This window comes from Drosophila obscura, unplaced genomic scaffold (genome assembly GCF_018151105.1).
Source record: "Drosophila obscura isolate BZ-5 IFL unplaced genomic scaffold, ASM1815110v1 contig_151, whole genome shotgun sequence".
Lineage (NCBI taxonomy): Eukaryota > Metazoa > Arthropoda > Insecta > Diptera > Drosophilidae > Drosophila > Drosophila obscura.
In genome coordinates this window covers 24-71,797 of record NW_024542737.1, presented here as the reverse complement: position 1 = coordinate 71,797, position 71,774 = coordinate 24, and the positions used below count along the sequence as shown (strand labels likewise).

The 71,774-nt window shown below is 43.8% G+C and overlaps 3 protein-coding genes and 1 long non-coding RNA gene across 5 annotated transcripts; 2 read left to right on the top strand and 2 right to left on the bottom strand.

Moving 5' to 3' along the window:
- Nucleotides 1-1,144: 1,144 nt before the first annotated feature.
- LOC111080892 (secreted protein C) lies at nucleotides 1,145-3,347 on the bottom strand. Its single transcript, XM_041591859.1, has 4 exons — nucleotides 3,258-3,347; nucleotides 2,883-3,194; nucleotides 2,254-2,812; nucleotides 1,145-1,947 (listed from the first exon to the last, which is right to left on the bottom strand). Exons 1-4 carry the CDS (start codon nucleotides 3,309-3,311, stop codon nucleotides 1,145-1,147), a joined length of 1,728 nt encoding a protein of 575 aa, XP_041447793.1. The 5' UTR covers nucleotides 3,312-3,347.
- A 314-nt stretch (nucleotides 3,348-3,661) lies between these two features.
- Nucleotides 3,662-4,645, bottom strand: LOC111080893 (alpha-protein kinase 1). The gene is made up of 3 exons (XM_022376732.2): nucleotides 4,539-4,645; nucleotides 4,145-4,474; nucleotides 3,662-4,070 (listed from the first exon to the last, which is right to left on the bottom strand). Exons 1-3 carry the CDS (start codon nucleotides 4,584-4,586, stop codon nucleotides 3,702-3,704), a joined length of 747 nt encoding a protein of 248 aa, XP_022232424.2. The 5' UTR covers nucleotides 4,587-4,645; the 3' UTR covers nucleotides 3,662-3,701.
- A 10,937-nt stretch (nucleotides 4,646-15,582) lies between these two features.
- LOC111077542 lies at nucleotides 15,583-48,068 on the top strand. Of its 2 annotated transcripts, none has more exons than XM_022371863.2 (7): nucleotides 15,583-16,704; nucleotides 33,733-34,352; nucleotides 43,519-43,620; nucleotides 43,999-44,107; nucleotides 45,002-45,175; nucleotides 45,242-45,355; nucleotides 46,147-48,068. In XM_022371863.2, exons 1-7 carry the CDS (start codon nucleotides 16,593-16,595, stop codon nucleotides 46,284-46,286), a joined length of 1,371 nt encoding a protein of 456 aa, XP_022227555.2. In that variant the 5' UTR covers nucleotides 15,583-16,592; the 3' UTR covers nucleotides 46,287-48,068. The 2 variants fall into 2 exon arrangements, with proteins under 2 accessions (XP_022227555.2, XP_022227554.2); XM_022371862.2 differs by having other exon boundaries at nucleotides 44,999-45,175.
- An 8,813-nt stretch (nucleotides 48,069-56,881) lies between these two features.
- Nucleotides 56,882-58,533, top strand: LOC121403858. The gene is made up of 3 exons (XR_005967518.1): nucleotides 56,882-57,238; nucleotides 57,299-57,852; nucleotides 57,948-58,533. It is a non-coding gene; the product is annotated as an uncharacterized LOC121403858 (long non-coding RNA).
- The last annotated feature ends 13,241 nt before the right edge of the window (nucleotides 58,534-71,774 follow it).

Here is a 71,774-nt window from a genome sequence, read left to right as displayed (position 1 = left end):
CATGGTCCTACTGTCAGTGCCAGGACCCGAAGCCGCATCCATGAAAGTTGAATTAACATGAAAAAATATTGACCCAAACTCACATGGGTGGATGGAGGCGGCAGGCCCTGCTGCAATTTATAGCTGCACACACACAGGCTGCAAGTGGGTGCACGGGTGTGTGGGCGTGTGGTGTCTGTGCCACACCTACTTGGACATGGACGGGGATTTACTCTTCACGGGATGCAAGCACACATTCACTCACACACACACACACACAGTAAAGGTGTGTGTTCTGACAACGAATACTGAAAGGGTGATGATCCAGGTTGATTTATCTACTGGCACACGGGGGCTAAAAGTTTTCCGCATACCTACATTGCTTAGGTCGGATTCCCATTGTGTGCTCAACCACTGCAGCCACGGGCACATGGTCCCAGCCGATGGCTCCACTGCAGGAAGGACTGGGACTGTGCAGGAGGTTATGCAAATGTCAGACTGTCCGTTGGCCCTTTGCAGCTATTCAGCCTTTCCTTTCGGTTCCAGTTCGAGCCCTCTTGGAGTCTCCTGTGTGATTTTTGACTTGACGTTTCTTTAATCTATGATTATTTTACTGGCTTGAATCAATGTAGGAATAATTCGATATCCACCTCATTACTGAGCCCTAGCCATAGATCCCAGCTAATTATGGAGCTTATCCGTTTGCTCGTTATGTATGCGGGTTTTTCCACAGCATCAGAAAGCACTCCCCTATTGGCAGGCCTGCCTCTGCTGCTCAGCAATATTTTGCTGACGTCTCCACTTCACTGAAATCCATCATTATTCTCCCGAGCCGTCTGCGACACGTGGTCCGCAGCTGACTAATAAATCTTAATCAGGCCTGCCCCTGCTGCCTGGTGTGGGCGGGTGTGGTGAGACCGTTCTCCGACTAATTTTTGGCACCCCTCCCATGAATAGGTTTACTCTTTTCCAATTGGATCTGAAGCGGCTGAAAGCGATAGCTTATCAGCTGCTGCCTCTCTCGGATTGGGCCCCTATTTAAGTATACTCGCAAACATTTCTATATGCTGACAAGTATTTATATTTATATTTTAGCTTTGATTTATTTGCTAAAACTATTGGTCGTCACCACACAAGAGTTTGGGACGATGCCTCGTGGGGCTGCCTAGAACAGGGATCCAACCTCTTTCATTAGCTTATCCCACCAGTTTCCTTCTGTGGTGGCAAGCTCCGTGGTTGTGGTTGCATTCCACTGCGGTTCATCGGTGGTTGTTCTGTTCCACTGGGGTGTTCTGGTGGTTGAGTTCCACTGTGGCTCACTGACAGTGGTGTTCCAGTTTGGCCTAAGAGTAGTACTATTCCCCCAGGGTCCCTGGGTTGTGTTCCAATTGGGTCCAGGGGTAGATAATGTCCAGTTAGGGGTGGTATTGGTGTTGGGCCATTGCGTTGTGTTCCAGTTTGGACCGGAGGTCCAATTTGGGCCGGAGGTGGTATTACCCCACCAAGGACCTTGGGTAGAATTCCAGTTTGGGCCGGAGGTGGTGTTACCCCACCAAGGACCTTCGGTACTATTCCAGTTTGGGCGGGCGGTGGTGTTACCCCACCAAGGACCTTCGGTAGAGTTCCAGTTTGGGCCGGAGGTGGTGTTACCCCACCAAGGACCTTCGGTAGAGTTCCAGTTTGGGCCGGAGGTGGTGTTACCCCACCAAGGACCTTCGGTAGAGTTCCAGTTTGGGCCGGAGGTGGTGTTACCCCACCAAGGACCTTCGGTAGAATTCCAGTTTGGGCCGGAGGTGGTGTTACCCCACCAAGGACCTTCGGTAGAATTCCAGTTTGGGCCGGAGGTGGTGTTACCCCACCAAGGACCTTCGGTACTATTCCAGTTTGGGCTGGCGGTGGTGTTACCCCACCAAGGACCTTCGGTAGAGTTCCAGTTTGGGCCGGAGGTGGTGTTACCCCACCAAGGACCTTCGGTAGAGTTCCAGTTTGGGCGGGAGGTGGTGTTACCCCACCAAGGACCTTCGGTAGAGTTCCAGTTTGGGCGGGCGGTGGTGTTACCCCACCAAGGACCTTCGGTAGAATTCCAGTTTGGGCGGGAGGTGGTGTTACCCCACCAAGGACCTTCAGTACTATTCCAGTTTGGGCGGGCGGTGGTGTTACCCCACCAAGGACCTTCGGTAGAATTCCAGTTTGGGCGGGAGGTGGTGTTACCCCACCAAGGACCTTCAGTACTATTCCAGTTTGGGCGGGCGGTGGTGTTACCCCACCAAGGACCTTCAGTACTATTCCAGTTTGGGCGGGCGGTGGTGTTACCCCACCAAGGACCTTCGGTACTATTCCAGTTTGGGCGGGCGGTGGTGTTACCCCACCAAGGACCTTCAGTACTATTCCAGTTTGGGCGGGCGGTGGTGTTACCCCACCAAGGACCTTCAGTAGAATTCCAGTTTGGGCGGGAGGTGGTATTACCCCACCAAGGACCTTCAGTAGAATTCCAGTTTGGCCGGGAGGTGGTATTACCCCACCATGGACCTTCGGTTGAATTCCAATTTGGACCAGCGGTTGTATTGTTCCACCAGGGCCATTCAGTAGTATTCCAATTTGGACCGGAAGTGGTATTGTTCCAGTTCCAGCTGGGAGTGGTGAGAGTTGTATTCCAGATGGGCGGGGGCAGAGTGGAGTTCTGGGGGGCCTCCTGCTCTGCGAGGCAGTTGGCGAGGACAATGGACGCCCTGTCCAGCTGAACGAGAGCTTGTTCCACCTCCTTGACAATGCAGTGCCTGCTGCGCCTGTAGTCGTGGCGGTTGAGGCGGACGGAACTGAACAAGTTCAGGATCTGCATGAGATGAGAATCGCTACAGTCAGACAACGGCGAGAGGTTGGGAAGCAGGCACTCTTCCACTTACCGAATCCACGTAGCAATCGCGACGCGAGCAGGAGTGCAGCTCCCGCTCGAATGCCTTCTTCGTGTGGGCAGCATCGTCTCCCTTTAGGTAGCGACGGATGTCCTTCTCCTCGACATTGATGCAGCGGCGTATCTTGTAGGCCGCAGTTAGGAGGACCTCGATGTTTTCCACCGTGTAGATGGCCGTGCATTCCTCGAGGCTGCTGAGAGATCCTGCAGCCTGCAACTCGTTGGAGTTGCCGACGAGGGCATCGAAGAAGAGCGACTTCCAAGACAGCTCGCTGGAGCTGGCTGGCTCCACTGCCACGAACGCCTATGAGAATCGCTTGTTGTTATATACATTTCTACGGGTATTTTCGGTGCAATCTCCTCTCACCTGGGCGCTGACAAGCAGTGAGCACACTGCTAATATTTTGCAGAGAACCTCCATCAGGGCGGTTCGAATCGTTTCTGAGAGGCCCCCGGAATCCGCTGACCATTTTAAAGCGATTCCCACTTGAAATTTATTAATTTTGTTCACTCATTTCATTAATTGAATTTATCTATAATTGTTTGGGGCTGCCACAATCAGTGCAAACCCGCGACAGGCGATAAAATGAAAGCAGTCTAAGTTTTGATAACAATGCATGGCCGTACTGCCAGCTGATAAACTATTTGAATGCCCACCGCTGAGTGGAGTGGGGTGTCGTCGCACGTATGTGTGGGCTGAGTAATATACTGAAGGAAACCCCCAGAAACCCCACCCAACGTTCCGACCAGTCATCGAAAACATGGCGAAATGCATTTGACAAGTGGAAAACATTTATTTTTCATCAAAAGTCTAGTTATTCACGGGCAGATTCTGCTGCTGCTGAGGCTGTTTCTGCTGCTGCTGTTGCTGCTGCTGTTGCTGCTGTTGCTGCTGCTGTTGCTGCTGCTGTTGCTGCTGCTGCTGTTGCTGAACTGGCCTTTCCTGGATCTGATCTTCAGGCTTCTGCTTCTGGGTTATCTCTCGCTGCGATGGGATCTTGGCCACGCAAGAGTCAAAGTCGTTAGCCGCCTGGATGGACTGCACCTTGGCATCGCTGACGGCAGCGCTGATGCAGTTGGTGCGGGTAGCATCCACCACTGTGGCATTGGATGCGAACTGTGACTGGGTCTGGTAGGCCATAGAGTTGGAGGTGTCCAAAAGCTGCAGGTTCTTATCGAACTGGAAAAGAGGATCATTGGCGTTAAGTTGATGGAATGAAACTACATATACATGTATAGTAAAATAACACGCACAGTGGATACGGTGCAGTTGATGAAGCGGGCCGAGTCGGTCTCGTTGCGGCATAGCTGCAGGTTCTGCTCGAGGCTCAACAGCTGGTTGCGGATGATGATCACAGTGGCATTGCTGTTCTTGTTGTTAGCCACAGTGGTGCTGTTGGCGGCTTCCTCGCACGCGTTTGTGGCATTGGACAGCTTCTCGCTATTCTTAGTGGTGGCATTCACGTAGTTGTTGGAGCATGCCTGGCCGGCGGGGGACAGGGCCCGGGACTCCATCTGGACTTCGACCATGCGGAAGAGGACCTGATCGAGGGCCGCATCGCCTGCCAAACGGCCAGCATTGACCTATAAGGAAGCGGTTGTTAAGGTGTCTCAATTAGGACTGTTTTGGGGCTGGGCTGCAACTTACGCTGAAGAGGGTCACGGCCAGGAGGAGAACTCGTGTGTACAGATGCATCTTTACTGAATGATTGTTGTTCAATTTTTGGTAAAACTGCCAGCTGCACGCCCCTTTTATACGAATGAGAGCTTCCCGAAAACCACAGAAGGTTGCATTGCGATAAGATACAGTAGGACGAGTAACTAATAAGAAAACATGGCAAATATGCTGCTAATTGGCTTCAGCAGAGAGAGCTAAAGCCCATCTCCGTGTCTCGTAATTACTTGGGTTAGATTCGTGGCTGGGTTGCCAGGTAAGAGGGCTCCAATCAGTGGCCATGTCCCATGAGGCTTGTGCTGATAAGCACTCCCACGGCTGGTGTTTACCGTCTCCCCAAAGTCTTATCTGTCTCTGTGATATAAGAGCCTATTTTAAACCGACTGAATCACTTGGCAGCTCTGCAGACGATCTGGCCACACATCATGTTTTATTAAATCAATTCAGAACGCCACTTGAATACTGATTTTAATCTGTCGATTACACGTCAATAAATCAGCAGTTGCTCTTTGAATATTTAGCATTCTGTTTACTTTGGGTCGCTTCTGAGAACTGATAGGGAATCGCTGATAAATATTTGTTTTGTTTAAGGTCAGAATGAAAGCAAATTTCCCGATTTCCATGAATTGACTTATCAGCGCCAGGTATTCATTTCCCCTTTGGATAGATTGATCGATAGATGGATCGATTCGAGTGCGCTATCAGCTCGTGAGAATTGGGTAAGCAGAGGTTCGAAATGAGTGAAAAATTAAACTCACCTAATTAGCGCCCCCACAACTGCCTTCATTTTTTATGCCGAATCTTTTGGTTGCCAAGAAGCTTTTCGAAAAGTTCCCGTATCAGGCTGCCAAAGAGTCAGTGACATATTTATCAACAGGGAGAAAACTGTGAGGGAGATGATGATGATTTTCCCCGAAGGCAGACATCTAGCCCCATGTGTGGGTTCATACTCGTGTATCATGCGTTACATCAAACAAGATTTATAAGGTACAACATTGTTCCAAGGCAGCTTTCTGGTGGTAAAGTCGCGACAGGCAACTCGAACGATTTATCAAAAGTGCAGGCAGACAGGCCAACTTTTGGTGGGACCTCGAATGCCGGCTCCCGCCGTCTGCCAGCCGCATCTGTGGTCCTCAACTTGAATGCGGCTTTGCCCTCGGGAGCCCTGAAACTCTGGGGCAGAGTCAAGTGCAAATTTAACAGGCGACAAGTGCTAATTTGAATGTGGGCAGCCATTTTATTTGTTCTGACAGTCAGCCCGGTAAGCCACAAGTCACAATCACTGCCTCCCTATCCTCCTCCATCTCCATCTCGTTTTGCTTTTCAGGAAGGATCAGATGGGGCTGTCTCTGCTGCTGGTGTCACATCATTCTCGGTTGATGGTTTTCAATGTGGAAAAATTACTCTTACACGGAGCTCTACCAAGTTCTACCAAGTGGAGTGGTGGTTGAGTCATGTAATGCGCTTCGAGTGGCATTGTGAGCTGGCTTCTGTACTGTTCTGTTCTGTTCTGTTCAGTTCTTTTTTGTTCAGGTTACGGCTCTCAAGTAGCTGTTAAGCATTTTCATTACACGAGAGCCCCAAAAGCGCAATGATTTATAGCACTTATGCGTGGCGGACAGTTGCTTTAAATACTCGCATCCCCAGCTGCTGTTCGACTGTCATTAAAAACGGAATATCTGTCATCATGCAGCAGCAGCATAAGGAGTGGATGGTTTGGGGAGTCAACGTTGTATATTGTTGCTCATTGTTTACCCTGGCCGTGGCTGCTGTCATTTCCTTTGTTTGTTGCAGCGTCGAATGCAAATAGCGACGCGGTCTAGACGAGCACGCACAATGGGTCTTTTAATTTTAAAAGTGCATTCGGAAAAGAGCATAGCATGGGCAGAGCATACACAAGTGCCGCCTGCTGGGAGGAATAGCACCATTCGGGGGAAGAGAGTCTTTAAAAAGCCAACCTTAATAGAATTGAATTTAAGCGGAGTACTATTAAATGCATATTGAAAGTATAGAGAAAAATACCTGAGTATACATATACTTAAGCAACGTCAGATTAAGGGAAACCAGAACCCTTTAGGGTATGCCTATTTCCTAACCGCAGGTACCATATAGAGTACGTATTCCTCACAAAAACACACCTCAAGGGCAGTTTATATTATTTTAAATACAGCCTCTGGATACATTTCCTGTCCTTATCTGTGCCTTATCGTGGAATTGTTTAATTTCGGGTGCATGTTAATACCATCAAGTTCTCTGGATATCTATAGACATTTGCACAATTGATTTATTGTGTTGTGTACAAAATAATGATAAATCAATGAAATTGCTCTACTTACTTTTCCTTATCTTTGCAAAAAGTCATGGCTCAGACACAGAGCCGTTTTGCCGGACTGCCGCTCCGTCTTCAGCGGAATCGAAGTTTAAGGGAAAATATAAATTTCAATTGGTTGCTCAACTTTTATTTTATTTGATTAATTGTTGACTTTTAACTGAATATTCACTTAATTGACTGAAATCAATTAGTTCATTCGCTTTGGTTGGTCGCTAGCTTTTTCCCCTCCATGGAGTTTTTCAGGACTCGCTCTCATTGTTGAGAGCTCATCTTGGGGGTAAAACAAAACTCCATAAGTTTTTTATGCAAATTGCCACAAGAGAAACTTTCCACTGTCAACACTTTGGGTTATTTAAAATGTATATATTTTAAATTATTTGCATTTGTTTATGCTTTGTTTGTTTGTTTTTTGCCGCAAGTTTTTCTCATTTTTTCACAGAACATTAAAAATGTGTATCATGTAGCGCTGCTGTGCGATTACTCAGGGTATGATGAAAATGTATAAGTATAACGCGCCGGGTTGCGATGCTACATTGCCTCTTTACACAATGTTTGCTTATACATATGTATATGTATATGTACATACATAGACCTATGTATGTAATGGGAATATTTTAGTCGCAATTGCCGCTGCAGCGTTCGTGTTCATGTTTTTTGCAGTACACGACACCTTTTTTTGCGTTCTCTGAATGTTAATTCAATGCAACATTTTCGTGTTGCCTGGCATTTGCTGCCATGTTTTTAAATAAATAGTTCCAACAACAGTGACAAGAGGTTGGGGGAAGTGGGGAGACATTCACTGTGTGCCATATGTTTGGCACAGCATGGGTGCCTTGGTGGCGTTGCGGTAACTTTGTTGCCGGCCTTGATTTCTGTTACAATATTTGTGCGGTCTAATGGCAAAATGGCATTTGAATTTTAGCCCAATGCTCATTGAGATTTAATCTGATTGTAAACGTGATTTACATTTTTCAATGGACGCTCAAGATGAGGTTCACGGGGCAGCTGGTGGGAGCAGGGGCAGAGGCAGGGACAGGGACAGGGGAATGCTGCACAGGAATCAGAATTTGCATTTCAAAGCGCGGCAGAAGGCCACTAAAAAGAGAGAGAGAGAGAGAGAGAGAGAGAGTGAGAAAAGGATAGAGGGAATGAACCAGAAAGAGAGGAAAGTTTTTATGCGAGAACTCACAAAATTTATTAACGCTTTCATTGCACGCCGGGGAATTGTCGAGCGGGAGGGCAAATGGAGGGACATTTCCTTTGTGTGTCGTAGATTTACTGGCTTTTCCAGTTGATTTTACTGGGGGATATTACGTTTTAGGGTTCGACCCCCAAGCACCTTTGTTACACAGTTTAGAAGTGCTGCAACGTAATCCAAATGCACACTTTAATCAAGTTAAATGGCGCGCATGAGGCAGGTTCCACACCAGTCGATGTAGTGGCCACAATTGCCAATAGACAGGGTTGAAAGAGCTAACAGCAATTAAAGTGCATTAACCACATGATGCACTTACATCCTTTATCACGCACCTGCACACGCATACACATGCAGCTGCTGCAGCCGCATCCCGATCCACTTCCGCTTCCGGCGGCAGGACAGAGCACGAAACCACGCATCGGAAGCGACTGTTGCCCCGTGCGTGTGTGCGCCCAGATGAGCACCTGAACAGTGTGCATCCTCATAAAAACTAATTAGGGTTCTCGTTCTCTGTCCTCCCTATTAGGCCACCTGCCACTTGCGTGGGCTCAGTTCTTCCTTTTGCGACCCACACTGTTACTGATATCGTGTGACAGATAAAAGTTTTATTTTAGAGTATGTATGTACCATGTTTCGCCACATTTGCGACCTTAGATCTTTCGAGTCTGATTGCGACAGGCAATGGACTTTGTTTCCTGTCCTGCTCAGCCTCAGCCTCAGCCCCATTCCAATCCTGTTCAGGCTCTTCCCTTAGCTTGGCTGACACGAAGAATTTAATTTAATTTTGGCAAAGACAAACCCAAAGAGACAGACGTCAAATTATTAGCAATCTAAATACACATGTGCCGACAGTTTACTTTCCATTTCACTGACAAGCATATACCCTATATACAAACATATGTAAATTATATATAAATGCGAGGGCGGGTTCGTGTCTTCGCGGAAACCAGCAAATTGCTACAAGCTTTATTTAAAAATCATTAAGGGCAAGGCAAGCGAAATGTGTTTGTTTTTAATTATGAAATTTGTGATATTGTTGTTTGAAATTCACGAGATGTTTACCTGTCAAGTGAGAGAGAGAGGTAGATAGTAGTCATTGTAAAATCTGGCTAGTAATAATCGATATTTATAATCGGGTCCGGTGTTTGTCGCCTCCTCCTATTGGTCAGTCGGCGGCTGTTTTTGCGACACAATAAGCTGGTAAACAAAACTAAGCTCTGCTGTCTCCTTCGGTGTCTCCATGGATACACCGTTTGCTCGTAATGAAGTGGCTTAAGCGGCTGTAAATTGTTCCATAAGCTGCCGTTGGACTTTTAATTTAAAAGTTTCACCCTCTGTGCGAGCACTGTATACGGCAACTTATCTACCAAAAAGCCCCCCGGCACATAATGCAATCGTCAAACAAAAGGAACAGAGCCCCACGGCCTTCGATTTCTGTTGCGGCTTCTGCCTGGATCTCTGCCGGGACTTAAGCCTCCCGAGCCGTCGTCTGTTGCATTTCCAGCCGTTCTTTGCGCTCTTTGGGTTCCTACGGCCTTGGCAGATCCAGTAAGCTCGGATTAAGTGGTGGCTTGCACCTTGCAGAGCTTCTCACAGTCATTGGCAGCAGTGCTGCATTGAAATGACTCATAAATCATAAGTATTCGAAAAATTTCCGGGAAGCAATCGGTATAATCTGTGAAGTAATTAGCTCAATCGATAGTTGAAAAATGCTGTGAAGCGATTATTAATTGTGAAATATCAATCAGACGAATGACAAATAACCATTCACTTCTGGACCTTATTGAACAGTCCTTTTTGCCCATCCCTGTGGATGCCTTTCAGTGCCAATCGTACTGATAGTTGTCACCCCCCCAGGCAGTGGCTTATGAATATGCAGCAGTTGGAAAATAATAATAATAAATTGAGCAACAGAAAGGGTTTGCTTTGAAAAGAGCGCTGCTTATTGAAATCAAGAGGAAATCAATCTCGCCTTTGTGCCACATAGCGCAGCACATTTCTTAGAATGTGTCTTCGAATTTTATTTGTATTTATTATAAAATATTCCGTTGAAATATTCAGATGATTGGATTTTTGTGCCCTTGTAGTGAGAGTATTATTACAATAGTATATTGAGCAGAACTTCTTGCAAGGCGCTGACGTTGTGTGCCTGTAAATCTTTGCACATGAAAGTCGGTCTTGGTAAAGTTACCAACAAATTCATTCTCTCAGCTAGGCCTCAATTAGGATGTCGGTCAGTCATTTCAGAATTTCATTGCAAATTTACGGTAATCACTGTCGACAGAAGCCTCAACATGCTGGTTAATTGACCATAATTGGGAAAATATTTCAATATTCACATATTCATGAATGCAGATATAATTGCAAACGGCAAACATGCTATACAAATGTTTGTACATATGTATGTGTATGTTCTAGTATATTTACATACAAGCATTTACAAGCACTGTCTGTGGTGTAGCGAATCCACCCCTATCGATGAATTTTGAATAATTGCATTGTTTCCAGCTAGCAACTGGCTGGTGGCTTCTGCAATGTACTTTAAAACGTCTCTGGTCATAATGAAGTGGCCTAAGCGGACATAAACTCTGCTGTAAGCTGGCTTTTAAAGTTGTTCATTTGAAAGTGCCAAAGGAAATGAATGGAAAAGGAAGGTAATGCATTTTCCAAACAAAAGCTCTGTCTTTCGTAACGGAGTGCAACGGTGGAGGAGAGTGGTTAAGCGCAGATTAAGTCGTAAATTGAAGCATTTCGGGGGACGACGTACAAAAGGTGCCATTGTCATCATGCATATATATATATCTTATACTATATATGTATTGCTGGTCCACGGGCCACCCTTGTGGTTCAGCCTTGGCCATAATTAAGAGGATATGGCAAACGCGAAGGCGTCGTCGCTTCTTTGTGGATATATACGAGATGGATGATGGATGAAAGGACTCTTTCTTTCTGAGACAGGTTTTTAAATTAAATCTCAGCATTATGAAGGATAATTGGCCGCTTGGCAGCTCGTTTCAGGCCTTGTTCTCGGGATGGATATTGTGCAAAAAATAATTAACGACTCGCATTCCGGAGAAGCCATAGCCAAAGCCATTGCCATCACATCTCCATCAGCATTATGAAGCATCTGCATTCTGCAGAAACAATCAATGGGAAAGGCTCACAAGGCAGAGCCCATTTATGGCTCTGCATGGGGTATTGTTGTATGAAGCCCCTCAATGGATCTGTCATTGCGGGCCAATCGGCGGCTCTCCCACAGAAGGGAATGGGAATTTTAATTTGCGGCTCAAAGAGATTAAAAGCCCATTACTATCCGGGGCTGAACTGAAGCTGGAGCTGAAACTGAAACGGAATGGAAACAGAGACTGAGACAGACTGGCAAACTTTTCCCAGTAATTGCAAATGAAAGCCCAATTTTTGCCGGCGGTTTCTGGTTTACTTTGCTTCGAAAAAACTTTCTGGTAAGCAGTGACCCTCTCCTCTCCATTCTCCATCCACTGTTTTATTGGACTTTAATCTTTTGCGTACTGATTCGGCAACTTATTACTTAAGTTCCCGCTAAATATTTCAATAAACTTTGCCTCAAAAAGTTCGCCGAGAACTGGCGGGACCGGGTCGCCCCTGGTGCGAGCTTCTCCTGAAAATCGATGATGCCAACTGTTGGGCGATAATCTAATCTGCCACAATGTTCCCAAGTCGAACGAATCAAAAGAAGAAAAAACAACAAAAATTGCAATAAAAATCCATTTCCATATTCAATTTGCTTAAGTGGAGAGCGGCCCTGCTCAACCGCTATACTTTCCCCATCCACTACTCCGCACGGAAAACGGCTGAAAAATGAAAATGAGTCGGACGTATAAATAATGCCAAGAAGACCAAGGGGCCCAGAGAGGCCCACCCGAGGAGTGGGAGTAGGAAGTAAAACTATTGCCAGTTCGTCAACGTCAGCAATTTAGTCAATGCCATGACCGTAGTTGTAGTCATAGTCGTAGCTATAGCGGGACAGAGAGAATCCTGTAATTCACTCGACTTCCAGCATAGTCGTGTCTGTGTATCTCTGACGTGTATCTGTGTGGATCATTTATGCGCTTAACACACTTTCAGGGGAACTCAACCCGAACTGACCTCGATGCCGACCCCGACCCCCCGTCAGAAGCTTCAGTTCTAGTCCCTTTTGGCTTGACCAAAATGGCATTGTGTGACACATTTCCATTTTGGGGAATTTCTTCATTTCTGCTTTGTTGCGCTTCTTTTATTTACTGCAAAACAACGAACAACGGACAACGGAGAGGGGGAACAACGCAACGGCCGATGGAGGATGGAGAGGAAAATAGTAGTGAAAATTGTGAATAATGCTATTGGGAGAGCGGGCTGGGCAGAAGAATTGAAAAGTGAATGGACAAGGTGGAAGTGAGAAATACCAGCTCACGTTAAATTGAATTTAACGTGAAATGCAGCGAAACGAAATGAAATTTTCCCTGTCGCAGTGTCTAACAAGAATGAAAATAAAACGAAAACAAGACAATGCTGAACGAGAAATGAAATGAAAAAATAATGAAAGAAAGGAGAGCGAGCGAAAAGCGTGTTAAGCGAAGATGGCATAAGATGTAGGGAATGCTTGGACTTTAGATATTATCAATCATAATACAAAAAAACTATACTACTCGTACAATATATACTACATAAGCTCGTAGAAGGCAAACACTTCAATCGACGAAGCACGATGAAACGAAACGAATCGAGTCGAATCGAATCGAAACGTGGGGATTCGAGTGGAAATTTCAAGCACAGGGAACGCGTGGAGCCAAGCGAACGCGAATCGAGTATTTATTGCCTTTATTAGCGAGTCGATTGAAAAATTTACTGCGCTCAAATTCTATCTGGAACGCTTCGCTTCACTCAGAGCGATGGGGTCCTAGGAGATGAGACTGGGGCATCGGTATTGTGTGCTACTAACAGCAATTCATCTTTGCGCGCAAACTTTCCCATTTTCAGCGGTGTGCAGGCGCTTCACTTACACACCTGCTGAAGCGGCAGCTACAGCTCCAGCTCCTGCTCCATTCTGATGGGGCAAGCATTTTTGAAATCTTGTTAGCAGTTGGCTGCAGCTTCTTTTCCACTTCCATTTGGCTGAGATGTTTTTCCCTGTTAAGCCCTTTTATTGTTTCGTTTTCTGCCTTTCTCCTTGCAATTTGTCTTTAATTTTTGGTACAGCAGCGAAAAATTTTATTTTTTTTCATCATCGTTCAGTTGTAGGTGGTGGAACGGCACAAAAACAAAATGTTAAAAATGTTTTTTTTGTTTAAAGAAAACATTTCAGTTTTCAACTTTAGATGAATATTTTTAGTTGTTGACCACTTTATTGACAGTGTTATGGCAGGGAATCCAAATATTGAAACTGTTTGGTAAAAGCAATGAAAATAAATATCTAAGCTTAAAGGGCAGAGTTTAGAGTTTTGCTCTCAAGTTAAATTAATGTACAAATGTAACCTTAAAGTTCAATGGGATGCTCCTATTTCATCGCTCTTGCATCCTCTTCTCTTTAAAGCATTCGAGTTTAGCTTAAGCTTCGGGAACATTTTTCCACGCGTTCAGGAGAGCTTAGCCACTGCCAGCCAGCCGAATGCACCCTCTAAGGACCGACCCTAACATGCTCGCCTGTCTGTCGGCTGCTTCCCCCATTGCCAATAAAGGACACTCCTATTGCCATGCCGATCTGCATCTGTCAGCGTATTTCCTGCCTGTATGCCTGTGTGTGTGTGTGCGTGTGTGTTTGTCTTTGGCAGTTTACCTAATTACATTCCGGAAATAAAACGTTGACTGATTGTGCCAATAAATGAAAATAATGACGCACCATTGACTGCAAACTGGGACTGGCGAACGGGAGGTCGAACTCAGGGCAAACTTTTCCGCCAGAGTTTACTTCGAGAAGAGACCTTGTCGAAAAACCAGAAAGAAAAGTTGCCCCGTCTGTCTGTCTGGGCTTCTTCCTCTGCAGCGGCTGCTCTGCTGCTTCTTTATCTTCATCATGCCATTCACTTTCCCTTTTTTTTTTGGACGTTCTTCTGTTGGTTCTTGACGAGTTTATTTGCTCGAGCAGCGCTAACTGATTGTCTGTGATTTTCTTGTTTTTAGATAATGAAAGCCGGAGCAATCTGCGGCTGCTGCTGCTGCTACTGCTGCTGCTGCTGCGGGTACATAAAAGTAAAGGCCTCGCAAGTGTAACTTTTTATATGCTACCCAGCAACAGAAATTGCTGGCAATTTATTCAGATATCCAGAAGGAATGAGACAAATTGTGGAAAAATAAGGAAAAGCCTAGGGGAATGTTTGATGGCCAGGTTTTTATTGCCTGATATATGGATACGCTAGTTTTAGAGTCCCAAACGAAACTTAAACCCTCAAAAGCTTTTAAGGGAAGTCCTATCCCAACAATTGCTGGTAAGGTCAAGCAGAATTGGTTTGAAATATTCCTCGAAAGGGGGAGACCAGAGTTCTCGAATATTTGGCAAGCCCAAAAGTATGCTAAGTATTGTCCGAACGCCCCAACCTGCTGCAGCCTGGCTGTGCGGTAGAGCGAGTGCTGCATATGAAAGGGAAAGTTCCCAGCTGAGAGGGCACGAAGCGTAGCCCCCAACTAATTTCAGCACAATAACCCAAATTGAAGCGGTTTTCTGGCGTTTGTTTGCAGTCGCCAGGGACGTTGCTCGGCACTAAACGAAAACCCCAGCGTTCGGCTGCGTGCTGCAAACATTGAGAGAATCGGGAGAGCAGAGCAGAATGAGAGAGCCACGTTTCGCGCACAAGCAGAAGGTGCGTTGAAGGAGCACGAGAGAAAGACAGAGCCGGAAGAAGTTGACGCTTTGAAAAATGTTTGCTATAAATTCTGTAACAGCTGTTGACGGCGGACCAACTGCATGCAGCAGTTCAAATTTAAGTTTACATACCCTATCAGATGTTCAGATTCATAATGCAGTCTGGTATTTGCAATGTCACAGGCTAACTTTAAAGCCGATTTCGGTAATCAATCAATCAATTTGGGGGTATACGTATATGTACATTGTACATATGTATATTAACAGAAAATAGTTAAATTTTAGTTGTTGTCTAATTGCGTCTAAGAAAAGCTGCCAAAATTAAATACTAATAAATACTAAATGTAATATACAAACGTTAAACGGACAGGTGGGCCGACAGACTAGAAAATGTATACTTTTGGGGTCCTTCTGGCTTTTACATAGAACATAAACTTTATAAGTTTGAGGGTATTCAAACAAGGAAACCCTTTGCTCTCCATGGACCAATCTCCCGGAAGGGAGATGCCATAAAATGCTATAAAGAGCGCATAGAAAGACACTGAGAGAGCGAAATAGAGTGTTTCACGAAGCCCCTGAAGACTGCGCTGCTGCCTGCCACTGCCTGACGCTGGCTGCCGCCTGTTCAGCGGCATGTCCTCCATCGTTGCTTCAGTTGCGTGCGAAAGCTTAAAGTAAACAGACAAGCAGCAGAGCAGCAGAAGCACTCTCAAACACTGGGTGCAAAAAGTATATGAGCTGTGCAAGTGCCGACGCTGACAGCAGCAACAAAGACACGAAAGAGCGACAAGGAGAAGGCATCGCTAAGGAGCTGCTGCCCACGCTGACGTCGGCTTGCGTCTGGCTCTGACGGAGCTCTGCTCTGGTCCTATCCTCCTTTCGGCACCGAGTCCCTCAGTTAATTTCTGACCACAGCGGGAACGAGTTCGGTTCGCTTCACTTCGGTCAGATCTGATCTGAGTTACTCTTCCCCGATCTGTAACGGATTCCGATTCGGTGATGTGCCGTGACGCGACGTGCCAATGCACCATATACGGAATGTGAGATCTGTTTCCACTTCCGGAATGAACTATGAATTCCACGAATGCTTAGCAAGGGGATTCCAGTGTTTGGACGGAGGCCTGGTGCCACACAGGTGACTGTGGAAAGTGTGTGAGAAAGACACCCAATCAGCGACAAAAACTAATAAAATAAACAACATAAAAGAAATTAAAGAAAGATCATAAAATCGGTTGATTAAAAACCAAAAACACATGGATTAAACAAATATTTAGAAGTGAAAAGTTAATTGCGAATGAGCTTCGTTGAGCTATGAAGTTAATTGCATTCGAGATTCATTGAAAAAGTGCATAAATTAACACAGAAACTGCATTTAATTAAGCTGAAAACCAACAAAAGAAAACGCATGGGAAAGTGCAGTCGGTAAACAGTTAGACAACAACAAAAAACAGTAAAACATTTATTTTAATACAAAGAATGGGAAATGCAACAATTGAAATGAAAAGTGCAGTGGACAAAGGCAACGATACCAAAGCGTTGATAAATTGATTTACAAAACAATTGCCGCAGCAGCTATAACAGCAACAAAATCAAACAAAATTTATAGTGCAACAAACGGATTTCACATCAACAGTTGCTGCCACATAAGCAGCCACAACAGCAGCAGCAACAAGGGCGGCAAAAATGCCAGCATCAAGTGGATTATATCGCAACAAGAGTGGATGTGTCCTTGACAGGATGCAAAAACCTGCGGCACTTATTTTTATTGCATGCATTGCGGCATTTGGCATTTGCGGTAAATATGACACAAACACCACCTCACCACACTAACACAAAAACACACTCTGAAACACTGTGTGAAAAGTGTACGCATACGCCCACGTGGACATCCGCAAAAAACAAATTCATTTTATATTCATGCGACAATTAAGATAATATAAAATGTTCATTGCGGTTGCTCATTGGGCGGTCAACGGAGCCGAACCTCGAACCCGATTCCGAACGGATAATTAAGTTATGGCTCAATTTAATGCAATCAAATAATAATGTCAAAAGCGATCCGCATTTTCAAAATATTATATGGCAAAGAGCGGGGCTGAAGTTCTAGATGTATGATAGCTTGCATGATAGCTAGTTAATAAACGTTGACAATATAATTCAAGTTTGGAGTCTTCATGTCATCATTGAAGTACAGAGTCTACAGTTTTAATGGAATGTCCCAAAAAAATATAACTGTATTGCCCCAATCATAATATCCTGTTCAATCGGTACTATAGAAGATAAATCGTTAATTTGTTACATTTCATTGGCATTGTCGAGCACATTGACAGGTCAGGGATTTGGCGGGGGCAAATGGGGCGCGGCGCGGAAATCGTGCATCACCTGTCAATGCCTGACACAGCAACAACTACGAAAACAGCAACAATATCCGTGAGAGCAACGAGAACACTTGTCTACAACTCTCACTGAAAGCGGGTTCCCTTGCTTCCCCTGTCGGTTGTCCCCGTCGCCTGTCCATGTTTCTGCCCCTTTCCTCACCATCTGCGCCTTCTGGCAATTTGTCAAGCAATCAACAAAGCCAGAAATTGCCGCGCCAATGGAAAAATACAGTAAGAAAGAGAAAGCAAGTAGTGGAATGGAGAATGCAAGAGGGGAAAAGACCAAATGTTTTGTTGCCAAATCATTGAAACAAATACAAAAACTGCAGGAAATTCATTTGTGTAGGTCGAACACTAGATACCCTTTCAATTCGATTAGAATACAAATTTTCTGCTTTTACGTATATTGTGAAAATGTATGCTATGGACTACACCATAAATATCTTCTAGACTGAGAAAGAAGTTCCCATACCAGAAGAATAAGTCTGCTCTTCTGTACATATAATACATATATGCACAAACATATGTAGGTGTAGGTAAATATGAACATCATTACAATGAGGTCAAATATACCCTCTGCCAAGGGATAAGAAAAACCATCGCATAAGCGCCATATAGGGAGGAACGCGAGCGGCAGAGTGGCAGGCCACCAATATGTGGAAACTAGAACACTGGTTGTGCCACATTTTGTGCGTGCCCCCGACAGTGAATGGGTCGGGAGGGGATGGAAGGGGAGGTGTCTGTAAAATCGTCACACAAAAAAACATCTCCCTCTCTTTCCCTTGCTCTGAACACACACACACACACATATTTACTCATACACTCCAGGCCGCCTCAGGGGCAGCGCTGAGCACACTTCTGGCAGATCCAGCAGCAGCAACAGCAGCAGCAGCAGATCTGGCGCATCCATTGTTGCATGCCACGTTTTGCCGCCACTGGGCTGCCTTTTGGGGCACACTCCAGCTGTCGCTGTCACTGTCAATGCTGTAATGAAAAATGCACAAAAAGGAAAAACAGAAACCAAAACAGAAACAGAAACGGAACCCAGTGATGGAAAATGAAAATAGATATAAAAGTATAGAATGGTGAGAGCTTAGTGCACAAATGAAAAAAAAAGGAAACAATTTCTGCTGTTCATGCCGCTTTTTATTTAGAGCGCATTAATATTTAGCCAGCGCCTTCTATAGGTATTACTATCACGTCTGTGGTCGTGTTTATGCCTGTGGCTGTGGATATACGAATATTTACATACATACACATGTATGTAAATATATGTATCTTTATATAAATCAATAGTTTTTATGCCCCGCGTGCATGTCTGGGGCCTGGGTTCGGGGATTTGAAGGCCAGCAGTGCACCACTTGGGCCCCAAAAATATTTTCCCACTGGCATCCCAAAATAAATCTGCTGCTCAATGGATCCAAATATTTATGCAATTATTTGGAAACCTCTCTACCCAGCAGGTAGTACACAAAGCATGAAATTGATGGGTTGACAATATTTCCCCGAACCTCACCTCTCCGAACGATACGTTCGTATTCCAAAAAAATAAATAAAATCGCATTATGATAGATAAATGAAAGTACGGAAATGATTCTTTTATTTATAATATATTTCATTTTTTTATTTTTCATGATGCTTATTTTAAATTCTTTCGTGGATGTCTAGAGAGCTCTCTATACATAGGCACTCCTTTAGATTTGCACCAATTGTCACAGATTTGCTAGTTTTGAAACCCTTGAAGCAGCAATAATTTCTAATTCTGCGATATAAAAATGCGCCAAGCATATAGACCGTCAGACAGATCGAATCCAATGTTGCCAAATGCGGCTTCCCATTTAATCTGAACTGCCCCCAGTCACTCCTCATGCAGAGCTGCTGACACAGCATTGTGGAAGCCACATTCCGTCCTGTGCATTTCCGTAGAGCATCCCCCAGTTAGTGGAGTTAGTAGAGCATGACGATTCCAAGGCAGCAGGGCTCCCGTCTGCCATTCAGGAGTTGCATGTGACGCTGTGTGGGCGTGTGTGTGGATGTGGGGTGTTGCCCTGTTCGAAATTGTCAAATTGCTGTGAAAGTCGGGCACAAAGTTAAGTCCATTGAAGCTGCCAAAGGGGATAGGTGGCGGGCCACTTGTGGCAACTCGGTTTAATTGGGCTAACTATCGTGTGTATGTATAGACTGCCGCTGCGGAGGCTTTTCCGGGAGGCTGAGGTTTTCGTTAATTGCCACCGCACCGAAATAAGACCTTTTCCGTGTCCCATGGCGATGGAGTGCCACAGATGGGATGGTGGGCTTGTTAGATGCATTGGGTTGCATGATATACCAGAGGGATTCAATAAAACGTGTAGACACGTAGACAGTATATTGAGGGTGGGTATCTTAAATGAATGAGAAACTGATCTATTGACGATTAATTCGACGAAGAGCATCTTATCTATCTATACATGGATCTATAGTCCCTCAGCTTACCATCAATTAATGCTCTCATTTAATACTCCTTGTTATTCTTTACATTTTTGGCTCTTTTTTATTTTTTAATCTTCTATTTTTAATCAATTATGGCCCCTTACATTTCATCAGTTCGTAAATTAATCTATCAAATGCTTAATATTTCATATTTCCATTATTTCAATAAACCATCAATTGTCCCTTAAAGTTTTCTTCTTTATACATCTAGGAATACGAGTTTATGTACATATCTCTAAGAATTGGGTGGGCAATCGATTGACAGTGGCGGCAATGACAAAGTGAATGCAGTTTCACACGGGGATAAGGGATCCATGCGTTAATGACGCAAAATGATTGACGAGCACGGCAAAGGCGAGTTTGTGCAGTGAGTCATTTCGGTGCAAGCAATGTGCCGGGGCTAGCAAAAAGGATCATTTACCCATACGTCTTCATTCCCGGCATACAATTTTTGAATAAACTGAAGGCACAGGCATGGGCAACCGACCCGGGTCAAGGCCTACATATATGTTATGGCAGGGCCAGTTCTGGGGCAGGGGAAGTGGCAGACTGAAAGCGCGTTGGCAAGCATAATTTAATTCGGAACATGCAGGAGCATACACACACATATACACACGCTTGGGTGGTGGTAAATGCAACGGTAACATAGCCATAAAGCTCACCTGTTACAAATGCAGTATGCCTCGGGGCATGGATTTGGGGCCCGTTAGGGCTGGCGCTGCCTCTGGCATGGTCCTGGCTTTGCTCCTGACCTGGGCTCGTGTGCTGCGGCAGCCATAATAATCAGCACAAAAACTAATGGTCCCACACACACACACGCATGCAGGGACTCACAGCAATACACACACTCGCAGCCAAAGAGAGAGAGGCACACACACATGGCTGCACTTTAAGCGCTGAAAGCACGTAAATTTTACATAATTCAAAGGAGGCGCCGCCTTTTGGCAATGGCAGATGTGAAGACACAGACGTTTTGTGTATGAGTGTGTGTGTGTGTTCGTTCCATATGTGGAAGGAATGCGGATGGATGGGATGGGCAAGCTAGAACACTTAGATACATTTTGGTTGAACAACTACAAGCCTCATACGTGAAAGTTCCAGCCCCGTCAGCCAACTCCCTGTCTGCAAGCTTACAATTTGCAACATTTCACCTCTTTTTTTTGTTCTTTCTTTTGCTCTTTCTTTTCATGGGGCTGGAATAAATTTCTTGCCCAAATCCTGGCCAGTCACTGCGAGTCAACTTATAATACCTGGCCAGAGCCTCACTCGCAGACATTGAGGGTTCCAGCCTAAGTCGATGCAAATGGTTTTCTGGTTTAACTTTTGCTATTTTTCCCTACACTTTCGCTGCGCTGCGGAAAGTTTCCATCGAGTCGCGCACAGCAGAAAGCTGCCCATCATCGCGTATCGACAGAGGCTGATTATGATCTACCCACATTCCATTCCACGGCTGGGTCAGGCACTCCAAATTTCGACTAACAAGCGGTTTTTCTGGCTTTTTGGGGCAACATTGACAAGTGGCCAGGCAGCGACTGCGGCAGCGACCCTTCTGTTTTTTGTAATTACAACTTGGACTGGCGGCTGCACTCGAAACTTACGGAAACTTGGCCCAAAGAGCCAAGGGGCAGCGGTAGGGAAATGTTGTTTCAACAATTAATTTGCCACAAGTGCGGCCCGAATTTCTTTGTGTTTTATGTCGCATTAAGGCGGGACAAACGCACCCCGCCGACACAATTTCATTAGGGAACCTGGTTGCCAGGTTGGCTTTCCTTTCGTATATCTGTTACGTTCTGTCACTTTCTGTTGGGGTCTGGCGGTTGTGCCTCTGCCTTCACCTCCACCTCCAAATTGTGAATAAAAAGCGAATTTGCCTAACAACTTGCGCACACTGTCAGAAATTGAAACTTTTCAAAAGCAATTCCTTGAATTTCAAGTGAAAACTTTGTTCTTGTTGCTCGGCTTTTCCTTTTCGTTCTCTCGTCCTCTCGTTCCTCCTCTTTTTGGGCCAAGAAAAGTTGTAACTTTTGGCAGAAATATGCAAGCAAACGTACGAGTAGGATACTGATACATATACATATATTTCTGTAGGTCCGCCTGTGTGTTTGTGTGTGTGTGTGTATCTAAGTGATTGCGCGTCGAGGCAACTAGAGCAAACTGTCTGCGTTTTAAATGCCAACGAGCACATTGACGCCAAAAATCCAAAGCAAAATGGCGTCGGAGTTTTCTTCTTCCCTCCACCAAACATCTACATGCGTGAGACCAAACAGCAGCAGTCATCAAGATAAAGCCCTCCGTGCAGCTTCTGCTCCTGCTCCTTAAATTCCGCAATTGGAATTATGTGAAAGGCTTTTCTTTCCGCGGCAGAAAGACATATGGGAAATGCTTTGTACTCCAGTCAGTGCATCGAGCGAAGGAAGTCTCTCAGTTGATTGCCGCACAGAGAACTACTTTGTGTTCGTGTGGATAATAAGACTTCAAAGTTCTCCGTTTCCCTCTTTTGACTTTGTTCCTCCTCGCTCTCTGTGCCCCCTAATTCCAAGTTTCGTTCGAAAGTCTGGCTGTAAAGTTGGTTTTGGGAGGGAAAAGTTTCCGCATGTTTATTACGAGCATTGCACAATTTATATAATTAAACCATATGGATATTTATCTGCAGCAGAACTTAAATTCACCAAAATAATATTTGAACCAGGCCTAAGAGAGAGCACTCTCTTAATACATATATTCTTACGAGTTTACTCGTACTTGTACGCTTTTCTCCCGCCCATTACTCTGCCCGTGTAAGCCTTCAAGCTGGGGCTTAGCAGACGGCGGAGGCGCGAGTTTTAGGCATAAAGCTGGATTATGGCTTTAAGTGTAATTACAATTTACATGGTTTCCATCCTGCCTTCCAGCTGCCTGGTGTATTAACATGCTCGCCGCATGCTCGTTCCTTGGAACTTGGAACTCGGGACAGGGCACAGCACATGGATACGGATGCGGAGCTCGGTGGTAAATGTTATTAAAAACTTAAACATCAACGGGAATAGAAAAAAGCGGAGGGTAAAATACGATAGCGCCACCGTCAGCCTGGTTTCATGGCCGTAATTAGAAACTTTTTAGTTGGCATCGCCATCGCCCCCGCACACACGAAAGTTGGACATGACTTTTGAGGCATTATCCTGGCGCAGCCATTTTCGCGACCCGATGCGGTAATTAATTTTCCAGCGCCCAACATTCGGACTGTACAGGGAGGGGTAAATTGCCGGACATTCGGGTCGCTTGTTGTCAAGGCCACTGCGATTGGTGGTCAGGAGCAGGACAGGATCTCCATGGATATCAATAGAGAAAAAGCACTAGGAAACAATCACTAGGAAACCATATATGGGTGGAACTACAGAGAAAACGGAGAAAAGATGGATGGAATTATGTATTCAAAGGAAATTCATTATAATTTCCATTTAAATTCACTTTCTTTTGCCAATTATATCAAAATTTTTTGCTTTAACACTTTCCCTTTCCACTTTCCCCCTCCAGTTGGCTTCATTCATTATCTATTTATAGTTTCTTTAACTTTGGTCCAACTTAAGCTCGTAACTTGTGTCGGAAGCCTATTAAGTGCTTATTCCCACCCACCCTGGCTCTGCGGAAATTAAGCGAGATAATTATTTTTCACAAAATTCGAATTCAAATTAAACTTTCGCTTGGAGATTCAGAAGTTGTTACAAGGGCTGGGGCTGGGCCTGTGCTTGTGGCTCCAACTGAGGTTGGTCTTTGTGGTTTTTGCATTAAATTATACATTTATGGGCCACGCAAAGCGTCCGAAAGCCAAATACCCATACAGTGAGAAAGTCCTTCTATCCATGTACGAGCCTCCCACTTAATTACCGTGATAATTTACACTTTCGCTGGCACTGCGGCTTTGGCCCGTGTTGGCCCACCCCCCACATAAATTAAAGTTTAAAGCTCTGTAAATTCAGTGGCAAAAGGAGATGAGATGTAAGGGAGGAATAGGCAGGAGAGCAAGCACTATGCTTGCGGATGTATCTACATGTGTACACTGGGGAAAAACGTGTAGTTCGTAGACATATAAATTAACGTAATTCTATAAAGTGAGGTGCTCCTGGAGGCAAGCAAGCTCCTCCTTTATTGTATTTAGGAATTACATTTTTGCCAGTGTATAAATACGTTTTTTGTTGCGTAACAATTTGGATTACTGTTCAAGTAGTTGACAGTTTTTGGAAGGCAGTTCAAGGGCAGAAAGCGCGAGACAACACAAGTGGGGAGAAAGTCAGGGTGACAGAGAGGGAGACGAGGCAGGCTAATTTATGAAAATTGCTGTCGAAATTATTGTCAATGGGAAGGAGGCATGGTGGAGTGCCACTGTGGCACTGTGACGCAATATTGAAGCCATTCTGCGGCTGGCTTTTGCCGGCGATCTGTGATTATGAACTGGAACGTATTGAAACATGTTAGCCGAGTACTTTCCATGCCGAGAAGTATGCAAATATTTGAGACCCGGAGCGGAGTGGCTACAAGTATAATTTATGACTCGGCTGCTTAAATTTCACTCGAATGGCAGCGGGGGCACCAACAACAGACTCGCAGGCGCACACAGACACAACGAACGGCACAATGATAAACATGTAGCGCCACAAAGATAACATTTTGCCGGCTGCCAGCCAAGCAAAAATTAAGAAACAAAAAAGGGGGACTCACAGCCGGCGAGGGGAATATTGACTGGGATGTGGTTCCCATGTTGTTGGCTTTAATCTTTGGGGCACAGTTAACGCGTTTCCAGTTCTAGCCCCACACAAAACAGCAGAAAATAGCAGAAAACAGTTGAACCAGCTCAAGGACAAATGATAACGCTTAGCACGACTCCGGAGCCGTGGGTGTAGCCAGAGACAGAGCCGCCAGCGACTGCCTAATGATACTGTCAAGGGTGGCAGCGGTGACGGTAGGTTGGTCCTGACTAAGGATATGGAAAAGGCACAAGCCAGAGCGCTGCTAGCTGTTCCGACTATAAGATACCCGCCACTGCCGAGATTAATTTGACGAGTAAATATGCAAAGTTGCAGTAAATTCCACGTTTCTACGTTTTTGCGGCGCCTGTTCATAAGCATGATCTCCACGGACTTCAAAAAGTACTAGACTGAGTACCTTTTGCGCTACAATATGAGCATACCCAGGCAGTAGTCTGTGACTAATAATGGGTGCAACAAGAACAAGATGCCGGAGCAGGGAAAGTATGATGACAGCAAGGACTGTGACAACAAATTCTGTCATTAGATACTGTAACCGAGTAACCATATCGCACCCACAACTCCCATAGCAACTGTCGTATCCGTATCCACCCCGTTTCTCCACTCCCAGCCCTCGGAGGCAAGTCTCTGAAATCTTGCTCATTTGCCCAGCTTTACATTTATTCAGTTGACTTTGCTTTAACAATGTGTCCCGGAGTCGGAGGATACAGAACAGAGAACAGAGTCTCAAGTCCTGAAACCAGAAACCAGAATCCAGAATCAGAGCCAGAAACAGAGTCTGCTCTTACATGCCGCATAGATTGAATATTTTCTGTTGGTGCCGCAGATTTGCCAGCATGCCAAAAAGCAGCATCAGCAGCAGCAGCAGCATGTGGAAATGTTTTGCCGTTCATAAATTTATGCCACGCGGCCGAGGCAGCGGGAGCGAAAATGTTTTCCCTTGTTGAAATGATGTCGTACATGGCCGTGGGGCAAGGGAGCAGTGGGCTGTGGGGTATGGGGCTGTGGGAGCCGCCACGCAAATAGAATTTCAAAGAAGTAAATCTTGAAATGAAATTAATTTTCTCAATTTTCCAAGCTGCAGCTCTTCCCTCTCTGTCATTTGCATATACGCAGTTCACGGAGGCGGGAGCAAAAACACGAAAGTGGAAAACTTTCTTTGGGTTTATTCAGTTAACCCTTGGCCAGATGTTGTCTTCGTCCAGCCCCCAAAGCAGTCGGATGGGAATATGCGAGAGATTTCCCCAGTCAATTTCCTGTGCTGTCTCTTCCACTCTCTCTGTCTCTCTCTCTCTCTCCTCTCTCTATCTAAATTGGCCTTATTTTGCGGTCCAAAATCGATTGATCGATTGGCCTAGACACTTATTAATGCCATCCCTGGAGGAAAGATAATAATTTCCATTAAAACTCATTCATTACAAGTCATAACTCATTGGAAACAGAACTGGGGAAGATTTGTGCTCGGATAAAGTTTGGAGACGAGAAACCCAACCCCTAATTAAGTTGTTGCAAGTGGAGTCCTTGAGTCGATTGTTGGCTGAAGCAACTGCAATCAACCCCCCAGCAATGGTGCACACAAAAATGCCACAACAAAACAAATTAAATAAGGCGCCACTCAGTTTGTGGGTGGGTCTTCGGTGTTTTCTTGTCCAACAATGGTCTCTGACCGAGCAAAACTTTCTCCATGCTCGAAAATGAAATGTTTTCTTCATGTGGAATCGAGTTGTTCCGTGCTGTGGCATGCTGAACAATTGACAATAGATTGCACCCGCAGTGGAGCAGTGTGGGCAGTGGGGGCAGTGGGGTGGGGTAGATTGCTGTTGAATGGGCGTCCATGAACACACTTATTCCCTCATCATCAACTTTTCATGTGTAGCTACTGAAAGTTTCGTCTCCTGCCGAATTGATTACTGCACCTGCAATTAGTTTATTCGTCACGAAGCCCTCCTCTTACTCGAAGTCCTGCTGCCATACACCTGCCGAGCTATAATGGTCGGAAATCATGCAAAGTGCAGCTGACTGTTTCTGATTCTGTTTGCCTGCTGCTGCATTACAGGCAATTTGTTTAAATAATATGTGAGGAGTACATAGAAGAGCCAAAATAAAATCAGAGCTGAGTGACTTACATTACGTATACGCAGCGTGTGCTCAACAAAACCAACAATTGGCAGACTTTAAGCTGCCAAAAGGAGACGGAGTAAATCATTTCTGAATTTTATGTGTTTGGTCAGATTTGGATTATTTGAAGAACAGATTTGATTCAATTAGCAGCAGCAATTTCATACAAAGTCCTCTGTGGTTAAACTTTCTGCAATGTAGTCTTCATTGGATGCCAGCGCCTGTGAGAAAGAGAGGCAAATATTTTAAAAATTCTGGCTTGGTGTTAGCTGAAAGACATACTTGCACAGCCGCACTGTCCACAATTATGCCTGAATGAGCGTAGTCATCGCAAGCTAAGGTTAACACCTAAAGCGAGTGCACTGCGATTGCACAGAGCAAATACAAAAACATATACCAAAGACAATTTCCTGGCCTGACAAAATTTCCATCTTCGCAAATCCATTTGCAGAGGACTATCCGTTTAATTGCACAAGGTGCCACCTGGAAATCAGTCTGCACCTGAAAAAAAGTCTTTCTGATGGCATTATGGTCACAAGCAATTTGAGTAAATATTTTACATTTGAAATATCTTTTGCGACCAGGCGGCATCCTACCCGTCGGATAGGGGACAGGACCTTAAGCCCTTTTTCTATTCGGGCTTAGTGAGAAATGTCAACGGCATAAAATGGATAAGGGACAAATGTGACAGTTCACAGAAAAACATTTGAAACATAAAAGGCAGCCCCGAGATTTGCCCAATCTCGGCTAAGTCAACGGGAGTGTCAACGCCAGGGAACTGGATGCGGGATATGGGATGTGTGATGCGGTATGGGTGGGTATGTACGCTTGTGCAGCTTTACAACAGGAATCGATCAACGGCTTCCGCTTAGCCGCCTGGCCGCAAATAAATTGAACTTAAATAGACGACGTCAAGGGCATTAGATGTGACGCCACTGTCAAGTCGAGTCGACGGCCCGAAGGTGGGAGCTGGGGGTGTGGTTGGGTCGGGCCCCAAGCGACGAAACGAGTAACCCTGATGTCCTTGACAAGCTGGGAATGCCCAACGACTTACAGGATACCACAGGGAGTGATTCTCGTTCTCAAAGCAAACACGATGCAACAAAAAAAACCAAAAAACGAATAAACAAACTTACGATCTGAATATTGAATCTTTCTGTTTCGTATAATCTGCATAATCATTCAATTCGTTAAATCAGTTTTGCTTTCAGTAAATTCACTCCGGCAGGTGTGCCAAACAGACCTCTGGGTAGCTCCATAACTACAGGGTAGAGCAGAACCCTGGCTAAGTTGAATTCCGACTTTGATTACACTCTGCTCTGTCCGCTCCTCGCCAGTCTTCTACAGTCCCATCCAGTTCTCGCCCCTTCTTTCTTGTTGTGTGCTGCTCAGTGCCACCAAATTTGCCACATCCGGCGCAGGAGAAGCAGTTTATATTGGACTCCGACTCGTCGCCGCTGCTTTGTATAAAAAACGTCAAGTGTGTCTGGTCGCCCGAAATAAGTGGACTGCCAAAAAGTTGCCTTCATTCTGCTTGTCCCCAAATTCTCCTGCTCTTGTCTCCTTTTTATTTCTTTCCATTTTCCTTCGTCGTTGTTGTGTATCCGTCCGTCCGTCCGTCTTCTGCTGTATTTCTCGTTTAATAATATTTTCACTTTGATGCCAGTTTTTGGTCAGTCGGTGGCCATCGCCCTGGAGCGGCGGACGGGCACAGGGAGGCTGAGAATCAGAGAGTGGTTCCTGTTTATGCCTCCACATTACGGAAGTTGACAATTTAATTTTATGTAGTTGCCATATTCCCTTTTTCCAGATACTAAACATTTATTGAATGCCGTTTGCCAGGCCAAAGGCCGAAAGGTTCGACTGTTCCATGGGCCATGGCCCATGGATTCCGGCCAGATATCTATTCTAATTCACACGTGCTTGCAATTTGGCAAATCCCACTGACATATAAATCTTCATTATGCTTAAAAACAGTCCTTAGGACTCCCCCACACTCACTCACTCACTCACGAACTTAACTTATGGCATTTTTTATGAATTCTTTCCCGTTTACCGCCGCCTTTCCGTTTGATTTTACTTTGCACTCGACGGGGCTCTTGGCTTCAGATCAAGGATTTCGTGGATACCATAACGAAATCCGCTGAAGCATATTTGTACCGTACTCGTATTTATTTTGCAGACATAATTTATGAATCCTCTGTGCTTTTGTGGGCCGACAATGAGGCCCCCCCATTTTCGGGCATAATTTATTGGCCCGAAATCAGAGTCTGATTATGATACTTTCATCTCATCTAAAAATGGAAATTTTGAGTGATTCATGACACACTCTCTCCCCCCCTCCCCACCAACCCACGCAATTAGCTAAAATTTGGCTTATCCCTGGCTACTCCGGGTTTTTCGACTATTTAAATGTTGAGAATTCTTCGGGATTTTAAGGCTATAAGAGGGGGAGCGAAAACGAGGCATGCCATTCGGGCATTGTCCCGAACAAAGACACAAAGTTGAACACTTAGACACGAATCGAAATAAAATAAACAAAATTAGAATGCTTCGCGCACTCTCCACACTCCACACTCCAGCCACCACTCTCCACACTCGAGTCCCCATTCTGACAGCCATTTGCCATTCCCTTTGGCAGATAGAAAGCCAATTTTATGACTCAACTTAAATAGGCACTTTACTTTTGGTCTTAATGCCTTTTTACGAGAGAGCCGCGCCGAGCCGAGCCTCGCACTCTGCTCTGCTGTGCTCTGTTAGTGCCTTTGTGCGGCGCAGTTGACGTCGCGAGGTCCTGGATTCACGACATTAATGATTGCCTCGCCCTGGACCAGGGCTTTATTGGAAAATAAATGGGGAATAGTCGTACTATGTGGCAGCGCACTTATCTGATTTTACACTTCCGCCTCACTTTCATACGTACATATGCCAGCCGGAACCATCAAAATTATGACAGTCGCGTCGCAAAGTGAACCGTTTGCCCCAAACAACCAACTTTGCGTGAGTGCCCATTAACAACAAGTTCCCAAGTAGCAAGCAGACCCACAAGAATGCAGACCCACAAAGCTGCAAAGGCAGAGGCCATGCGTGGAGCCATTTTGCGGAATTTCAATTAAATGGCAACAGAGTGGAAAAGTTTCCCTGGACCTCCAGAGGTCCGACGAAGAGGAGGCAACGACTGGAGCCTCCAGTTGACGCATTTACACACAAATTACCGCCAAGTGTCAAATGCAAACATTTTGAAAACAGACAACAAACAATATTTGCCATAAAAACAGAAAGCGTCCAACGGAAAAGTTTCGTAATGAACCAAGGGCCAAAGTTTCCCGGAGAGAGTCGTCGGCGTCGTCTTTATCCTCTCTTTTGGGCAAGGCAATCGCTTTAACTTAACTTTAAAATAACTTTCAGCTAAATTTAAAGATGGAATTGCAGCCTCTTTAAATATCTAATTTCGCTTTTTGTCTTGTACAATGTACATGGTATATTTAATTACAACTTTTCCACCAAAATGATGCACAGGGCATTGTGCTTCCCCCAACCCATTCGATGGTTCTCAAAAGGTTGACCATACGAATTTGTGTCCATTCGTGCCGACAATCGACCCGAACCTCTGCGACCGCAAATTTAGTTGCAGCATCGGTATAAATTATGCAGCGGGGGCGTGGTGGCCGCCGCCAGCGGAAGCGAGCTCGACATATATTTGTATTTTAATTAGAGAAATGCGCATCGTTACATAAAATATGAAATCAAATGAAATTAATGAGTCCAACAGGATGTCGTTCGCTAGTATAATTTGATAATGTCATTTCCAAATGCGCTTTCCCCCGCACACTTACATCAATATATTTAATTGATGACTGACCAAACATGGAAACAAATGCATTAGTTAGATGGATATTTTGTCGCTGTTTCTCCGTATAGATACGAGTAGTACTGCTAATTAGCCTCGGACATAGATATAGACTATGGATTTAAATATAGTTACAATAAGAATTAATCTTGTGGAGAATATTGTTTTTAAGCCCATTTCTCCCCGCCAAAGATAAGACAAATACTAGACCGATATATCATCTTTGTTAAAACTTCGTCATAAATAGATGAGAACCACTGCCATTCCAGTGGGTTCAGAGGGTTCATCTGAAATGATAGAGCTCATCATGCAGCTTTTCTGAAATGGGGACTTGCTCATTTGGCCAGCTGCTGGCTCAGCTGGTTCATCCCTTGACTCCCTGCCACAACATGCATATCCTTTTGACGGAATTCCACATCCTTGGATGTGTGTATGTGTAAGTAAACTTAATTAACGTCAAGCCACGAGATGTCAGATGCAGCATAAATACGAATCCTCGTATTCCACAGAGCAATGATGACACAACACAAGCACATAAGGAATCATTGATATAAGCTGTGTGGGCGGGGCTGGAGCGGGTTCCTGTACGGAATCACGCAGCATGCAGCCAACTTTTGATTAAAATGTCGTCGCACACAGAGCGAAGGGGTGGAATAATGTTGTTGGTATGTGGAATGTGGCATGTGGGGATTTAGCGAGAAAGAGAATCATGAAAGTTTAGCCAACGCACAATTCGCGAATGTTCTGCCAAACGAAAAGTTGAAAATCACCCGAAACAAAAAATGCACGAGTACAAGTATTGGTGGTGCTGCTGCTGCAACATGTTTGTGGCTTGCGTTTGGTTTTCGTTCGCGGTCTCGGTCTCGGTTTGGAATCTCTTTGGTGTTGACAATGCATATAACAGCAGTTGCACAATGCAGAGTAGAGCGATTCCAAATCCAATCCCAGCCACCATCACCGCTGCCGGAAACAAGAAAAATGCGTAACAGGAAGTGGAACAGGAACAGAGCAATGCCATTGCAGATGCAGTTGCAGATGGGGCGTAGAGGTAAAGATGCGGACATAGATCCGGTGAGAGATTCCACAATGTTCCGCGAAAAAATTCAATTACAAAGTCGCACAAACCATCGGAAGAATGCAAATTTGCAGTTGCTCGAACAGGAGAGAGAGAGTGAGGTAAAGCAGTGCTGGAGGAGCAACAGCAACTACGAGCAGTTCCAAAAGCTGTTTTGTGGTCTACCAGCGACCATTACGACTACGTTTACGTATGAACGTAAGAAGCAAGAAGCACAGAGCAAGACCAGAAGGGAGGCTGCATGTCGCCTGGCAGTCAGTCACGTGCGAACGTGACGAAAATGCCACGATTCAGTTTTGGCCAAGTTCTGCGTGCCAATGAGGAGCTGCAGCAGTACATTGTACATTGGGCGTACAATCCTGAACCTAGATACAAGTTTCTGAATACAATTTGAAGAATTCCAAGTTAGATTGAATTTCCATGTTCAATGTGGACACATTCTATTTGAAACTTGTAGACTGTAGGATCTATCACCCTCCATCTTTAAATGAGAGTCTTAATCTAATAATATGAAAACATTCCGAGCTACCATTAACACAGGATTCCCAGCAATCTGTTCAAACTATAACATGGATTTCATATGATTTTTTCCGCACTGCGAATTTTTGACATGTTTTTTTATCCTAAGCTGATGTTGGTTATTTGTTTGTTTTGTGTGTGCAGACAATTTTTGGAAACTCTTTGCTATTTATAGAGCTCGGGTGATGCAAAATATGAAACTTTGCCACAGCAATCGTAGTCATTGTGTCAGGGCTGCTGACCCCCGCAGCTCTAGATCTCTACGGCTGCAGTGGCAAATTGCTGTGGCAAGACAGTTGATAGCCACCTGTCAATTGGTCGGGCTGAACGATTGTGAGAGTCAACAGCAACAGAAGCAACAACAACAAGGGCAAGGGCCATGTGTCAAGCGAAAGATGTTGCATTGATTGACCCGATTGTTCTGCAATGCCACATTCCGGCTAACAGGCCAAATTGTTTTCCGATCCCCTTGGGACATGCACTTGCCAATGGAGATTGAGAGCCTTACAAATCGGTCGAGAACTTCGTTAAAGGAATGTGGAGAATCCTGGCAAAGCACTTACACAAAAGTCCTGGTGCTGAAATGCCATACTAATTAATTTTACATTATTATAAGGCAGTCCGGGCAAAACAATTTCCCATGCCACTAGATGAAAACTAAACATTTTGCTCTCCCTCTGTGGCCAGGGAATCCACATCAGTGCGAAATTCCAATGAGAACCAAAATGCATTGCCGTTATTCAATTTGCAGGTTGGAAAATTCAAGTTAATTGACATTTCCCAGCCCCCAGTTCGTGTTTGGCCAAATCAATTATCGTTAATTGTGAAATATTATTTTGTTGGTTCAACAAAAACACACATCAAAAACGCCAAACCAAAGCCAGAAACGTTGATTTGCACCATAGTTCTGTTGCTCTGTGGCTTCCCTGTGTTGGTGTGTGTGTGTGTGTGGTTTCTAAGAACCATAACCATAACGGAATGGCGTCGGTATGATTGTCGTTGCAGTGAGGTACATTACCCCATTTGCAATGGCAGGCAAACATTTAACATTCAGAAATTATTGAAATTTTGTAGGTGTTAATTAACTCCAAGAACATCGTTTATTATCTTTCCTCTCGTTAAAAATGTTCTCCTCATTTATCTACACCGTTTTCGATCAACATTTCGCATTTGTTGCTCTCATATTTTATATTTGCACTCAGCTACTGCACATTTGGGTGCACTTAAAGATTTAGCAGTGGTTAAACAGTATTTTTCTATTGGAAAATATGTATTTGGATGATACAAGAAGGAAAGCGTACGTGTATTTGCGATGACCGAATCCGTATCTCTGCGCATCCATCCCTTCCATACTTCCTGTTCAAACATCTGAGGCAAATCGGCTGGGACAAGCCCTCTAAACAGGATTTAGTTTGCTCACAATTTTCCTTTGGTTTTCGCTTAAAATATTTGCCAGAAATTAAGTTAAACGGCGAGCTTTAATTAGCCCTGCCTTTTCAAAGAAAATGGTTTGTATAAATATTGCGTAAACGCAGCTCTGTTTGTTAATCCAAATTAATTGACTTCATGCTGTTTCTGTTATTATTTTTCCTCTCCGCCGCGGGCGTCCACCAGCGACGAATATATTAACACATTTTAAAATGTCACTCTCTCTCTTCCGACTCCTTCACAGACCGCACAGCAGCAGCTACCGCAATGGATGGGACAGGAACCGAGGCAGAAGCCGCTTCCACAATGGCGCCGCAGAGCACAGCGGCGGCAGCCAGAAGTGGACATAGCATAAAGCCATCACAAAGGCATATAAATCAAAATTTAATTATGTCACCGGCCTCGGCCGCAGCCCTTACGGCCCCCCAGCCACCGTACTCGGGGTCAGACTATGAGGGGGAGGCAGATCCCGAGCCTGTGCCCGTGCCGGAGGCCTACGCCCAGGGACCGGGAGCCAGTGGGAGCAGTATAACAAGTTTCGATTCGACCAACTTGATCGATGACAAGCGCCAGAGCCAGGACCCACACGCGAATCCCGAGCAGCAGCAGCACCTACAGCCGCACCCACAGCAGCACTCACGCATACAGGCCAAAGACACGGCCGGTCCATATCCAATACCAATGGCCGGGCACAGATCGGAGCCGGTGGAGAACCATCTGGAGGCAGCGCACGGAATCGATGGTGTGGAAAGTGTGTTCGGTACGCCAATGTACTTCGGCACCGAGAACTCGACGGTGGTGACGACGCAGATTGGCGCCACCGCCCACGTGCCCTGCACCGTGCACCACATTGGGGAGGGCGTGGTGAGTAAACGCTACCTTTCCGCCTTCTGATGTTCTTGACGCTCGTATTGTTTTAATATTTTATCAAAAACGAATCCATCACTGCTGTGGCCTTGTTTGACTTTGTCTTTGCTGCTATGACAATGACGATGGCGCTGATGATGATGATACTTTTATTCCAGTTTATTTAGCGGCTCCTTTCGGCGCGGAAGCATTTGACTTTTCTTTGTTAATTGAAATGGAAACGCAATAAATGTGAATTGATGGGAGATGAATGAGTCACCAGATGAGCTGATGGGGACTCGCTGCATGTACTTGGCCGATTACTTTAGCTGAGATGTCGTGTTCCTCTCAGCTTCCGGCGAAACTAATTTGGCACTAAACACAGAGATTTCATTGGACAGTCGGGTCGGCTCGGGGCAACATGACTTGGTGGTTCATTAGGCAGGCGAAACACACACGCAGCAGCAGCATACAACAAATTACACCTTTTGGGAGGTCTCATCCTCCTCCTCCTGGGAATGTGTGTGTGTGTGTGGGAGTATGTCCAGGAGGAGTAGGATGAGGAGGCATTCATATGGCAAGGCCTCAAGTGGTATTAATTTTCCGCTTGTCTAGAGTTATTACTCATACGCCATGGTGTGCGTCACGTCTCGTGTATTTGTATAAGCCTACCCCTGACCCCTGACCCCTAATTCCGTCGCCGTCGCCGTCTCCATCTCCGTCTTAGGTGTTTGTGCCACTCCCATCAAGAGCTGGACACGATTATACTGTCCCCTCTTCCACATTCCTCACCCTTGTGCGTGCTCGGGTGTTTGAGTGTCTGAGTGTTTGGGGAATCTGCTGGATGTCTGGTTTAAATTGACGATTTCATAATTGGGCCTTCAAGTGTGCGGTGCGGAAGTTAATCAGCCCTTAAGCCCTTGTAGGCTGGCTCTACTGTACTGTGTGTGAGTGAGTATGTTGTTGGTTAGCCAGTTGGCACTTTGCACTTTGCTCGACTGCGTGCTCAAGTGTGGATGTTACAGCTTATGGCCGATACAATATGTGTATTTGTTTGCTCTATACGTAAGTTGGCAATTTGTATTCAGAAAATTATATTCCAGCTGGGCCTAGGGGTTAGCAAAATACGAAAATTATCATTGAACAGGGGCCTGCCCCATCAGTGCACTCTGTACGAGGGCTACACTGACTGCACTGGGGCAAATATGGCAAATGAAATCATTTTGTGCAGAGGTTATACATCTGTACTTACGAGTACATATGTATGTTTACTTTTACTTTGAGAGTGACATTCGCAGTGCTCTCTCAATCAGGCTCAGACTCCATTGATTCCAAAAGTATACAGCTATGTTTGTTACTCGGGATGCTCTGTGCATGCAATGCATTTTCATTTCATTACTCTCTCCATGCGAGACATTTAAATCTCATCCTTCTGCTCCAACTGGCTTAAACCGCCATGGTACACCCCATGTGCAGCCCATTTCAATGGTATTATGGGAATGCAGTGCAAGTGCAGGGCGGGTTCAGTGGACAGGAAATACACCTCCAGCATTGGCATGGGGTATAATTTCCATATTTCCATTTTTGCAACTCTACGAACCCCCTCTCTGCCACTGCAGTGCGGTAGAACTTGGAATCGAAATGCCCTCCCTGCCTTTGTCGATTCGAGTATCTGTCTGCAAAAGGGTTTGCTTTATGAATTGTTAGCGAAAATGAAAGCATGGGAGAATCTCAGGCCCCTTTTTTTTTTGCTCAAAGCATACACACTAAACATTTCCGTGAGCCTCTGATTTGGCGTCGCCCTCCTCCTGGCGTCGTAAATTTCTGTGTGGCGACAATAAAATGCAGGAAACATTAAATAAATGAATTGCTTCCTCGAGCGCGCCATTGTTTCGGCATTTTGCTGCAATGTTCATTACAGTTGCGCCATCATTTTACAGTGGTTGCCTTTTATTAGGGTAAAAGGTAGTAATATCTGGCACAGGGGTAAACTTCCTTTCGAGGGATAGTATCCTTGATGGTAATTTATGAATTATTATTTGTTCAATTGGAAGACAAATCTCCTTGAGAAAATATGGAAATTTACAGGCAAATTTAAAAGCCATAAATCAAAACTCAAAAACGCTACCTAAACACTGGCAACACACAAAACCACTAACACACTCACACTCAACGCACACACAAGAAATGGAACGAGAAACTGACAGATAGAGAGAGAAAGAGAGTCAGAAAGCGTTTCAAATTAAGAATTACGACACTCGTATGTGGCAGCGGGGCGGACATTAAAATATGTCATTAGGGTATTATCCCAGAGTATCAGCTTAAACGGCGTTTAAAATAAACTAAGCAAATACGTGTGTCCTTCGTTCTGTCCCTGACAGCCATCACCCTGAGGGAAGGACTGCCTCCACTTACTCCTGTTGCACTGGGCTCTTCTCATATAAATTGAACTAAATCAGCAGCACACTGCTGCCACACAGTGAGAGCAGAAATATACTATGGTACAGTGAGAGCTCTCTATGCAGGAGATGGCCATACCATTTGTCGTTGGTGTATTTTTTTTGATTAACTATTAGTTTGTTGCCATAGAAGCAGGTAATCTCTTCTTTGAATTATTTTATATAATAATTACATTTAAATATTATTTCTTGGAATTGCGGAATGATTTGTGTTATGCAGATGCTCTCCCTCAATCATCCCCTTGTCTGATAGCGCACTGTACCTCACATTTTCATCATATATGTATGTGCCTCATATGAGTATACACATTGCTCGGCTATACGTACGAATTGCAGTCATACAGTGCTTCTGGGCCACCCACTCTGCTCTTGTGACTGCTTCTCCCAGTTGCTATCCGCTTCCTGGGCTGACTCTGATTCCCATGAAGGCCCTGTTGCTCTGCTCCCTGTGCTCTTCGTGTGGCTCCGTGCATCCGTGTGTCTGTACGACTTGAGCACTTAATTACTTTTTAGATAAATTGTCGTTTTTAATGTCTGGACTCGCCTCTCGCTCGTTCTGGGACATTTTCATTGAGAAAAGTAGCAGTAATTAAATGTGCTCACAGCACGCCGACAAAGGAAAATGCCAAAAGCTTAAATGCTGAGAAACTTGCACAAATTTCCACCTCTCGCTCACTCTTACTCGCAGTCTACTAGCGAGTGTCTACACAGATAGAAGGTAATTTATTTATAATTTTCTAGAAAATGTTCTCCAATGCAGATTAGAAAATAGAATAGAAATTATATAAGGAAAAAGCGAGAGAGAGAGAGAGAGAGAGAGAGAGAGAGAGAGGGAGGCCAAGCTAAGCATTGCCAGACGTTTCCTATTTGGAAGTTTTTCTCCATTTTCCAGACAAAAAGAAACCGAAACTGGTGCTTTATGAAAATTAACGCTTTGGGGTAGCTCTTCTGGCTTCCCTGAGCAGCCAATGGCTCGGATCAGTCGTTTAGATAAAAAAGGTTAAGCAAATATTTAAACAGCAACAGCAGCTGGAGGTCGATACGATATGGCGACAGACACATGTATGTACATATATACTCGTACATATGTAGATATGCACATATAATTTGCAAAGTTAAAGATCAGATAAAGGGGGAAATGGGCCTGGCCTCCATTGGCTGTGTGAGCGGATTTAAGTTCCTGCTTGCACTCGAGTTCCAGTTGCCGTTCCCAGTCGCAAAGCAAGGACCTCAACAAACTCAGTCGTTGTCGTCCCCAAAACACTCATGCATCCGAAAAACAGTATTGTCGGTGTAGAGCTCTTTGTAGTCACAGTGCCTGCTTGAAGTGCGACTACAAGCAACATAAAAATTATAAAATATTTTACTGCCAGGCTGGGTAATGGCTGCAATGACCTTCGAGCTCTAAAATGTCCGTGTCTTTGTATCTTTATCTGTGTATAAGTATATACTGCTTGCTTAGCTGCTTCTTGCCAACCAGAATCAACAGGAAATAACATATGTATATGTACTACATACATACATGCATATTTGAATTCTTTGGTTCCTGTTAAAGAATTTGCGTTAATTTGGCTAAATCTGACGGTGTGATTTATGTTAGCTTTTTAAACTTATTTAACGCTTCAAAGTAACAGCTCAAAAATCAAATTTTAATACCGTAAATGTATTTGCTGACTGGACGACGACTTTCCTATGGCAAATATTTGTTCAATTTTAAAGTTGAACTTTATTGGATATTTTCCATGGTCGCCTCCGGTGCAGACAGAAATATATATTTACCAATTTGTCCGTTTCGAGTGACCAATTTAATTAGAAATATCATTCAGGGTGTGTGTGAGAGTTATCTGTGTGTACATGACAGCCACACGCAGTGACACAGATACAGACACAGACATTAGGCTAAGCTTGCTATAAGCCTAGAGAAGTGTGGCGGGGCAATACTTTTACGGTAGCCACTTAGGGGTGCTGTTACAAGAAGTTAATGTTGCACGAAAATTGCCATAAACCTTTTTGAAGGAATACAAATCATTATCACTTTGTTGCCGGCAGACTTAACCGTAATTAAAGCAGTTGAAGGAGGGACGCAAGCAGGACAATAGACAGGACAGGACAGAGCAGTTGGTTGAGCAGAGGAGGACAGGCAGGAGACGAAAACTGGACTTATTTGCCAGCTAATAAGACATTCCAGTCGACAGCTTGATGAAGGCTCCATAGTCAAAGGCAGCAGGACCGCCCACTCGGAGAGTCCTTTCGTGATGTAGCTCCAGCTGTTGTTGCTGCGGCTGTTGCTGCCTGCCTGTCACAATGTTTATTAAAACAAATGTCCCGAACAAAGGCGAATACCACTATTTGACCCAGATTTTTGTACTCCAGTGTCCGTGTCTTGAGTATGCAGAATGGCTTCATCATTTCTATAAACTTTTGTGAGTGAAAGACAATAGGGTTCGGGGTCTGACCCCAAACCTAAAACAATTAATGCTCAACCGCAGGAGGCCGCAGGGTTTGGGTGTGTGTGTGTGTGTGTGTTTGGTGGCATAAGTTCAATGCCGTGACAGTCCCAAAGAGCCTTAACCCATACACCCCGCCGCTGCCATGGTCATATAAATTCTTAATTATTTTAATTGCTATGCAATCATCAATTGTTTGGCAGCCAAAAAATGCTCGAATTGGGGCCCTGACTGCTGCCATTAAATGTGAAAATGACGCAGGCAAACAACCGCCTTTCACGCAGTTGACAGCCGCTGAATAGTGGGCTCTGGTAATTTTCATTTTCACTTATTTTCCATGCGATACGCATTGTTTGGCTGTTCATTTACTACCCTGTAGGCAGACCGACAGCATGTGAATAATAGGCTCATAGTTGGGTGAAAGGAAGGGAAAATATTGAATCCCTCTTACAGCATTTCAGTAGATAAAGCCACTTTAATGGAGAAAATACATTTAAATTTGAACAAAATTTAGCAGCAGGTAACGTTTTTTCTCACAGTGCATTGAAAAATATTCACACATTTGCCATGCATATGGAAATACCATAAGGAAATATTCTTTGATAAGTGCTAATCCTCAAATGATTAACTCAAGTTTCTACTCAGGATCGTTTATCTGTCAGACATCCAAAACTTCAGGCCAATTAGTCGCAAATTTATAACATTTTTCATTTATTTTTAACCATACCATATCCTTCGTATCCCACCACCAAATAGTGCTATTGGTATTTGTGCATTCGACTTTCAGTAATTGCACTTAAAATGCATTTCCGCTAGATTGAGCTCGCCTTTCGTCGGATTTGCCCTCAATTATGAATGAATGCTATGAATGAACGTTTTTTTGCAAGTGAACGGGATTGCGAATGGGTGTAAGTATTCCTCAATTCGATTGAAAAAATGATAGATTACCATCGAGATGATTGTGCGGAAGATTCCAGGGCAATTGTAGTGTCTTTCCAATTGTCACATGTCCATCAGACACGCCCCAGAATGAAGTCAATTTATGTGACAGGGAACCGTACAATACAGTTATCAGCTCAAATGCAAAAAGCCACCATTTATTCATACAGAAGTGGCCGGCAAATAGCGTGACACTAAATTGAGAGCATTTTTTTTTTGCTTTTTGGATAGCTACATACTTGCACTTCAATGGCAGCATAAAAGTTTGGCCAAAAAAAAAAACAAAACACACGCATACAATGGTTAATAAAAAAGGGAGAGATAGTGTATGGTATGTAGAGCAACGAATGGGAGATGCACTTGCATTTAACAAGTATACGAATGTGGAATGGAATAAAGATGCGAAAAATCATTTCTGAAAACGATGCTATAATCTGAAGGCTCCAATTTCCGTTCAATACTAATATATACAATATATGCTCGTATGTTTAAACTGATATATATGCATGTATGTATATATATTCTTCACCTTCATTGCCTTCATTGCAAACATCTCTTTCCGAGTCCACGCTCCCTTCGGAGAAAAGAGTGCAATATTTTTCTCTGTCTCTACCTCTCATTCTTTTCGTCCCCACACACACACACTCACAGAACTGATGCCTTTTGTGTGGGGGACGAAGTTGCTACCAAAATTGCGGCTACTGTTGCAGTTTCCAAATAGAATTTTATTAAAATCGCTTGTTAAAAAGTTGTGCACATTGAAAAAGTTGCTTTTACTTTTTTACAACAGTTCTACAGCTCCCCACCACAGCACCGCACCACAGCTCACCTCCTTCCCCTCCCCACCCTATGTCGTCCTGTGCACATTTTTGTTGGCCATTGGGATTGTGTCAGAACGGAAATTGGTTGGACAGCGGAACATAAAGCACACAGGAATGTGCGTCAATAACATGCTACAACATGCATCAGAACAAAAGCCAATCAAAAGTTGTACCTATGCCACGGACCGTAGCACGAGCGGTGCCGTAGAATGGAGTTGTGAAAAAATGTAAAGTAAATTCAAACTGTGGGGGGGTCCTAAATAGATTTAGCCAGCAGGCCATGCAATTACACCTCACACGACAGTCCCGGGTCCTGCCATCACACCACAGTAGACAGACATGCCTGTCTGTGGGGGCTGCTGTCAGGAATCGAGATTCTCCGATAAATGCATTGGTACGCCCTGGTGGCGAGCCATCGTCTTGCCGAATATGTGGCCTACCTGGGGGTTTCGGCTCTGGCTGTGGCACTGTGGCACTATGGCACAAAGGGGACAAGTAGTTAGCATAAATTTGCCATAAATTTGCTAACCAATGATTTGTGGTGTGTGTGTGCTGTTGCTTTCGGCCATAAATAACGCGTCACTTTTTATTTTACATAAAGCTCGAAAAGGTAAAATGTAAACAATTATCTGCGTGACGCAGTTGCAGCGCCACAGGACCAGTAGTCGCCGCAGCCGCCACAGCAGCCACAGGAGATGCATGTGTGTGTGTGGGCAGAGTGGCAGCTGAGATTTATGCGCCACACAAACACTCACACACTCGTATACGTATGCAGCCGCATAAAAAGTTCTGGCAAAAGGGAAGGAATTCGCAGGCTTTTGATTAATTGCCGCAACATTTTATTTCTGCTCTCCACATTTCAGGCTGGCGCTGATGGCTTCACTTGGCTCCCATCCACATATTCCCCTCGAATCTGCTTTTTTTTTTTTGACCCGCCTTCGTTTCTTCTGCTGGCTGGCTGCATGGTTGGTTTATTTGCCGACACGTACGAATTCCAGTCCCAGTCCGAGTGCCAGTCCTGTTTAAGTCCCAGTCTCCGTCCCACTCCATTTCACCGTCCTTTTTGCCATCATAAATATCATAAAATTCCTAAAAAAAAGCATAGATATAGATGTGTTTCTGCTTCTGGGTCGTCGTCGTCGTCGTCTGGCGACTAGAAGCTTTGGGGCCAAAAAGGAATTTATGCGCAATTTATGCCTCACACTCGCGATTTTTACTGTTACAGATTGTATTGAATAGATATATAGAAAAGTACAAGCATATATCTAAAGATTTCATAAGCATATGCGAGCAAAATCATGATAATAAATGACTGCCAGCTATTTTTGCCATTCAATTGCAAATTTCCCCCATCGCAGCCATTGCCCGCCCGTGTGAAATATGTTTCGAGACAAAAAACGGAGAGAATCTATACTTTACGCATACGTATATATTTTCTTAACTGGGAAGTATGATATTTAAGCAGTCAGCTGCTTGGGGAACTGGAACGGTACCCTCGACGGCTCCTCTCCATTTTCCGCTGCGCCACATTGCGTATACGTCGCATTAAACATTTAAGCACGACAAATGTAATTCGTTTTTATTGGAAAACGCTAACGCAGCTGATTTAACAATTTCCTCTTTCAGCTTCATATCAAGTTGCTCTGTTCGTTTCCTTCTTTTGTGGCAGCGTCTGCTTCAGCTTCATCTTTGAGTTTGGAGCTCACGTGTGTCAATATTTGGAAGAAAGTTGCTTTTTACTTCGTTACTTTTTGTGGGCCAATAAATAAAGGTTCTTATCAATTGAAAATTGATTGATACACGCGCTCAGGCCTCTCTCCTACGTGGCATCGTCTTGGGCATCAGCCAATAACCCCATATGGACAGCTAATAGATGTGTTTTTTTTTTTTTGGAGTTTTCATCATCAGCAGAAAAGTGGAAAAAACGTGGGGTAAAGTAGTAAAAAAAATAAAAAGTCGAAGAAATGATTAATGGTCATTTAAGATTGGCTAAAGTCACATTCACAGAGCAGGATGGAGCCAGACATGAGTGGGTAGAGGGTTTGTTGGGTTTCCTTTCGTGCAAACGCCCTCAACATTTATTTGTTTGTTTGTTTGTTTGTCTATTTACAGATAGGTAGCCAATTCGAACTTTGAACCTAGGATCAATCAATCTGTTATTATGTTGATTGTCGTCCTCTCTCTTTTTGTTGTCGTAGCTGTTGTAGCAATTCCTACACGTAATTGCTTTTTGATTTGCCCTTGCTGCTGGCTGCCCTTCCATCCATTTTGTATCTGCGCCATTGAAAATTGCATCATCATCAAGTTGTTGTCATCGTCATAGTCCCCGCCGCTTGATGGATTGGCAAATATTTTAGCAGGACACCCAAGAGTAGATCCCAGAGATCCAGGCATATGTTTAACATTCAAGAAAAAAAGCGTCCAACCCAAAGCGGAGTCCTTGAGAGTCTATTGTGTTTGGCTAATGGCATCACCCTATTTTCTAATCTCGTGCCATTCTCCTTCCTTCTATTTTTAGGTATCGTGGATACGCAAAAAGGATTATCATCTACTTACGGTTGGCTTAACAACGTACAGCAGCGATGAGCGCTTCAGTGCCACGCACTTGAAGCATTCCGAGGTGAGTTCCGAAGAGTAATTTGCATGGTTGATGGTAGGGCATGGAGACCGGAGACAGATGGAAACCTGATTGCATCGCCACGGATCGGAATAGGATTGTCGCCACCTGCATACCAAATCGGTCCAGTGCCCATGCCCGAATCCTTTCTGGTTTTCACATTTTGCAGCATTGTGAACTTTGGTTCTTGTCCTTGTCGGCCTCGAATCGGAGATACGTGACAAAAATTGTGGCAAGAATATTGCAAAAATATTCTTGCAATAGTTGGCCGTTCTCAACGTCCATACCAACGGCAGCAAATTGACTTCACTTCACTTCCATTGGCCAGACTTTTAATACTAACTTTTTCTGGTTTTGTCTGCTGTTTGTTCTCGCCTGCAGGATTGGACATTGCAAATCAAATTCGTGCAGCTACGTGATGCAGGCGTCTACGAGTGCCAGGTGTCCACTCATCCGCCCACATCGATATTCCTGCACCTGAGTGTCGTCGGTAAGTAGAGGCCTCTATTCGGCATTCGGCCACTAGTTTCGGGTTTACTTTGGGTTGTGTCCTCTACTATGGACTCAACAATTTCACGCTGTGCTGAATTTCTTTTGCTGTCGTTCTGCTGTCCAGAACGGAACAACAAATTCGGCTGGAAAATCTCAGCAATTTTAGTTTTTCCCACATTTTCGCATCGTTTTCGATGCGCTCAAGCTGAAATTAGAAATGCCCATATGCCAGCAACGGTGAAATAGGTTGGAGCGGGGATGGAGACGGTTGGGAGATTTTCGGGTCACTGTCGAAGGAGGGACGTTGGGAGGGGAAATCCGGGCCAAATGGCAACGACTCAGCAAGTTCTCAACTCGTCGCGCTGTCCTTGGCTAACTGACGCACATTATTCTGAATTTAACAAACAATTTACTCTGAATGTGCTGCGCCTAATGGCCATCTCTGCTTCTACTTCTGTTGGCCCGGGTCCTTTTCCCAAAAAACAAAGCCACTGACTCTGGCACACATGGAAACTGATGTGACAGCCCTCATTTGGCTGGAGCCAAATCTGGAGCTGGGAGGGGATGAAAGGCTGGAGCTGCAGCTGAAGCTGAAGCCCGCTCCCGGGGCTCGGAAAGATATTGATTGCAGTCGGAGAGACAAAGAATATGGCTCTGACTTGACTTGACCTTGGACTGTCAGAGTAAGACCAGCACTATATAAGAGTTGGCTTGGGTTTTGGAAAATACTTGGACTTGGATCAGGATGGGTTAAAAGATGTTTAGGCGTGGAAAAAAACCAGCCAAATGGGCAAAGCTATAGCTTATACTCCATTCCTTAACTATGAGTACATGAGTTGCCTTGCAACTCAATTTCATCGTCTGCTCTCTCGCCCTTCCATTCGGTTAGAAGCACGCGCCGAGATCTCTGGGCCCCCGATACGATATCTAACGCCGGGCTCCACGCTGCGGCTGCAGTGCCGCGTGGTGCAGAACACAGAGGCCTCCGAGTATATATTCTGGTATCACGATAACCGCATGATTAACTACGACATTGATCGGGGCATTAACGTGTCCACCGAGCCAGGTGAGTGGCATCCGGCATGCCCATTCTCTCCACACACATCCTGCAACGCTTATTCTTCCATTGCAGACTTTCAATCATCGGAGCTTACCATCCAGCGGACACGGCGCGAACATTCGGGCAACTTCACATGCGTGGCCAGCAACACGCAGCCGGCCAGTGTCCTGGTGCACATCTTCAAAGGTGAGTGACGGACCAAGCCCCATTCCAGGAACCCAGGAACCATTACCAAAACAGTAAATGCAATTAGTAGGTCGCTTTGTGGTAGCGTCACATGTATTTGCATTCCACTGTCTGCCTGAAGGAAATTTCAATTATCAGCGCAAATGAAATTAAAACTTTGTATAAACCAAAGAAATGGCATCTGTGCCTGTATCTGTGTGTGTTGCGATGTGGTAGCTGTTTCCTGCAGCTCATTTGCAGTCCATATATCACGCGACTGAAAACAGAGAAAACAATAAAAGTAATTTATGAAAATTACACGGCCGCAAGCATGTGGATTAAAAATGCCCGCACACGACACGACAACGGCAACGTCGACGGCGACGGAGACACAGCAGCCATTTGGCAGGCAAACTGCCATTAAAGCCAGGCCATAAACCTACACAGATACACACTCCCACACACAAGGATACGTAGGCACCATCGCAAACAAAGACCAACCACCCACATAGTTAGGACCCAGTCATAATTTATAAGTTTCTGGCGCGATGAAGCGACGTCGCTCATTAGCATTTTGTTAGTTAAGCCCGCGAGCGTGTGGGAGAGCACACAAACCCATACTCGTACACACATATGCAGTGCAGCGTATGTGGGTATAAGTATGCTCTGCTTCATGATTTTAATTAAATTTGTATACAAATTTCATTTTCCCATTCTCACTCTTCTGGTTCTGGTTCTGCTTTGCTTTCGTTGCTTTTCTTTCATTTCGTTTCTTTTCTGCTCTTCTTTTTCCGGACTCCATCCTGCCACAGGCGACAATCCGGCGGCCATGTATCACGGACATGTGGGCGGCTCCACGAAGACAATGCAATCTCAGCTGCATATGATTATGATAATCATTTCCACCGGCTATCGGATATTCCACACGAGTGTGTATATGAAGATCTCGTAAGAGGCATCGACATCCCCAAAGGAAGAGCAGCCCGGACAGGCAGATGCAAAGGCAAATGCAAATGCAAAGGCAATGGCAGCTGCCCAAAATAATGCATTTGCAACTAAGTGGAATCTTAGCCCTAATCTTACACTAGTTAATTCTTTCTCTCTCTCTCATACGATATCCATGGAGGCCAAGACCACATCCGAGCATACGTACTATTGTCCCAGAATCAAACCCTTAGCTATACAGAAACAAAATCAAGCTTAAGAACTCTATAACTCTCTATATACATACATACTCGTATATACATGATGCCAAGCCATCAATCAACCCCTTTCTATGTTCATGTGTGTGTGTGTGTATTTTCTGAATGTCAATGTGTTAGTGTAAGTTTAAGTGACAGACTCCACACTTATCAACAGAAGACAAGTCGCCCAAGAAGCGATCCCACGACGGAGGAGTGCTCCCATCCATAGCAGACAGACGAACAGAGATAGACAGAGATAGAGCGACAAAACTTGCAGCATGCAACATATATAAAAAATAAAACAGGAAAAACTTTGCAAAACTATCAACTCCATGCATATACATACATATTTGAGAGGGAAAGAGTGTTCATGAAAAAAATCCAGAGTTTTAGGCATTCGCTCTGGCAAACAGAAAAAGTTGTCAGATCATTTTTTCATACATATTTCATAAAAATGTATTATTATTTTTTTGAGTAAGCCCTTAAATTCTTCGCCTAAATGTCTGCAAAAATATCTTCGACTAGGGCGAACCTCTTAAGTCCAAGGCAAAACAATACTTTTTTTGAGTAGTGCAAAGGCACAATGAGCTTTTATCTAATATTCGTATATGTGTACTAATCTCTGAACCAGATACTCATAAACTGCTGATCAAGTGGTTGAAGTAGAGTATCTAGCAGACCATAGATGGAGTCACTTCCAGATCCAATGAGAAGAACTGACCGAACTGTAGTGAGGACCCCCACACAGTGTGCATTATCCTTCCGTTTGACGTAAGGCCCCTTTTTGGGTTAAGAACTCTGTTTCAGCCACTGCAGTCACAGGCAGCCTCAAGTTCCATCATTTGGTAGTAGATGATTTATTGGGGGAAATGTACAGAGAACCAGAGAACCACTCAACTGATTAGAACGGATTTTACTTGCGGAATTTGATTTAACTCGGAGAAGGAAGGCTAAGCGAGAAGAGTACAGAGTTAAGCTGTAAATAAATTATTTGGTAAAAGTTATGCAAAATTAGAAAACTGTTACCATTAAGTGTGTGTGTGCATGCAACATTAAAAAAAAGATAGGGAAACGAATGAGAGTAGATGGGCGACGGAATATGTTGGACAAAAGTTGTTAATCAAAAGAGAAATAACCAAAAATGAGAACGAGAAAACATGAATCGCGTAATCAAAATAAACTACAAGTAATTGTCTAAATTAACGCAGATATTCACTAAAGTAACTTTTAATTAGTGGACAAAACTTTTAACAGTCTTAGAGATGTGCAATACGAGTACGATGACGAGTACTATGAAGAGTACGACCTAACTAAAGAGCGAACGGAGTTCGATCAAAATCGAATCCAATGCGCGGTTGCTTCTGCAGCTGCAGCTGCGGAAACTCCATTGAATATGTGGATGTGTAAATAGTTGAGCAGCTGCAGAAATGAGAAATTCTAGCCACTAAGTCTGTGTAGTTAAATGTAACGTAAATTACCTAAAAAACAAAAAATAAATTAAAAAACACTAAAACCAAAAGAAACGAACAAATAAAACATAATACAATTATGCAAACTATACAAATTAAATAGCGTCTTACTGAATATGGCCCAGAGGCAGTGGCATTGGCAGCCACGGTCGAGCAGCAGCATTATTTGTGGGGCCACTGGAATCAGCTCTTTTCATCTTCTCCCTCCGTTGCTGGACTGTACATCGGAAGCTCTACTCTACATGCTACTTCAGTTAATAAAACTAAATTGTGTGACGAGAATGATGACGACCTTCAAGAGGATGACGATGACCACGACGAGAATGAGACCTGAGCTAGGACGATGAAGATGATGAAGATGGTGGCGTGCCCTTAGGCGACACTTGATGCTTGTCTTCCACGAGGTGGCCATAATAATGCCGTGGCGCCTCAGCTTACTGTCATGGGAGCCAGCCACGCGGCATAATGCACTTCGACACTGCCGGACTCTGAGAGAAATCCGTTTAATTAAGTTTCCAGTTTTTCGTTGCAATTGCGGACGGAGGTACGTCGGAGAAGTTTTCTTTTTGCTTTTGTTTGTTCATGGAAGTTTGATTTGTTGCTAATTTGATTTCTATTCATTTGAAAACCAAAACACTATATGAACAGCCAGCCGCAGAGTAGAGCAGCCACAAACTTGACTTACAGGGCGAACAACAACTTCCAGCAGAATGATGATGTTAGCCACAACAGAACGAGCAAACTCCAAAGCCATAGCAAACTGGTAAAACCAAAAACAGATTGCGCCCAAAGTGTTTGCGAGTGTGCCATTTGGCCGGGGGGCAAATAGGCAACACTTTCAGTAGGAATTTACTCCCACATATGTACATTCAACGACGAGTATGAGTATGTGGTTTATTATGTGCTATTCTCGCATCAAAAGGCACTCCCACGGGAGATGGCAGTGAAGTGGGAGTGTGCTGCTGGAGGCGGCCAAATAGAAAAGTAAAGTCAGCATATAACCTTCCAAGGGGGAGGTGTCTGGAGCAGAGACCAAGTCCTTTTAAATCATATTTAATTTTTGAGTATTTTGCATGACCAAAGCGAACAATTTAACACTCAATCAGACAGGAAAAAAATACTGCTAAATTTTCTGTCTACATATTTTTGTATTAAGTTTCAGTTGTTCATTGGCCCAGTTCCAGTCTCCGCTGACACAGAAGCAGCAGGCAACCTCAACATCATTCGGCCAACTATGGCGTGAATTTTGGCCATGTCAACGCTGAATTCGTTGAAAGGCCCCAAAGAAACCCGTAACAAGAACGGGGCCTGGGGGAAATTTACCAAATGCAAAACGCATTATAACTGTATTTATGCGTGCCAGAGTGTGCGTGTGTGCTCATAGTTGTTAGAGCTTGTCGGTCAAATGCGCGCACACAATGCTCATTCATACGCCCTGTGTGCTGATGCTGAGCAACGATGCTGCCCTGCCCTGCCCTTACCATGGACGTCCCTGCCTGATGGCTGTCATAAAAATTCCAATTTAGTTTCCAATTGCTTGACTTAAAGTCCTCTTCCAGTCACTCCAGTAACTTTGTGAGTGTGTGTGTGCGCATGGCTCTCTCTGTGCGTGCGTGTGTGTGTGTGTGTGGCAGTTCATAATAAACTTAACGACGCACAATTATGCCACAAGTCGGTGAGTACTGGGGAGAGCGGCGGCAGGCTTCAGTCCATACAAATGCAAAGCACAGCAATATCCAAGACGTTACTCATACGCCCCTGCTGAGCTCACAGCCCCAAATTTTACATTTACAAGCTTCTTGTAATTCAAAACGACAGACACGTACTTTGGGACAACGGCCTGGCCTGTTAAAGCTCCGCGCCAATGGTATTATTAAGGCTCCAACACAAACATACACAAACGAAATCAATAGTAAGTGTGGGATGGAAGGGAAAGTGGAAGTGGAAATGGAACTTGTAGAGCGGAAGTCAAAGAGTGTTTCAGAGGCATCACCATTCATTAGGACATTAGTTTCGAGTGCATCGAGCACACACCCATTGATTTTGGATAGATATACGCTTTCTGCTCTCTCGTCCGTTTGTGGCCAAGCCACTCCACAAAAGGACATCATCTAATGCACACAATTTAATTAAGAACCAGTCATATATACATATATTTTACCATTTGGTTTAGTTTGCCACAACTTTATGTGATTTTCTTGGATTTTCAATGGAAAAATCACAGCAGATTAAAATAAACTTTTCAGAGGATAAAGAAAACAAATCGTACTAGACGGATGAATAAAACAGATGAAAAGAAAAATTATCACACAGAAGCTAACAGTATATAAATAACATTATGTTAATGATGAAAGTATAAAAGTGGGAAAAAATATTTCCCTACCGTAAAAAATGTAACTGTAATTATAAAAGAAAAATAATGATTATTTTTCGAAGAATAAAATAATGTTGTTTTCATATTTTCCCATAAAAGCAAATCAATATTTTATATCTTGCAAATTTTTGCATTGGCCCCAAAACGTAAGTATCCGTTCGTATATCTATAGCTAATTAAATGGTCAGGTGGCAAACGAACATTAAGCTACTTTCAGAGCCATTAATTCAAGGTCGTCTGTTTGAGAGTGCAGTTAATGGATGTCAATTATTTGGGCAACTTCTTTAGGACACTGACCACTCCACTGCCACTGAAACTGAACGACCAGCCTCAGATTAATCGAATTTCGGAGAGAGTTGGACATGCAGAGAGGGTTCTGTCCCCTCTGGTAGCCGAAAACAAAGTAAAACAAGCCTCTTGCTGCTGCCCCCCAATGGCCATCACCAGATGTTCAGGGCGTGGCCATAGTCTATTCCTCCCCATTACCATTGCCATGGCCACTGACAAAAGACATACACGTGGACAAGCGGACACGCGGACATGCGGACACGCTCTCGCCCACAGATGAGTTTTATTTTTGTGTTTGGCATTCCCCACGCGAAACTCTTTGATGTAATGAGGGCCAATTAGAACGGGCTTACAAGTGCAGACCGCTGGACAGATAATGATGCTGATGCCTGTGCCGGTGATGGGGTCAGTGTCAGTGCCAAGGGGTTTGTGGCATCTGTTGCGGGCATATTGAATAGTTATTGTTATGGTTGCAGTTTTGTAGCCAATTGCTCGGGCATGTACTTATGTGTTTCTCCCACCATCTGTTCTATGCTATCTGTAATGTGTGTGCTGGAGCCAATTATGGTGATGCTGGCTGACGAAACACGCCCTGTTGCATGTTTTCCTGGGTAAGAAAAAAATCTGAGAGCGTGCAATATTCATGAAGTTGTGGTTAGGCAAACAGCCAAAGGAACAGGGAGCAGCAGAGCAGCGTAACAGTAACGCACAAATGTATGCTACGAGTGTACAACTGTATTTTAGTTTTACTTCTGTTTTCTGGCCGTGTTTGAGGCCCATAAACGCATTGCTGGCTACGGCTAGGGAAGGGGAAAAAAGCTTTAAAAATAAATTAAATGCCATATAACAAAAGGATTAGCTCGCTGTCAGCAGGCAGGGTTGGAGTGGGAGTGGGTCACAGGCAGACTCATAAACAAAGCCTGGAAACGACAAAACTTAACCCTAAGCAAAAGACAATAAAAAAAACTTAAAGGGAGAGAAACGCACACACAAAGAGAAAGTGGCACACAGACATATTTATATGTACATTCATATGTACATATACGGAATGGCCGCAATGACCCAGCTAAACATAAACAAAAACGCAAAATAGCGCAAACATGCCACAAAGGAGCAAGCAGCAAGCGGGCAGGCGGTGCAGGGGCTGGCGCTGGGGCAAGTGCTAGAAGGAAACAAGTGTAGCGCATATGAGAGATATGAACTAGAAATAAACAAATATTTTGTAACCAGCCTCTGTAAAAGATACATATGAGTATGAGTATCAGAGTGTGTGTGAGGTTGCTCCTGCTTCTCCTGTTCCTGCTCCTTCTTCTGGACCCTGTGAAATTAGTTGGCAATGATAAAGATAAGTAACGTGAAATATGCGGCCTTCGCAAGGACCATTGAATTTTGCTTTGCCCTTTGCTTTTCCGCTCCTATTCGCTGTCGCCATACTGCTGCCGACTAAAGAAAGGAAGACAGCAAACAATTTTATGACACTGATTTCTCTCTCTCTCTCTCTCTGTGTATCTCTGTATCTCTCAGTGTGTTTTCAGGACATTTGCATAGAAAGCCCATCAGCGGCAGCGTTGCTTGGATCGCATATATACATTTATATACGACCTCGCCCGCCCGGACATTTCGACACGAAGAGCACCCTAAAAGGGTTTCGCCATTGTTTATCCATTCTAAGTACGAATAAAACTATCTAACAATTTATAATTAAATTGCCGAAATGAATATCCATTGTTTGGGAAACTGTATAAATTAGATTTATATATGTACACAACATATAAATGTGCACGCCGTAACCGGAGATACTATGTATTGCACCACCGCCCCTGATTAAATCAACTGTGTGTGCACAGCGCAGATTGTACCCGCCCATCAATCATCTATTCAATTCTATTCAACCAATTGGTGACGCCAGGCCCCCCTCTATCAATTGCTTGGAATACAAATGAATAAATGTATTTTGTGGATGCACACATGAAAAACAGCAGTCCCGGGCCCATTTTAGCTCTAAATAATTGAATTGCAATCAGAATTGGAGAGGCTATTGGAAGCCTCGACCAGCAAATACCTACTAGCTCGTAGAAGCAGCCACTCAAAACTGTCACTAACTCCACTTTCTCACTCAATTTAAAGCTCATCAAATCTACACAATTCTGTACAAAGTTTTGTCCTTTGTTGTGCTTGGCACTGAATAATTTAATAATACTCGAGAATCTCAATTGGATTACGTTTTACATAAAGAATCAGAAACAGAGTCAAGCAACAGCAACAACAGAGAGTTGGGGGGGACCTGAGAGTAGAATGCAACTGCATCTTGGTCATGGGCCAGTGTCAGGCCAATGTTCAATTGCTAATTGCCCAACACTTTGGTTTGCAACAGACTGAATATATCTCTAACTGGGAAGTCCTTTCCTCTTAAAATTCATCGATTTTCCATGCTATACATAATACATACACATACACATATACACATATGTATGTATGTGCAAAGGGGTAAGTGGGAACTGGCGACTGCGGCATCAACAGATTTTCCATATTCCATTTTGGTTATTTGTCATGCACCACGACCACTGTTATCGCTCCTGTGTTGCACGTCATCATGCTGCTTGTGTGCTTAGATATGCGTAGTTGCCACGCGTCATGTTGCACATTATGATTTGTGTGTTGGTCAAATTGCCATTACAAGCCAAATCACATTCCATGTTTAGTGCGACTTATGAATGCATATTAATGTTCATATTCATGTTCATGTTGATATTCATATTCTGTGTGTGTGCGCTCTGCCGAGCATTATCACAATGGCAATGGTCAAGGTGTCTTTCCCGTATTTATTTAGCACGACACGCATAGTCCTATTACAGTCCAGTGGCGTCTCATTAGGCAACTGTTGCCGGACATTGCGAGCATAGATTATTCACGCACTCTGACCCCTCCCAACCCTGATTCCAGACGGATGTGTTAACCTCTGTGAATGCTCCGGGGTGCGGCAGGACAGCAGTGTAGAGAATCAGTTTTCTAATAATTTCATTCTACGACCAATCATAATGTAATTTCCCATATTGACATTCGAAGATTTTTGCTCTCGCAGTAGATTTTGTTTGCTCTTCTGTTTGTTCTTCTATTTGAGTTTGAATTTTGGTTTCGGTTCAGATTATGTATTTGCCCACATAGCCCCTCCCCATCCCACCGCACTGCACCCCAAAGCACTCTACGAGCTTTGCGCAAACAGACTTTTGGCTGACTTTTCAAGTTGTGCAATCGAGTGCTCACCACATGGCAATAGCACCATGCAACAAACGGGATACTTTATGAGTGAATGACAACAAATGCTTGTTCCAGTGGAAGCCAATCATTTGCATGTGAGAATTAATTCCTCTGTGCAGCTATGTTAATGCTAAAGTTCATGTCTTACAGGTCGCTTTGTTTCAAAAGAAAATATCTGAGCATCGGGTAGTTGTTAGTACTCGGGTACTCAACTATTTGTTGCACAGTGTAATCGAAGCTGCAGTTGGTGGTATGCGCATCCTGCCAAAATCAAATTTCAAAGATTTGTATATTGACTATTTGCTTGTGGTCTTACCGAGCAATTGCATATGAACTATGACCTACTGACTGTTGGGCATGCGGCATGTATAGATATGTCCGTCTTGAGTGCCACCGGGCAGGGGAACGTGATGTCTTCCCATAGTAATATTATCTTCCGTGTATTTGCCAGTCCCTGGCTTTTGGTCCAAGTGCAGCTGAAGAAGCATTAAAAACAAATGCGAAGCTCAGCTCAAAGTGAACCTCGAAGGAACTCGGCTCTGTTTCAAGCTCATGGTTCCCCTCGAATTCCTGACGTTTTTTTTTCATTAGCTGGAAGGTGGAAACGGTGGAACGGGGGACGGAGGTGGTTGACAACAGCCAGTAGGAGAGATATTCTAACAATTCCTGTACCATTCTTGGGGGCGCCACTAACAAGCATTGCGTGCCAGCAAACAAAAAGTAAAATTGCTTGAACGATGCCACATCAAAGTACAAAGGACTCTATGTTTCATGGGAGTGCAGAGGAGCGCTGCTCCAGATAGCAGCTCAAGTATTCCCAGACACTGCACACGCACACAGGCAGGATATGGTTGTATATGGAGCTCCACTTTCAGTGGAAAATTCTGCCCCCGCATTGCAGGATCTTGAGGGAAAAACATAAACCAGCAACAGCAGCAGGACTCATACCCATTCCGCCTCCACAATTGCAAAGATTGAGATGCTCCCGACAAATGTTGGCCCAGCCAGAAGGGTGCCGGAGCGGATGAACGGCTAAACGCTTTTTGGCACCTTAACAAGGAAAACAGCTGCAGTGGCAGAGTGTCGGTGGCGGCTGCAGACAAACAAAATATTGTTACATGAGAAATTGCCAGCAGATAGAAAAAAAGGCATAAAAAAAACCTTAAAAAAAGAAACCAAAAACACAAAAAACTAAACAATAAATAGCAAAGTTTATTCTGGGCTTTTTTGTCGGTGTGGTTCGGTGGTTGGGCAAAATATGTTTGGAACGAGCAAAAAGCTCGTAAAAAAACTAGCATACCGAGCTCCATTCTTTCTCTACATTATATATGTATACGTGTATATTTATTTACTGTACTTACGTATTGACTGAAAAAATAGATTCATTTCATAACTGTAAATTACATTGAATAAAATTTCTTTAAATAAATTTCTATCATAAACAAATTAATATACGTTGAGTTTTTTAGCTTTCAGTTTAAATTGTAAGCTTTTTAAACAATGTGCTGAAATTATTCTGTTAGCTCTCGTAACTATTTGATCAATCAAGGGGGGGGCCTATAGGCGTAATTCACTCCGTTCATTCACGCATTCCATTTTGGTAAATTGTTAAATATCTGTAATTGCGCGTTAAAGCGTTAATGAAGCGCTGGTAATCGAGTGAAGTAGAGGCCACGACAACGGCAACGACAACCCGACCCACATTCGTGACCCCAACCGCGCAACTGACCGCCGCGCTATCCGCAACTATCCACACCAGAAACCATGATTGATAACATCTCCAGGACACACACTTTCAGGCGCACGTGCGGGTCGGTCGTCGCGGACATTCGTGGGAAAAAGTGCCACAAAAATCGTTGTGTCCTTTTGTTGTTGTTGTTGTTGCTGTTGTTGTTGGTTGTTGGTTGGCCCCTGCTCGATGGCAGACGCGTCGGCCAACGGCCGATGACCGGTGTCCGGTAGCTGATGTCATGTCTGACGGGCCCCCGCTTGTTGGTAGTCGGTCGGTCGGTCGATTGTTGGCCTTATCGCGGCACTTAAAATTGCACTGCCATGTGTCAGGCCAGAGCAAACCAAACCCTGACCAGGCCGACACGTGTTACTGCCTGGTCATATCAGGATCCCAGCGACTGCCGGTTTTCGGTTTTGCATTCTGGCACCCTTTTGGCAGGGGTTGTACGATTATTGTCCAATGTTGTGCCTGCTCTTGGCAGATATTCATATTTTATATCGCCATACTCGTAGCCACGGAGCCTCGTAGCCATAGCTTCGTTCAACCACAACCAACAGCTCAGCGAAAATCGCAGTGGCGTGGCTGTCGTTCAAGCTTAAGCGCTTGCACATCGACCAGAGGGAAACAACACACAAATTTCATGCAATTTGCACTTTCAAGTGGCGTGAAAATGCTCCCACCCCCATCATCCTCCCCATCACAACCATAAAACAAAAACCGTTGAGACGATTGCGGACTGGCGGAGAGTAGGGACGGATAAGTACGTACACTGAAGAAAACCATTGAGAAAGCAAACAAAGGCTCCAGAAATATGATTCGGAAAAACGTTAAATGGAACCTAGGGCCTTTTTTTGTAACCAGTTTTCAGAGTTTCAGAGTATGAAATTAAAGAGCTCTCTTATTGGAAAGTCAATGTATTAGTATCCCTTAAATCGCCCTGTGTTGGGGCAGGGGATAGTTGAGTCAAGTTCACTGGAAATATCAGCTTGGACTGTTGCCTAAAAAAAAAAAAAAAACAGGGGGGGAAAAAAAAAAAAAAAAATTGGCGGGGGGGGGGAAGGAGGAAAAAAATAAAACATCACTAATAAACATATTCGGTAGCGCTTATAAGTGCATTCCGAAAGAGAACTCCGAAAGTGGATCGTAAGCGCAAGCTTTACGCCGAGCTTACGAAAGAGAGTCGCTGCAGTGTTAGCACGTGCAAGCGAGAGCGTGTGCTTATCTTAAAAAAGAGGTTAGGTAGCGTGAGCATAGAAGTTGCCCTTGACGTTTGACCGAAATTCCACTCAATTCAGCGAAAGATCATACGATTGTCCCGTTAAAGCTCGCAAACATCATCCGATCTATGAGCTTTATGTTCTGCACAGCCTAATTTAACTTGGATGAGTTTCGCTTGAGTTAATAGCAAAGAGTCGATCGAAGAAAAGCGAAGTGATTGTGTCAAGCGGCATATATATATATATATATATATATATACGTAACCTACATACATATATCTTACGCAATCCCTCGCGGTGAAATTTTAATGCAAAAGCCGTGTATTCTGAGAAATCTCTGTGGATCGGTGCTAGTACCAAGCGTGAATAATAATTAACCAAGGTATGTGGACCGTAGGCTACAACAAGTGATCGGTTTAATTTATGTGAATTAAGTTTATAGGACAGAGGTCAGGAGCCAGTTTCATCGTTGCAGCCTGAGTGCGTATAAGCACATAGACGGGGTGCTCCACGAGAGGAGTATCACCGAAGTGATCCTCCAACCTAAAAGGGGTACCCTTCGACCCCCCTCTACTGACGGAAACGCTGAGCACCGAAAACCTCTGACTTGGGTCAACCATATTGAGGCGTCGCAACCCTTAGGAAGCCCAGTGCAGAAGGGAGCGCCTCGGAACTTTAATCAACTCCAGTGAGAAGACCAGTTTGTCGCGCACGGTAGTGCCAATGTAAGCTGCAGCTTGACCTGCAGTCGGATGTTCCCCGCTTAAGCCCAGTGTGAAGAAGACCAGAACACTGGGCGTGATTTTGACGGACATGCCTACAGAGTAGCCGCCGCCGACGCTACCGAAAGATGTCCGGAGTTGCTCAGTGTTAACTTACACATTTTCGGGATTTGAGTTAATATGCCATTTTAAGGCCAATTCTCTGGGAGATATATAGATATGTATATTTTTTTTTGGAGCATCAAGAATTATGAGTGTTGGTAGAAAAGAGTGGGTATGAGACCTTAAAATAATTAAAACAAATTACTAAATCGTACTTGCATGTACGCTCGTGTGTATATATTGTTAATACCTTCTATTTTTCCCCAGAAAACAGCACCTACGTCATCCATGAGCTCATCGATTACGAAAGGAGTAAGGGTTTTAAATTATCAAATCCAATCAAAAACTGTGAGTTCGTAAACTTGACACTATATATGCACTGAGTATAAATGTAACCTGCGTGTTACTAAATTATTTGATTTAAACCTTTATAATCATTACCATAATGGGTTAACACCTCTCGCCCCCCTTTATTCTATTACCCGCCTATGATTCTTAGTCTCTTTACATACTACGGCCCACACATTCATATATATATATAAGGTCGTACCATCTTGAATTCCAAAGTTGGTATAAATTAAATTAAGTAAATATTTTAAGTGGGCTAGACTGCCAGAAAAATGAATTCATCCGTAGATTAAGAAAATTTGGAAGATATTGAATATTAATAATAGGAAACCATGAAAATATATCTGAAAGTCTTTGTTTTGAAACCCATATATAATATGTTCTAAATTCTAATGTCAGTCCTTAGCCAAGCAAGGTCGAAGTGGTAGGATGAAAACTGCCTGATTGTTTTAGGGTCTATACGGTATGATTTACCTGTATGACATAGGCTGGGTGGGTAAAGAAGAGGGATTCTCGAACGACACCTGAGTTTCCCGTGCTTTGAATAGAGTAGTTGAGATCACCATTCCTTTTTTTTTTTTAACAACAAAACTTTGATCCATTTTCCCTACCTTCAGTCCAGTTTAACCTGTGTTCTGCTTTTGATTTTTGATTCTTTTTAAATGTGCACCTAAAATATTATGCGAGTGTGTGTCAGTACTTAACATAGGAGAGAGTAGAACGAACCCCGACAATCCGGCGAGCTTAGCTAGAGCATAGCTAGAGGTGCACACGAAATCTCCTGGTACTAGTTTGGGTAAAAATACATCTATCCCACACCTGCACGCTACATAATTGGCGCCCAACGTGGGGCCCGACAGGGCATGTTTCTCAAATGGTACATAACATCGGTATCAGAGGCATGTCATTCTGGGGCGAGGCTCCACCATAGCTCTAAAGTTCCATCCAAAACAATAGTATTATCTTCTCACGAAACAGATAGATCTCTCTAGGTGGGAGTACTACAGTCTTGACATACGGATTATGCGGTTTAATTTCCAAGGTTGGAAAGGTCGACCTATGTATAACTTAGTGTCTCTTAGTCAGGGTAGACTAGCGTAGATAGATAATAACCAAAGAAGCACTTCATGATACGGGACTCCACCAACGAAATCATTCAAGATGTTAATTTAGAGAATTGCGGTAGTTATTCTTAAAGAGGGATACTCCGACTCAATTATATTCTTGGGGGTTATCTTGATATTGGCTGTTGAGACTCCTGTATCCAAAAACTAGTTCTCGGCAGGGAAACGTCTCAGATTTTCGGAATTACAATGTTCTATTTATAATAGGTAGAGGTTGTCCATTATCCACACGTACACTCCCGGAAGCTTACAATAGAAACAGATAGACTAACCAACTACTCAACTATTCAAATCGAAATCGGCAGTTTTAAGAGTGGACCACCCAGATCTTGCTTGGAGAGGACGAGCATATTGTTATTTTTTTTTTGGAATTAATAGAAAAGTTCTTTATTAGTTAGTTCTTATTTGGTTTTCTGATTATATATTTTGTTGTTACCATGGCTGTACACCGTAGTAACGAAAACTTAGCTTCGGCGTTGAGTAGCCAAGAAACATTTTGCATAATTTGTCAGGGAAGTTTAAGACAAGATCAGCTAATAGCTACAACGCCTTGTCAACATCGCTTCCATAACACGTGCGTATGGGAACACTTGAAAAGTGAAAAATCTTGTCCTGTCTGCAAGGCGGAATGCGGTCCGAATAGTCTGCGATACGAGAATAACACTCTAGCAGCGGAATTAAACATAAGTGCAGGGTCCCTACCGTCCAACGCTCAGGCTAATGAACCCTTCGAAACGGCACCATCAGATCCAACGGTATCGCATAGGAAAGGGAAATATAACAGTAGAGGTCGAGGGAAAGGAGCCATTCCAAAAAGGGGAATGCAAACAAGGTACCAAGCTAGCCTCGATCGTAATTTATATGGAAGTCGACAGTCTGTTAGCAGTAACGGAAATAGGTCGCCCGGTCACGCGGCAACCGAAGATCTTACCAGTTACATCCATTCGGTAATACAAAGTAAGGAGAAAACTATGATTGAAAACCTCAGTTCTTTCATTAAATCGTCGATTGAGCAAACCTTACAAACCCAGTTTGCCAACCTAAATTTAACCACGAATACCGCCACGGTAAACAGAGGTCCATCAGAGTCGCGGAGTAATGTTAGGCGGGAGGTAGATAACGGCAGTAATATGAGAAGTAGCGATTCTCCATTAGAAAGTCCGAGAAGCAATCGTACAACCGAGACGGTAGCACCGGCAAAGGCCGCTAATATTCTACTCAGTTGGCGTCTTAAATTTGATGGTTCTCGGAGGCAATGCATGTAGAAGAATTTCTATATCGCATTCGTGCTCTGACGGCACAGACTCTTGGAAACAATGACCAACTACTTTGCGATAATTTACATCTGCTTTTCGCGGGAAAAGCCTGTGATTGGTTTTGGGATTTCCATCGAAGAAACCACCAATACTCCTGGCAATCGTTCTGCACAGCGTTCAGACAAAGATTCGACGACCAGAAAGATGATTTTGACCTATGGGAAATGATCAGAAAACGGCAGCAGAAGGAAAATGAACCCTTCGAAGATTTTCAGACAGAGATTGAAAAGTTAGTGGCTCGACTTTCACACGGGATAAGTGAACTCAAAATGATCGATATTCTTAAAAGAAATGCCAAAAGTGCTCTTCGATACGAGCTTCTGCATTTAAAAATTCAGAACCGAAGTGAGTTGAGGGAGGAAGTGAAGAAGCATGAACATTTCTGTAAAGATGCAGGAAACTTTCTGCCGCGAAGCCGAGTAACTAGACCCAATGTGTCGGAAATTCGGAGCGATGACGAAGAACTCGAAGAGGATAGTATCTCCGAGCTACGTCGCAAACGGTTTGTCTGTTGGAATTGTGACAAGACCGGTCATAGGTTTGAAGACTGCGTTGCGGAACGCCGCATCTTCTGTTATGGTTGCGGGGCGAAAAATACTTTTAAGCCAAAGTGCGAGAAATGTAATCCATCGGAAAACCGCAAAAAGGATGCGCAAACCAGCACCAGTTTGTCGCATCCGACAACGAAGACCGATTAAAAGAAGTGGTTTTCCAAGAAAACTCTTCCAACCCGAATTTCAGAAGAGCTCTCTCGGAGAGGTCCTTGGCGGACGCCCAAACTCAGACGGAGGAGATAGATATAGAATGTAGCAGTATACACTCGCATAAGCTAGAGTTTAAGTATCAACCTAAAAGATCGACCATTAGATTAAGACAATTCTGGGCTTCTGTAAAAAGTGTTCGAAAGAGACTTGTCTCCTCGATCCTTATGAGCTCCGATAGCAGGTTATTTGTAGAACTAAGTATAGATACACAAAAATTCATGGCATTGTTAGATTCAGGGGCTACAATAAGTTGCCTTGGAAATGAAGCTGCTAAGTCTTTCGCAGACCACGCCAAAGCAAAAAAATGTTCCGGAAATATTCGAACGGCCAATAATGAATCTTGTAGAGTCATAGCAAAAATCACCATTCCCATAACCTTCCGCGGTCAAACTAAAGACATTGAATTCTTTATAATACCTGCGTTGAAACAAAATGTTTACTTAGGTATAGATTTCTGGAAAGAATTTGGTCTTTTGACGAGTTTGTTAAGCGACCGATCGGTAGTACAGGAACTAGACGTAGGAAGTGAAGCCAAGGTATCGGAATCGCCACCGTTACATCATCTAAGCGAAGACCAAAAGGTTAGGTTAGAGTCCGTGATCAATTCCTTTCCATCGTTCGAAAAGGAAGGATTAGGTCGCACCAGCGCTATTCAACATACGATTGAAATGATACCCGACCGACCGGTTAAACAGCGCCATTGGCCTATATCACCTGCAAAGGAAAGGTTAATGTTTGAGGAAGTGGAGAAAATGCTGGCCCTAGATGTTATAGAGGAATCAAACAGTCCTTGGAGTAGCAATTGCGTTTTAGTTAAGAAAGGAACGAAAAATCGACTATGTTTGGACTCACGAGAAATTAATAAAAACACCCGCAAAGATGCCTACCCTTTACCACATATTGATGGCATTCTTAGTCGACTACCGCCAGCCAAATATATTACGGGACTTGACATGAAACATGCATACTGGCAAATTCCATTAGAGGAAAAATCCCGACATTATACAGCCTTTACTATCCCCAATAGACCACTTTACCAGTATAAGGTAATGCCGTTTGGATTAACCAACGCCGCTCAGACCTTATGCCGACTTATGGACCAGGTGATACCTGCCCATCTACGGAATCGGGTATTCGTCTATTTGGACGATTTACTTGTGCTCTCCGATGACTTCGATTCGCACATGTTGCTGTTGCTTGAGGTAGCGATGCATTTGCGTAAGGCAAACCTTACAATCAATATAGCCAAGTCAAACTTTTGTATACGGGAGATAAAATACTTGGGGTTCATAATTGGTTACGGTCAGTTAAAAACGGACCCGGGTAAAATTAGATCTATAATTGAGTTCCCCATTCCTAAAACTGTAAAACAGCTACGAAGATTCCTTGGGATGGCAGGATGGTACCGACGCTTTGTCGATAACTATGCCACCGTCAGCTTTCCGTTAACCGAACTACTGAAAAAGAATCATACGCTTAACTGGAACGCTTCAGCGGAAGTTGCTTTCAATAAACTTAAGTCCTGTTTGACATCTGCTCCAATCTTAGCCACTCCTGATTTTGAGAAACCATTTTTATTAGTATGTGATGCAAGCACCTTTGGTCTAGGCTGCGTATTAGCCCAATTAAATGAGGAAGGGATAGAGTTACCTATAGCGTTTATGTCCGAAAAACTTTCTAAGGCACAACGAAACTACTCTGTTACCGAACTCGAGTGCTTGGCTGTGATTAAAGGAATAAAAAAGTTTAGAGCCTATGTCGAAGGACAGGAGTTTCAAGTCATAACTGACCACGCATCGCTTCAATGGCTTATGAGGCAAAAAGATTTGTCAGGTCGCTTGGCTCGATGGGCTATAAAATTACAGGGATTTAATTTCCAAATTTCACATCGGAAAGGGTCCGAAAACGTAGTAGCGGACGCATTGTCACGTCAAGATGAACCAGAGGTTAAAGAACTAAATGCTAATGGACCCATAGTAGACCTCACTTCTATTGAGTTTAAGTCAAAACAGTACATGGATCTAATGGAAAATGTAAGGTTAAACCGACTTAAGTTGCCCGACTTGAAAATCGAAGATGATTTGGTATATAAAAGAACCGAACCCTGTTCGGGTGACGCTTTAGCAGATACGCAATCGTGGAAGCTTTGGGTTCCGTCTGGCCTTACCAACGATATTATTTCCCGTGCTCATGACCCTCCAAACGCTTCACACAGCGGTATTGGTAAGACAATCGAAAAACTGAAAAGGTATCTATTTTGGCCAAAGATGGTAACACAAATACGAGCATATGTGTCAAAATGTGACGTTTGTCACCAGACCAAAAGCGCTAATGTCGTATTAAGACCTCCTATGGGGAAACCAATGGTTTCCGAACGGCCTTTTCAAAAGCTTTATCTGGATTTACTGGGGCCGTACCTCGGTCCAAACAAGGTTATATTGGAATGTTGATAATCGTGGACCACAACACCAAATTTCATTTCTTATGTCCACTCAAGAAGTTTACCTCAAGTAAGGTGTGTGAGTTTCTGGAAAATATATTGTTTTGTACTTTCGGGGTGCCTGAGACTATACTCACCGATAATGGGTCACAATTTGTCTCAGGGAATTTCAAGTCGTTTCTTACCCGATTCGGGGTAACTCACCGATGCACGGCAATATACTCACCACAAGCCAATGCTAGTGAACGGTTAAACCGATCTGTGTTAGCAGCCATTAGAGCGTACATCGGCAAAGACCATAGCGATTGGGACCGAAAGTTACCCGAAATTAGCGCGGCGCTACGGGCCAATATCCATCGAAGCACTGGATATTCGCCATACTTTCTGGCGTTTGGCCAAAATATGGTTCTTAACGGAAAGGATTATGAACTCCTTAGACGTCTACATCTCCTGGCTGATGATACTAGAGTCCATTATCCAGATGTAATACAAGTGTGTCGGCAGGCCGCTCAGAAAAAGGTAGCAGAATCTCACGAACAGAATGCAGAGAAATATAATTTAAGAAGCCGTGTCCGTCAACTCAACATTGGAGACGACGTGTATGCCCGAAATTTTTGTCAAAGTAATGCTATAAAAAAGTTCAGCGCTAAGTTGGCACCCGTGTTTATACCAGCCAAAGTTATTCGTCGAGTTGGGACCATGTATTACCAATTAGCTAGTGCAGATAAGAAAAACCTAGGAGTCTACCATCTAAAAGACATTCAGTTTAAATCTTAAGAGATCGCCTTCTTCAGTTGAAGTCTCACTGTAAGAACACTTTCGTCTTCAACTGTGGTGTAGGGGCTGAAAGTAGGGAGATAGCATAGAGCATCACTAATAAACATATTCGGTAGCGCTTATAAGTGCATTCCGAAAGAGAACTCCGAAAGTGGATCGTAAGCGCAAGCTTTACGCCGAGCTTACGAAAGAGAGTCGCTGCAGTGTTAGCACGTGCAAGCGAGAGCGTGTGCTTATCTTAAAAAAGAGAGTTAGGTAGCGTGAGCATAGAAGTTGCCCTTGACGTTTGACCGAAATTCCACTCAATTCAGCGAAAGATCATACGATTGTCCCGTTAAAGCTCGCAAACATCATCCGATCTATGAGCTTTATGTTCTGCACAGCCTAATTTAACTTGGATGAGTTTCGCTTGAGTTAATAGCAAAGAGTCGATCGAAGAAAAGCGAAGTGATTGTGTCAAGCGGCATATATATATATATATATATATATACGTAACCTACATACATATATCTTACGCAATCCCTCGCGGTGAAATTTTAATGCAAAAGCCGTGTATTCTGAGAAATCTCTGTGGATCGGTGCTAGTACCAAGCGTGAATAATAATTAACCAAGGTATGTGGACCGTAGGCTACAACAAGTGATCGGTTTAATTTATGTGAATTAAGTTTATAGGACAGAGGTCAGGAGCCAGTTTCATCGTTGCAGCCTGAGTGCGTATAAGCACATAGACGGGGTGTCTTCACGAGAGGAGTATCACCGAAGTGATCCTCCAACCTAAAAGGGGTACCCTTCGACCCCCCTCTACTGACGGAAACGCTGAGCACCGAAAACCTCTGACTTGGGTCAACCATATTGAGGCGTCGCAACCCTTAGGAAGCCCAGTGCAGAAGGGAGCGCCTCGGAACTTTAATCAACTCCAGTGAGAAGACCAGTTTGTCGCGCACGGTAGTGCCAATGTAAGCTGCAGCTTGACCTGCAGTCGGATGTTCCCCGCTTAAGCCCAGTGTGAAGAAGACCAGAACACTGGGCGTGATTTTGACGGACATGCCTACAGAGTAGCCGCCGCCGACGCTACCGAAAGATGTCCGGAGTTGCTCAGTGTTAACTTACACATTTTCGGGATTTGAGTTAATATGCCATTTTAAGGCCAATTCTCTGGGAGATATATAGATATGTATATTTTTTTTTTGGAGCATCAAGAATTATGAGTGTTGGTAGAAAAGAGTGGGTATGAGACCTTAAAATAATTAAAACAAATTACTAAATCGTACTTGCAAGTACGCTCGTGTGTATATATTGTTAATACCTTCTATTTTTCCCCAGAAAACAGCACCTACGTCATCCATGAGCTCATCGATTACGAAAGGAGTAAGGGTTTTAAATTATCAAATCCAATCAAAAACTGTGAGTTCGTAAACTTGACACTATATATGCACTGAGTATAAATGTAACCTGCGTGTTACTAAATTATTTGATTTAAACCTTTATAATCATTACCATAATGGGTTAACACCTCTCGCCCCCCCTTTATTCTATTACCCGCCTATGATTCTTAGTCTCTTTACATACTACGGCCCACACATTCATATATATATATAAGGTCGTACCATCTTGAATTCCAAAGTTGGTATAAATTAAATTAAGTAAATATTTTAAGTGGGCTAGACTGCCAGAAAAATGAATTCATCCGTAGATTAAGAAAATTTGGAAGATATTGAATATTAATAATAGGAAACCATGAAAATATATCTGAAAGTCTTTGTTTTGAAACCCATATATATGTGGGTTGTGTTTTGCAAATCCCTAGACAAAACGAGCGTGAGCGAATTCGCTCCCAAGCGAATTCCCAAAGCACAACAGCAAGCACAACCGATGGCGAATTAAGACATCTGCACAAAGCAGATCGAGAAGAGAGAGGCCGAGGGAGTTTCGATCCAGCTGCCGACGTGAGAGGGTTGTGGAAAGAGACCAGACGACGAACGACGCTTAAATTCTATTTCTTGTACCAAATACTATACTTTATCATTTATTAAACTTAATATTAAACCAAAACCCCCACATTTTGGAGGCTCGTCCCGGATTTGAGCGGAAAATTTTTAAGGAACGCGTGGTGGAATTAAGAAAAAATTTATAAGTTACGGTACGACGACGGCGGTACAAGTTACGGAGCTTGAGAACAAAAACGACGTGGAAATTTAAAAAAGCGGAGAAAATAAAATAGACAATTTTTTTTATTTCTTCAAAATGACGTGCTTAAACGATTTAATTCCAAAAAGCCTTCGACGGGCAACGAAGTCAAGCATTGGTGCATTGCACAAATTCGTGTATGAACAAGAAGGAGACCGAAAAAACCGAAGTCGGTTGCGCGATTTTAGTGGTTTCGAATACGACGAAGACGACGCCAGATTTGCAGCAAAGCGCGTATATATACAAGCAAAGCTAACGGACCGTGATCTTGTTTCAATATGTGTTACATTGAACATAAATCACAATGCGGAAAATATGGCACTCCATATCTTTAGGAATCTGATGGAAGGAGAGCTGCTGCAAAACAACAACGACGATGAGGACAACGATGATGAAGACGACACTGATAAAGAGGACGACGAGGAGGGAATAGACGAAAACGAAGATCAAGAGAACGATGCAGAAGCTGTGCTTGAGAGACGCGGGAGTGAGCGAGAAAGCTATAACAACATGCACACAAGAGAGATCCCAACAACAAGTCGACAAAGGAATAGAGAACGAAGTAACGAGCAAAGGCAGAACTACGATGAGCAGGCCGCACCCCGTTTTGCCATAAGTTTTCGCGATATAGAAGAGTCTATCCGAGTGTTCGATGGCTCTGATGATATGGCTGTCGAAGAATGGATACAAGATTTCGAGGAACAGGCAGAGTTTATGCGTTGGACAGATTTGCAAAAACTTATTTTCGCAAAGAAGTCGCTAAAGGGCATTGCCCGACTATTTGTTTTGAGTGAAAAACATTTGAACTCATGGACAACGTTGAAGAACGCGCTATTGAACGAATTCAAGTCGAAAATCAGTAGCAAACAAATACACATGCAGCTCAACGAGAGTAAACGACGACCCAAAGAGAGTGTTTTGGAATTTTTTTATCGCATGAGAGATATTGCTTCGAGAGGCAATGTGGAAGACGACGCACTTATGCAATACGTGATTGACGGTGTTGACGAGATGGCATTAAATAAAACAATTTTATATGGTGCAAAAATGATGAGTGACTTTAAAAACAAATTAAATGATTATGAGAAAATTACCGAGAAAATGAAAAAGAGTGATAAAATTGGAAGAGATAAAAAGTTGCAGTTTGGACAAAATAATACACAGGTTGGCAAAAAAGACGTAGTTTGTTTTAACTGTGGAGAGAAGGGACATTTGTCTAACAGTTGCGCCAACAAAGAAAAAGGAAGAAAGTGCTTCAAATGTAATCAGTTTGGGCACATATCTAAAAATTGCAAGGAAAATAGTGAGAAACAAAACGATGAAAAACAAAACATGCGCGTAGTTTCAAATAAAACTGAATTAACGTCTAAAGAAGTTTCGATTAAGAATGCAAAGTGTATGGCATTATTTGACACTGGCAGTAAATTTAACATTATACGTGAAGATTTATACGACGAACTGCGTATGCCAAAATTAAAAGACTGCAGAGTGTGTTTGGTCGGTTTCGGAAGTGAGAGCAAAGCTGACAATATCAAGCCGATTGGTCAGGTGAACCATAGCATACATATTGACAATGAAGAATATGTGTTAAACTTTTATGTTGTTGCTGCAAGGTTCATGGACATAAAACTGATAATAGGGGAAGAGCTTTGTTTGCACGCAGAAATATCGTTTAATCGCAATGGAGTGAAAGTGAGTAAAATGCCAAATGAAAATAAAGAAGATCCTTATGATGAATCGTGCATAATGAGAATCGACGTAGCGGTAGACAATTCTCAGCTGAACATAAGCAACGCGGTAAACGAGTTTACACAAAGCAAAGTACGCGAAATTATATCGACGTATAAACCGGAAAAATCAAAAACAACGAATATTGAAATGAAAATAATTCTAAAAGACGAAACGCCAATATTTTCGCGGCCACGACGATTTGCGATAAATGAAACACGCATCATAGAAGACCAGATCGACGAGTGGCTGCAGAAAAAGGTAATTGAGGAGTCAGAGTCAGAGTTCACGAGTCCGGTTGTATTGGTGAAGAAGAGCGACGGCACGCCACGTCTATGCATTGACTTTAGACGTATCAATAAAGTCATCGTAAAAGATCATTTCCCGTTGCCGTTAATAGATGACCAGCTAGATCGTTTGCAAGACGCTGTAATATTCAGTACAATTGACTTGAAGAATGGGTTCTTCCATGTTCCTGTAGCCGAAGAGAGTAGGAAGTACACCTCATTTGTGACGCAAAGCGGCCAGTACCAGTTCCGCAAGGTGCCGTTTGGTATGTCGAATTCGCCCGGAGTATTCCAAAGGCACATTGGTGCAATTTTTCGACAGCTGACTAGAAAAGGAATAGCACTTCCATATGTTGACGACGTAATCATTCCAGCCAAAGACGAGCAAGAAGCATTGACAAATCTGAAAGAAGTTCTCAAAACGTGTGAAGAGTATGGGCTTGAGCTGAATTTTAAAAAGTGTCATTTCTTGCAAACACGAATCCAGTTTCTTGGCCATATCATCGAAAATAAAAAGCTGTATCCGACCCCGTTGAAGATTGAAGCCGTTTCTAAGTTCAAAACGCCGCAGACACTGAAACAGCTTCAGAGTTTTTTGGGTCTTACAGGCTATTTTAGAAAGTTTATCTACAATTACGCGGTTATAGCGAGACCGTTGACTGACCTTACAAAAAACAATGCAAAGTTTTTAATTGGCCCAGACGAAGAGAACGCTATTGGCGTGTTGAAGAAATGTTTGACATCAAACCCAGTACTAGCCATGTACAATCAGAAGTACGAGACAGAACTCCATACGGATGCATCCATAGACGGTTTTGGAGCCGTGTTGATGCAAAAATCACCAGACGACGACCAATTGCATCCAGTATACTACATGAGCAAGAAAACGACGGATGCGCAGCGCAAATACACTAGCTATGAGTTGGAAATACTTGCGGTCATTGAGGCATTGACGAAATTTCGGGTGTATCTTTTGGGCATACCATTCAAGATTATAACGGACTGCAACGCGTTCACCAAAACACTAGAAAAACAGAATCTATGTACAAGGGTGGCCAGGTGGATAATGCTTTTGCAGGAGTATAACTATAAAGTTGAGCATCGTGCAGGATCCCGAATGCGTCACGTGGACGCACTCTCACGATATCCCGTTATGTACATAAGTGACGGAAGCATTTTAGCTGGCATAGAAAAGGCGCAAAAACAAGACGAACATTTGAAGACGATCATGAAGCTCATCAGCGATGACAATCAACAATACGACGACTACTTTATAAAGTCCGGAATTCTTTACAAATTAGTCAAAGATGCTGAATTGATGGTGGTTCCAAGGGATATGCAGAAAACTATCATCGGCAAGGCTCACGATAGAGGCCACTTTGCTATCAAGAAGACGAAGGAGTTAATCTGCAAGGAGTACTACATACCAAATTTAGACGACAAAATCAAGAAGTACATCGACTGCTGTATACCTTGCATATTAATCAACCGCAAGCGAGGTAAACAAGAAGGTCTTTTGCACCCCCTGCAAAAAGATGACGTGCCGCTGCAGACGTACCATATTGACTTTTTGGGTCCACTAGAGTCAACCAGCAAGAGCTATAAACATATACTAGCTGTTATCGACGCTTTCACGAAGTTTTGCTGGTTATACCCTACAAAGTCAACTACATCTAACGAGGTCATTTTAAAGCTACGCAGCCAAAGCGTGACGTTGGCAACCCTGCTTGTATCATTTCAGATAGAGGCTCAGCATTTACCGCCCAAGACTTCCTGCAGTACTGCGAAGACGAAAACATCAAACTGGTGAAGACGACTACAGGACTTCCACGGGTAAACGGACAGGTGGAAAGGCTCAACAGTGATCATCTCCGTGCTTGCCAAGCTCAGTATAGACGACCCTTCGAAATGGTTTAAGCACGTAGATCGAGTCCAGCGAGCAATAAACTCAACATACACCAGAAGCATCGATACCACACCTTTCGAACTTTTGATGGGTGTCAAGATGCGTACCAAAGATGACCAGCAGCTTCAGAGTTTGATCCAGAAAGAGTCCATCATTGCATTTGAAGACGACCGCAATGAGCTACGGGCAAAAGCAAAGACTCAAATTCTGAATCTGCAAGACGAGAACAAGAAGACATATAACCTGCGACGTAAAGCAGCCAGGCAGTATGACATTGGCGATCTAGTTGCCATAAAGAGAGGACTCAGTTTGGTAGCGGACTCAAAACTAAAACCGAAGTTTTTGGGTCCGTACCAGATCATTAAGGTGAAACATAACAATGCTTACGACGTCAAAAAAGTTGGCAATTCCGATGGGCCTAAGCACTCTTCTTCGTGTGCGGAGTATCTGAAGCCATGGTCCACGAGCAACGACGAAGAAAGCGACGATGCATTCGAGGCGAGTGCATAGTCAGGACGGCCGGATGTGGGTTGTGTTTGCAAATCCCTAGACAAAACGAGCGTGAGCGAATTCGCTCCCAAGCGAATTCCCAAAGCACAACAGCAAGCACAACCGATGGCGAATTAAGACATCTGCACAAAGCAGATCGAGAAGAGAGAGGCCGAGGGAGTTTCGATCCAGCTGCCGACGTGAGAGGGTTGTGGAAAGAGACCAGACGACGAACGACGCTTAAATTCTATTTCTTGTACCAAATACTATACTTTATCATTTATTAAACTTAATATTAAACCAAAACCCCCACATATAATATGTTCTAAATTCTAATGTCAGTCCTTAGCCAAGCAAGGTCGAAGTGGTAGGATGAAAACTGCCTGATTGTTTCAGGGTCTATACGGTATGATTTACCTGTATGACATAGGCTGGGTGGGTAAAGAAGAGGGATTCTCGACGACACCTGAGTTTCCCGTGCTTTGAATAGAGTAGTTGAGATCACCATTCCTTTTTTTTTTTAACAACAAAACTTTGATCCATTTTCCCTACCTTCAGTCCAGTTTAACCTGTGTTCTGCTTTTGATTTTTGATTCTTTTTAAATGTGCACCTAAAATATTATGCGAGTGTGTGTCAGTACTTAACATAGGAGAGAGAACGAACCCCGACAATCCAGCCAAGCTAGGCATAGCTAGAGGTGCACACGAAATCTCCTGGTACTAGTTT

Coding starts and splice junctions, on each gene's coding strand:
- LOC111080892 (XM_041591859.1), bottom strand. CDS start 3,311: ATGGAGGTTCTCTGCAAAATATTAGCAGTGTGCTCACTGCTTGTCAGC. Junction 2,813..2,882: donor GCGATTGCTACGTGGATTCG/GTAAGTGGAAGA, acceptor CATCTCATGCAG/ATCCTGAACTTGTTCAGTTC. Junction 1,948..2,253: donor AAACTGGAATAGTACTGAAG/GTCCTTGGTGGG, acceptor ACTCTACCGAAG/GTCCTTGGTGGGGTAACACC.
- LOC111080893 (XM_022376732.2), bottom strand. CDS start 4,586: ATGCATCTGTACACACGAGTTCTCCTCCTGGCCGTGACCCTCTTCAGC. Junction 4,475..4,538: donor TGGCCGTGACCCTCTTCAGC/GTAAGTTGCAGC, acceptor GCTTCCTTATAG/GTCAATGCTGGCCGTTTGGC. Junction 4,071..4,144: donor TCAACTGCACCGTATCCACT/GTGCGTGTTATT, acceptor CCTCTTTTCCAG/TTCGATAAGAACCTGCAGCT.
- LOC111077542 (XM_022371862.2), top strand. CDS start 16,593: ATGCCAGCATCAAGTGGATTATATCGCAACAAGAGTGGATGTGTCCTT. Junction 34,353..43,518: donor ACCACATTGGGGAGGGCGTG/GTGAGTAAACGC, acceptor TTCTATTTTTAG/GTATCGTGGATACGCAAAAA. Junction 44,108..44,998: donor CCTGCACCTGAGTGTCGTCG/GTAAGTAGAGGC, acceptor CCATTCGGTTAG/AAGCACGCGCCGAGATCTCT.